The sequence below is a fragment of the Tachysurus fulvidraco genome, chromosome 20 (genome assembly GCF_022655615.1).
Source record: "Tachysurus fulvidraco isolate hzauxx_2018 chromosome 20, HZAU_PFXX_2.0, whole genome shotgun sequence".
Taxonomy (NCBI): domain Eukaryota; kingdom Metazoa; phylum Chordata; class Actinopteri; order Siluriformes; family Bagridae; genus Tachysurus; species Tachysurus fulvidraco.
Genome location: NC_062537.1, coordinates 1,546,136 through 1,611,776, shown reverse-complemented (window position 1 = coordinate 1,611,776; position 65,641 = coordinate 1,546,136). Strand labels below are relative to the sequence as shown.

The following is a 65,641-nucleotide window of genomic DNA, read 5'->3' as shown; positions in this document are numbered from 1 at the left end:
TTCTTCATGTCACAGAAGAAATGACTAGTTGGCTATAAGCATTGTAATGGTGCAAAAAGTCAAACTTCAGAGGCATGTCATCAATGACCTTTATGGAACCAAACACAACCAAACAACAACATAGTAAATAACAACAGGCAAGCACAGAATATGTGACAAAAAGTTACCAATATCCTTTGTTCAGCCGCATAAGAAGCTGGTTTTCAAGGTTCTTTGAGCCAATGCGTGCTCTTCTTGGCCTGAAGATCAGCCCTGCAACACCAAAGAGTCTTTCACAGGCTGCGGAGGCCGGGAGTGGCGTATTAAGCTTAAGTCATAGCTGGCACACAGCTGGGAAGAACTTCAGTACAGTTCTACTGTGTCTCCTGGGCACCCCAAGGTACACATCCAACTGCTGGGTCGAATCAAGAGGGCTGGTCTTCTTCAAGCAGGAAAAGAAGTCCTCTTCCTCAGATGTTTGGGAGCCCTCACTGATGTGATTCTCAGCCTGACAGTCTAAGTGGTTTCTGGTGTAGTCAAGGCCTGTGGAATAAAAACAAAAATCAGGGCAATCAGAAGCCCTTATCCAGAGAGATGTACATTTTTATCTCATTTTTCTTTTTTATACAACTGAGCAATTGAGGGTTAAGGGCCTTGCACAGGGGCCCAGCAGTGGCAGCTTGGTGGACGTAGGAATTGAACTCACAACTTAGCCCAACACCTTAACCATTAGGCTACCTCATGCTCATCCTCATGTTGTTCTAAATCTGTATGAATTACTTTTTCTGATGTCCACAAAAGAAGATATTTTGATAAATGATGATGAGCACACAGCTGATTGTAACCATTGACCATTGTGACCGTTTTCCTACTGTTGAAGTCAATGGTTACAATCAGCTGTGTGCTTACCATTATTTATCAAAATATCCCCTTTTGTGTTCATCAAAAGAAAAAGAAAAATCATACAGGTTTACAACATTGGGTGAACTATCCCTTTAAGGGGAAGTTGAGAAGTGAGACACTTACCAAGTTTGAGGACATTTTCGTCACTTGTCCAACAGGTCTTAAATTTGGGAACTAGAATGGCTGCAGCTATCAGCTCTGGATCTGTGAGCATCTTGCCAAAGCGTTTTTCAAGGCCTGAAAGAAGTGCAGCAATCACAGGTTCACAGAACTTGGAGGTGACGTGAAGGTGCTGGAGCTTGGTCCTTAGTAGATGGGGACCAACCAACCCATCATAATACTATGACTTAATCCATTGTTCATCACTCCATTAACTGAAAGGCAGAAAAACAAGCACTTACTTAGGTGTACAGTATCTAGTTCACTGCAGACGACTGCAAGGGCTCCTTCGCCTTGTTCCCTTGTTATCCTCACTATTCTTTCTATGGCTGAGAAGAGTGAATTCTACCTTGTAGCAACAGGCCTTATGAGTTGGAGTTTGCAGTGGTCTTCAATTACTTCAGATGCGGTGGTTGATCTTGAACTTTTGTCCCACAGGCTAGAGCATTTGGCAAATGTGGACCTTGACACGTGCTTGTACAATGGATTGACTTCTGGTTTTGAAGCATCAACTGTGGGCACTAAATTGAGGAGGTGGCAGGCGCAGCGATGGTGCTTGGGTAGCTGGTATTCCAAGTAGTCATCTTCGTCCAACGGTGCTCCGACATCGACAAATTCCACACCCTCAAAGCTTTCCTCTTCTTCATTATAAACATAATTTTGCCCACCATCATCCTCTTCTCCATCACCCTCTCCTACAGGTTCAGGATTGTTGTTCTCATCAGTCTGCCCATAAACTCTGAAGGCTTTCAGGAAGTTTGATCCGTTGTCAGTAGTAGTAGTGCAAACAATCTCTCTGTTATTGAATTCTGTGTGAATATCATTTAGGACACCAGCCAGGGCAGAAAAGGTGTGGGACCAGCCAGGGCAGCACAGGATCTGTGCAATTTCTGGGGGTTAAACCAGTGTGCAGTGACACCAATGAAACTGCGACAGTGTGCTGTCCAGCAGTCCGTTGTTGTTGCTATGAATTCAATTTCACTTAGGGAAGCTTTCAGTTTTATTTTCATTTCAACAGAGGCCTTTGTGACTTTGTTTGTTTTGATTGAAAATTAGCAGTAAAATCATTTTAAACAGCATTTGGCCAATAGTTGGGCTTATTACCCCTTTACAAGGACCCATAGGGCCCCATACAGGCACGTGCACTCTCATACACAGACAGGATCATGACTTTTGATATTTCCCCGTTCCGATTGGTGTGTTCCCGTACCCCAACATGTACCGATACAGCGGCATACAAGTTCAAGTGTTACCCCCCTCCACTGAGGAAGATTGGTGGGACAGGTTGGACGACTTGGGACCAACAAGGACGAGCGGTGAGTGGTTTTGCACAATTGTTCTAGACATGTGTGACTGGTTTGAACCTCAGTAATGTGGAATTAAAGTTGTACTTAAATGACTGTTTGGATGAACCTTTGTCGCAAGTAGAAATGCAAAGCTTACAAATTTTTTGACTTTTGGGGTTTTGTCAGCAATTTAGAAAGCCGAACCCGATGGAACTTGTGGGAAACCTCGGATGGAAAATCCGGTGACAAAATGGCCGCCACCATGCCGGTATCTGCCCCTAAACCAGCCGCTGCCACGCCTGCCTCTACTCCCAAAATGTCCACCAACATGCCTGGCTCAGATCATACAATGGCTGCTACTATGCCTGAACCCTTGTCTAGGAGGGCAATCAGAAGAGAACGCTTCACAAGCCAGGCTGCTGTGTCTGCACCTACCCCTAAAATGGCTACCATTTTACCTGCACCTGTTTTCAAAAGGGCTACTACCGCTGGTGCAGATACGGTTAAAAGAGCCACTGTCCTGAAAACACCTGTCCCTCAGCGGGCCGTTACCATCCTGGCACCTGTTGTCAAGGTGGCTGCCATTCCTGCACCCCAACCACTTCACAAAATGGCTGCCTGGAAAGCCACAACTACTAGTGTCTAGTCTACTGGACTCCCAAATGAAGTCTGTACGGGTGTCTAAGAGTAGAAATCCAGTTATGTCAAGTTTAATGATCCCCAGGGCTACAGAGGTACATTCTCTCAGTTCCATGCCTCCTGTATTGGCTATGGCACCACGGTATGCTTGCTGCTCTTCTGCTTCACCCGGCAGTTCCCAAGTCCATGACTCGGAACCATCTGACTCTCCCGAGCCATCTGGATCTACTGAATCTGCTGCTGAGTCCTCTGAATCAATGGAATCAATGGAATCAGCTGAGTTCTGATTCCATTGCCTCACCTGCCCTCAATCTGCCGAAACTGCCGAATTGGCTGAACTGACTGAAGCATCTGAACCCTCCGAAACAATTGAGTTGCTTGACGAAATGAAAGATTTTTTATTGCAGGAGCAGGAACTTGCAGCAGCGGGTGTGGCTTTTGTTGTAGAAGCTAAGCCCTCGCCTCAATTTTGCAAACCAGATGTACTCTAGCTTGGAGAGGAAGCAGGCCTGGATCTATCTGTTGAGGAAGAGGAAGATACAAAAATGGCAGAGGAAGATTCTGGCAATGTCAGTGTTGATGATTCCGGTGCAGAGGCGCTACCAAGGCCTTATCACGGTTCGAGAATCAGCAGTGATCGTTTGTCTTCTCCGATTGGTGGGCATGAGCTGAGCTTCTTCACCGAGGATGATGTGGAGCATGTTGACACACCGACAATTAAATCTTTGGAACAGTTCAAACGTTCACACACAGGACTGTTTCGGATCAACAGCAAGGACAGCGGTGACTCCTCCCGAGCGCTGTTCTCCACGTCAGACCTGGGCTCATAGGTAACGGAGCCAGATGGGTTGTCGGAACCCACCGGGTCGCCGGAACCAGCCGGACCGACCATGTCACCGGAACCAGCCTGGTCGACGGAACCAGCCGAACCGACCAGGTCGACGGAACCAACCGGACCGACCGAACCAGCTGGGTCGACTGAAATGACTGAGTCAGAGAATGCAGTCGACATGGTTACACCCAAGCTCCCTGAACTCTCTGCCTGGCCGGAACCAACCAATTTTCCTGTTTTATCTGTCTTCTGTTTTGTTTCACTGGATTTGCCAGCCCCTCTACCTCCTGTCCCTGTTTACAGGCCCAGAATACCTCCCGCACCGCCTTGGATTGCGATGCTGACCAGTTTACCGAGTTGCTCTGTGGCACCACCCTGGTCTCCAGTCCTGCTCTGGTCTCTGGCTCTGCCTGCGGCACCACCCTGGCCACCAGTTCCGCTATGGTCCCTGTCTCGACCTGCAGCACCACCCTGGCTTCCAGCTCTGCTCGGGTCTCTGTCTCCGCCTGCGGCACCGCCCTGGCCGCCAACTCCGCCATGGTCTCTGGCTCCACCTGCAGCACCACCCTGGCCACCAGTTCAGCTGTGGTCCCTGGCCTCGCCTACAGCATCGCCCAGTCTACCCTGGCCTTCGGCTCCGCCCTGCCCTCTACCGCCACATGGACCTGTCCCACCATCCCACCCCCTGTTCCGCCTCCGTTCCACCACCCTACGTTGGAGTGTCTGGAATCCACTCTTGGGGGGGGTAGCTGGTATGAGAGCCATGAAGGCTCCCTCTGCTGGTCTGCAGAGGATTTGCTGCACTTTAGCAGCAGGACTCTATTTCCCACTATTCATTGCACCACCAACCATTACCCGGTCTATTTAAGCTCACTCAGAACTCTTTCGTGTTGCAAGGTATTGTTAGCACAGTCTGCATACTGAACGTTTTATCCTGTTCTGTCTATTGCCTTGTTTTTGACCGTGTTTGTGAATATTTGCTGCCTGTCCTGACCTACGCCTGAATTATTGACTTCTGCTTTTGGATTTCCTTTGTTGTTGTTTGCCTGATGTGTGACCCTTGCCTGTCTTGGATATTGCCTAATAAACCAGCATTTGGATCTAACCTGTTTCACGTTCATGACAACAACGCATGCAAAATGAGTTTTTTTTTTTTTTTTCATTCAACCATTTAAAAAAAATTCTTCCAGGTACGGCCAGGGATGTATAAGGGCTGGTTGGTCTTCCTGGCTACCAACTTCCTCACTGGTGCTAGTGCTTGGTTGAGACATTTCGTTTTGAGCCTCTGCCACAGACATCTTTGTACTTGGGTAACTGAAATGTGATGTGATTTGTGTAATGTGCAGGTGCGATAGATCACGTACAAACCAATAGAGTGTCGGAATGGTATATGTGCATACTTCTCATCCAACCACAATCACATTCTCTCTATCCGGATGGCACGATTTTTTTTTTTTTTTAATGAAATATTAATAACGAGACTATTTTTAAAATGTAAGGAGTAGAAAGTACAAGTAATTGTGTGAAAATGTAAGGAAGTAAAAAGTATGCTAAAAATAATTACTCCATTAAAGTATAGATACTCAAAATTTCTACTTAAGTAAAGTAACGAAGTATTTGTACTTCGTTACTTGACACCTCTGGCCATGACTGAGTTCTGCCAAAATGCACCTTGAAGATTCTGAGGCCAAGTGGTCTGAGGTTCCCCTTGAGTCTGGTTCTTCTCAAGATTTCTTCTCAAGAGTTTTTCCTCACCAGTGTCCCCTGAGTCACCTCAGATTTGCTCATTGGGTATAAATACATACACATTTAAATATATTTAATATTAATCTTGATTTTTTTGTATAATATAAATCTTTATACTGTATTAATCTTTATATTAAACCCTTTGTTTTATGTTTGTTCTGTAAAGCTGCTTTGAGACAATGTCAATCGTTAAAAGCACTATACAAATACATCTTAATTGAATTGAATAGAACTATTTGGCCTCAACACCACTATGGTGTTACCAAGAATGGTATGTCTGAAAACAGCCAATACAGTTCACCATCCAAATAACACCATTCCTCCAGAAAAGCATGGAGGTGGTAAGATCCTGTAGTGGTGGTGTTTCTCTGCAGCAGGATCTAAAGCACTTATAGTAAAAAATAGTGTCCGTTTCTTGAGGAAAACCTGCTACCCTCAGTGAAAAAGTAGTCCATGGGAAGAAGGTTCACCTTCCAACATGGCAGAGACACAAAGCCCACAGCAGATACAGTGAACAGAGCCAGATTAGTCAACCACTACTCAAATAATCTGGCTCAAATGTTTAAGATTTTGGGTTGTTGATACTGTACGATATGGTGGGAAATTGAGCAAGGCCCTTAACTCTCTCTGCTTCAGGGGTACTGTATCATAGCTGCCCCTGCGCTTTGACCCCAAACACCTCAGTTGTGATATGTGAAGAAAAGAATTCCACTATGTTGTAATGTATACTGTATGTGGCTATAATAAAGGCTTCTATGCCCCCAATTTCATTCACTAATTACCCTCACAATTCAACCAATATCTAAAATTCATGGATTGCGGGAATTTTGTATACACACCGGCATTCACGTTGATACCTCACAAATTATTACACCAAAATAAAATGTGCAACTGGTCTAAATTTAGACATTTTTCAAGGAAGTCACCTCTGTATTTGTTGGTCCATTTGTTTCCATTGATATACATCAGTGAAACTTTGCATGTTCTTGTGTTTAAAGGTGCAGCGGTAACATCTGTGTTCTCATATCCACTCAGAGACGTAGTGCAGTGCTTTAAAGAGTCTACATTACATCAGCAATGCCTGAGAACATTTATGATGATGTGAACCACATTATGGAGCTTCACGGTTCCGAGCAGGCGTATGTGAATATTTTTGCAAATGCCGAAGCCCTTAAATATCACAATACCAACTCCGAAAGGGAGAACAGCACCCCGACGAGGAATCCGCAAATTAAACAAACAGGTACGCAAGTTTTAAAGTTTGCATGTCTTAATGACAAAATGTAAACTGCAGATTTATTTGTGATCCATATGAAATCTTAAATTCTCTTTCAAATATGGAAATGCCATTTAGGTCGAACTTTCAAATGATAGTCTACAGAACAACAAAGAAAGAAAAAAAATTATATATATATATGTATAAAACAAAGCTTGAAAAATGCATACATGTTATACTGATGAAATTGTTTCCAAAAGCAAATGTTTCTAGAGATTTAAATAAATAAATAAGTAAATAAATAAATAAATCCACTTTGGATTTATCTGTCTTGTAGAAATTTCAAAAACAAAATAAGGGTGAAAACATCTCAAACTGGTTAAAACTCAAACGCAAAAATCGAGTCACAAAGGGTTAAATTGAAATTTATTTGGGACAAAAGAAAATTTTTTTTGTAAGTTTAATACTTAACTTTAACCTGGAGCAGAAAAAATAATTCTTGAACCAGTTCCATTATTATTATTATTCCAAGCATCGACAACCACAAGTCAGTCACATAACCACGTTACAATTTCTTCTGAGTTTGACTCTACTGGTGGTGAATGCAGTCATTCTTTTGCAGGAAACAACTCTACCTGGAAAAGATGTTACACAGTGACTGCAGTGTGTGTGGGGATGCTGTGTGTTCTCCTGCTGATCGGCATAATAGTGCTGTCAGTCATACTGAGGAACCAGACAATAGAGAAATACCAGTTACAGATCAGATACGACAACCAGACAATAGAGAAATACCAGTTACAGAAACAGAAAGATTCATTGCAGATGAAATTGACCAGTTTGGGTGAGTAAAATGAAACATTATATGACTAGAACTGATCCGTGAAGTCTGATGGCATACAATATTCAAATGCACTTTCCATGCAGCTTTGTTGACATTTACAAATTATTACCTTATATAGTTTGTCGCTTTACCTTTCAATAGTCTGTCCAGGACTTCAGTTACAGATAGAATCATTCTTCTTAATTTTCCAATGTATCGCCGTTATCCACCGTCAAACCGTTCCCTTACAGGTCAATGTACAAAATAAACATGTGCAATGTAGAAAACAGAATAAATCTATACGACTGAAAGTGAACCCGCGCAAACAGACCTTGCAGTTTATAAGTCCACTTGAGGACTTAATGGGCAGTACATCTGTATCACATTTCAACAGATAGATAAAGATAAATTATTGCCAGTTTTACACCTGGCTGCCATTTTTGAGCTAGTTTCAAAACAATCCGTAGCAGCATCGGTAAAAGTGACTGCATTGCATTAATAACATTTAGGCATTAAACTGAATACAAGCAAAATTCACAGTCAACTATTTATATAGTCAAAAAAGAGTTTAATATTTAAATTAAGACTTTACATTTAACACTTAATTGGTTTAAAATACATCTAGGGAGCCCAGCAGTGGCAGCTTGGTGGATCTGAGGATTGTAACTCATGACCTTCTGATCAGAAGTCCAACACCTTAACCATCAGCTCGTGAGGGCTTAGCAAATAATTCCAAACAGCTTCCTACTGTATTTCCATCTCACAGGCAACACAACAAGAAGTTAATTGGGTTCCAAACTTTAAACGTTAAATTTCTTCTTCTGAATGTATTCATGTATTCATTTATTCATTGAATCCCTCTCAGGATGGACTTTGTTTCAGTCCAAATTTTACTATATCTCAACCCAGATGAAGAACTGGACTGAGAGCAAAGAGGACTGCAGAAAAAGAGGAGTAGACCTGGTGATCATAAACAGCAAAGAGGAACAGGTACATATGCACAGTTCGGCATTGTTTTAGTTATAATACGAGACTGCATGAGTGTGAATATTTAAGAAATAAATCGAGTACATTGAGTTTCCAGATTGCATTGTGATGATCAGGTTTCTGTCAACTCAACAGACTTTTGTGGAAGCGCTCAAAAAGAACCGTGGAAATTATATTGGGCTGAGTGACCAAGAAAAAGAAGGCACTTATAAATGGGTGGATGGAACTCCACTGACCACTTCGTAAGAATTTATAGGTTTATATTTATTTTACACTACACTGGATGGTACATTATTCTTTGGAAAAAAATTTTTTTTGCTTAGTGTATCTGATGCATTTGACCTTTTCTGATGAGGACGTGATGGTTCAGTGGTTAAGGCTTCGGGTTACTGATCAGAAGGTTGGGGTTCAAGCCCACAAGCTGCTGCGACATCAACGTTGGGTCCTTGAGCAAGGCCCTTAACCTCACCTGCTCCAGGGGGGCTGTACTATGGCTGACCCTGCGCTCTGACTAGAGGTCTTCTCGGGTCTAAAGAAATGTACTTGACCCGAAGCACTTTTTATCCGAACCTGACATGCGTAATTTTTTTTTTTAATAAAGACCCGACCCGAGACAAACCCGAAAAAATTAGTCCCGAGTTCGACCCGACATGACGGCAATTTTTTTTTAACCCGACTGGACCTGAATGTTGCATAACTCTACACTAAAGTAACCACTACAGAGTGGATTCAAAATTGATTGACAGGTCTGTTTACCACCAGCCACACTTGGCAAGCTTGGCAAACAGAGGAGAGGTTGGAAAAGGACTCGAGTCGATGCACACACACGAGATACAGTAGTTCGGGTCTTCTCGGGTCCGTTCGGTAAAAACACATTTATTTTAAATTACCCGAGACCCGATGCCGCTATTATTATCCCCGACCCGTGTCCGAGGCACACGTGAAACTTTTAGACCCGAACCCGCTCGGGTCTCGGGTCGGGCCTCGGGTTTTCGGATCTAAGTGGACCCGTGAAGACCTCTAGCTCTGACCCCAGGCTCATAATAACCTGGGATATGTGAAAACTTAAAGCATTTTACTGTATGTCTGTGTATGTAACAAATAAAATTTGAATTTTGTGTTGTTCCAGGTACTGGTCAAGTGGAAATGGCTTTACAGGTTTGGATGACTGTGTTGTTAGTGGGTATGGTGGAAGTATCGGATGGTATGACAGACCTTGCAACGAATTGTACTACTGGGTCTGTGAATAAATTTCTCAGATAGTAACATTACACTGTCATTACTTACAATTACACATATAGCAACTGTAACCAAATTATATAATCAATAACAACTACATAATCTCCTTCGATTAACGAAAAATCCAGTCAGATCCAGTTCAGAATGAATTTATATGTGAAAAACAGACATTATGATTAAATGTATGGGTCAAATGTAACATTTAAATGGAATAAAATTTATTTGAATGAAATAAAATATAATATATACTGAATATTTTAACTAAATAATGACCAGCACCCAATGAAGATTTTATAATATAGAGTTGAGTCCATATTCTCTCAACATACAGAAAATTACAGAAATAAATCAAATATTTTGGCCTTCATAATTCAGACACTAACTTAAAAAAAATCACTCTGAAAACTTTACCACTGGTTATATTTCTAATGTAATTCTAATGTATGTTTTTTTTGTTTGTTTGTTTTTTGTGTGTTTGCATTCAGTGTGCTGAATAAATCTAAACTCATATGTAGGTTTAAATGTATGTTGGGGAATTTCACAGCAAAATACAGTGTATACACAGTACAAAACATCCTTTTTCAATTCGCACATGTGCCGATGGTGAATGGTTTTATTTACATACTCGTGAATAACATAATAAAAATAAGTGGTGATTATTTGCTATTTTTTTTTCCTGTCATTCTATTTTTCTGTAATAACAAACAATAAAATAATTCAAATAACGAGTTCATTAATTCATGTTGTTGTTTTTTTCTTAGAATTTTTATGTACAGAAATTTAAAAAATAAACAAATAAATAAATAATAATAAAATAAAATAAAATCTCAGCAATCTGAATAGATCCATCACAGAAAGAAGGAAAAAATTCAATCTTATTAAAACTGTATATTTGCTAGTCTCTAGTGTCCAGTCTTTATCTGATACCTGCTTGTAGTTATTTAGGGCAAGATAAGACATTCAACATTAATAATACATCATGTTTTGTTCATTTCCGTTCATTTCAGTTCATTACAGCAGTTGAGGTTTTGTTCTCAACAAACAAACCTTCACACGCCTAAGTCCAGGAAATTTTTAAAAACCACCAAATAATTGTGAGAAAATTAGGGTTTTAAAAGGAAGCGTTCGATTATTTTGAGTTTTTGTCATCATGCTGGATTTCCCAGTGGCTCTTGTAAGAGGGCTTTTTTTTTCACGTCTCATGTCATCTAATCAAACATTTACATGAGCAAACAAACTACATGGTACAGCATTTAATTAGAATTAAAATGCAAAATAAACAGAAGAAATTGAATTTTAAAAAACAATCCCTTCTCACTCCCTTCCTCTCACCTCATGTGTGTTTATTAGAACCAGTTTAAATCGTCTCTACCTGTGTGCTGAAATTGTCAGTGACCCTTTGTGCTGAAGTACACGGTCTCAGTGTCGCTGCCTTCAAAATCGTCTGTGGTTGTATATATAGATGACCCCCCCGTCACGTCTGCGTCTCCTCCATCCATAAATAAAACAGTTAAACTCTTCTCTAAATCTCTGAGAGCACTACTGTACCACTGTACTTCCTTACTGAGTGTGTCTTTGAGATTAAATGAACATGCTGCAATTATAAAGGGAACTGAAGCGCTGTGGCTTCTACGAGTGATGACGTGAAGAAAACAGAAGTGTAGATAAGATGTCAACTGTTACCCTTGAAAAACATTGATGCAACATAAAAAAAAAATAAGTGTTGTACCATGTTTCCTAATCGAGTCCTGATAATGTACTTATACAGCCTACATATTATTTCTAATGATTTTATTAGCATTAGTAATATTATTTTGGTTTCTGCTAACCCCAGAACAGTTTCCTACAGCCATAATCGTGGGTGTAATACGATCAAACTGATCTCAGAGCAGTGTAACGGACATATCTTTTTATCAAGATCTGCTTCATGAACATTTTCACAATCAGTTTATCTCTAGAGCAACCTGCCTCTTATATGAAAAATAGTTATTAGCTAAAAGTCGAATCATCGATATTGACAAACCTTTAGTTGAACTAGTTTGTATCTGGCAAACAGTGTTGATGACAAACTGCTGAAATATAAGAGGAATAAAATACTGAATATAGACTGAATCACACCATACTGTCAGTAATTATTCAAGCTCATTACTGTACATGGACTTTTGACTCATTTATCAACCACAAGCATAAAGCGGTCCGTAAGTACTGTATATAATACATGATAATAAAAGTGTGTACACTGTGTATAAAAGTGTGTATACACAGTGTATTTGCTGTAAGAGTGTGCACTTGGACCTTTGAGAACCTTTGTTAAAGCGAGACATTTGGTAGTTTAGAGAACTGATTGTTCAGTGAAGACACATATGATTACTTTATTCAGTAAAAATGAATTAATTGTGCACGATTATGAATGTACGACTATTTCAGTATAGCCAGTAAATGAATGCAAACATCACAGCAAAATCTGTAGTGTTAATTTGAGTTAAATTCCCAGTGTAAATTATTCCGAGTGAATGGGTGTCGATTTGTGTGTTATTTTAACACTTGCAGTGCTGAAAAAGCTCTGTGGGGGACGTCATTTCAAGAAGTCAGGAGCATACACTAATTTTGAGTTACTTTTTTTTTTCGCGCTCAACGAGGAGCGGGAAATTGTCTTCATGACACCTACCGAGGCAGTGAACCTAACACCCAGAAGAAAACTCTGTGGGATTGGGATATTCGGTTTAAAAGGTATGAAACGCATCATTATTTAAACCAAGTTTTAACGTTAATTGGGGTCTTATGCAGTCGATCGTCGTTTTTTTTTTTCATTTGCGGACGGTGAAGGGGTGTGAGAGAGAACATTTCTGTCAGGAATATTCGGTTTAAAGGTTGAGAACCACATTTACCGATTTATAAAATGTTAGTCTTTAACAGTCTTAGTTAGTGTAGCAACTGTAAAACTGTCACGATGTGACACGGTGAGACAAAAGGCGAGTGGGGATCCAAATGCAGTTATCCGTTTGATGAACAAAACACAGATGAACAGGCAGACAACACAAGGTAGAACACGGAACAAAACATAAACAGGCGGGAAAACAGGTCAGAACACTTAACAGGAACAGAGAACAGGAACAGAGAACAGGAGCAGAGAACAGCATAAACCAAACACCAACAGTGACCAACACCAGGGAAGTGAACAGACAGAGTAAATGTAGTAAACAGGAACAAATCACAAAGCAGAGATAATCAGAGACAAAGACAAAACACCTGGAGAAGAGATGGAATGCAATTAGTGCCCATGATAAGCAATGAGGGGGCGGAGCAAACAATTAACAGGGCAAGGCAGCAGACAGACAAAAAGGAAAACACAGACGCACTCATTACCCCCCCCCCCTCCAGATGCTCCCAAGTCCACAAAACCCAGTCCAGGAGGGTGGAGCGAAGGCGCAACCAGGGTGGGAGGGCGGGTCGGGTTCGTGTAGTGGTGGCGCCAGCCGAGCAGGAGGCCAGGGCGGCGTCGGCAGAGCAGGAGGCCAGGGTGGCCCCGCCAGAGCAGGAGGCCAAGGCGGCGCCGGGAGAACAGGAGGCCAGGGGAGAGCCGGCAGAGCAGGAGGCCAAGGCGGCGCCGGGAGAACAGGAGGCCAGGGCGGAGCCGGCAGAGCAGGTGGCCAGGGCGGAGCCGGCATAGCAGGTGGCCAGGGTGGCTCCGGCAGAGCAGGAGGCCAGGGCGGTGCCGGAGGCGGAGCCGGAGACCAGAGCAGGACCGGAAACCAGGGTGGTGCTGGAGGCGGAGCCAGAGACCAGAGCGGGACCGGAGACCAGGGTGGTGCTGGGGGCAGAGCCAGAGACCAGAGCAGGACCGGAGACCAGGGTGGTGCTGGAGGCGGAGCCAGAGACCAGAGTAGGACTGGAGACCAGGGTGGTGCTGCAGCCCGAGCCAGGGACCATAACGGAGTTGGCAGCCAGGGTGGTGCTCTGTTCCGTCGACTCGGTCGGTTCGGCAGGTTCCGTCGACCCGGTCGGTTCCGTCGACCCGGTCGGTTCGGCAGGTTCCGTCGACCCGGTCGGTTCCGTCGACCCGGTCGATTCCGTCAACCCAGTCGGTTCGGCAGGTTCCGTCGACCCGGTCGGTTCAGCAGGTTCCGTCGACCCAGTTCTCCGCAGTAGAGGCGGAGGCGGAAGCAGCGCTCTCGTTCCTCCGGCGTGAGGTGTGTGTAGTCGACCTGCATGGGCTCGGGGTATTCGGCGTGTGCAGGGCGTGTGACGGTGCGCGGAGGGGTTCGGGCTCGCCGGGAGCGCATGAGATTATCCATTTGGATGGGGAGATCCATGAACTCGGACAGTCTCCGTCCCTCACCCCGACAGGCCAGTTCAGCTTGGAGGTTTGGATTTAAACCCTTGCGGTAGATCAGACGCAGTGGGCGTTCCTCCCAGCCTGCTTCGGCGGCGAGAGTGCGAAACGCTAGAGCATAGTCTGCCGCGGTGCGATCGCCCTGCGACACGGCCAGCAGGCGCTCCTCCGCGCTCTCCCCAGAGGCGGAGTGGTCAAAGACCGTACGAAACTGGGGGAGGAATGCCGCGAACGAGGGGAAGGCGTCCTCTCCCCACACCGCGGTGGCCCAATCCAATGCCTTACCCGTGAGCAGGGAGCAGACAAAGGCTATACGGCTGTCTTCTGTAGCGTACAGGGTTGGTTGCTGCGCAACGAACAGCGAGCACTGCATCAGAAAGCCCCGGCACCCTCCGGGTTCACCACTAAACTTTTCCGGGAAGGCGAGACGGGGTCCGGTGGCAGCAGGAGCGGGATACAGCACGGCATGGGGAGCCAATGCTGGTGTTGGGGGAATCGGTGCGGCGGCGGCTCCTTGTAGCCCTTGTAGAGCCGCGGCAAGCTCCTGTGTGAGCTGAGTGAGGCGTGTCAGTTGCTGGTGATGACCGGCGAGCTGCTGGGCCTGGCCGCTGATCTGAGTGGCGAGCTGAGCGACGGCTGCTGGATCCTCGATTGGCGAGGTCTCCTGTAATGATGAGGAGGCATACGGCTGGGGATCCATTTGCAGCAGAGTTTATTAAATATAAACACAGGTCGGAGTCAAACAGGCAGGGGTCAGAACCGGCAAAACACGATATCAGACAGAGAGCAGAATCAGAATCGGGGACAGGCAAAAGGTCGGGGAAGGCGGCAAACAATCAGAAAGTCAGGAAGCGAGAGCAGAAGTAATAACCGGAAAACAGAACACAGGAAACGCTCAGAATGACTGCAGAAAATACAAGTTGAGACCTCGCACCAGTATGGAGTAGAAGCGTGGTATTTATGTGAATGGGAAATGAGAAACAGGTGGTGGTGTAATCAGGAGGCGAGGTGGCTGATGGGAAGTGTAGTGCGGAAGCGTGCTAGTACTCCGGAGACGCGTCTCTAGGGCGACTCTCCTGCGGTGGTTCGTTGCTCATGACAAAAACGGTAAAATGACGTTAGCGGGTTTTAATATAACAACATGTGCTTAACGGTGTTAGTACATTTAAGAAAATCGCTGTCTAGTCAGTGTTTTACACTAACGTTTAATGAAAGCCATTTCATGTGGTGTCATCGTCAGTTTCAAAATGCTTGGTGCACGTGAGCAATGATGCAGGGAAAATAAAAAATTTTTGTCAGTGATGATGGCCTAAGCAAGGCTTTTGGCGTCTTCACATTGGCCATTTTCGTTTTGCGCCGTTCGCTGCCTTCATGTTTAATCCCACTAACTTTACTTGCGTTTAACGTTACGTTCCTCCATCCGAGGGCTTCCACACACCCCCCCCTTTTTTTAAATATTACACTCTCTATTGTGAATAATATATGTATGTATACCTAATTACTTGCATAAGTGAAAAAAAAAGCAAAACTGCATTTAGAAACAGTCCCCCCTCCCCTTCCTCACAGTGGTTTGACCCACTGCCTGCTTTCCCAGTTCATCTCACCTACTCTGCACACACGAGTCAGGAGTGTGGCTGCAGCTCAATTAAAGCTGCCAGTCGTACATTTACGGCATTTAGCAGACACCCTTATCCACAGTGACTTGCAACTGAGGGTTAAGGGCCTTGCTCAAGGGCCCAGCAGTGACACCTTGGTGAACGTGGGGTTCGAACTCATGACCTTCCGATCAGTAGCCCAACACCTTAACCACTAAGCTACCACATTCCCCTTTACTGAGTGGTCTGTCTTTACCTTTCTGTGTGCTGTGTGTATATATACCCATGTATGAGCTGGAACAGTGTGTGTTTCTGTGTGTGTGTGTGTGTGTGTGTGTGTGTGTGTGTGTGTGTGTGTGTGTGTGTGTGTGTGTGTGTGTGTGTGTGTGTACTCATGTATGTATGAGTTGGATCTGTGTGTGTGTGTGTGTGGTTATGTATGAGGTGGATCTGTGTGTGTCTGTGTGTGTGTGGTCATTTATGTATGAGTTGGCTCTGTTTGTGTGTGTGTGTGTGTGTGTGTGTGTGTGTGTGTGTGTGTGTGTGTGTGTGTGTGTGTGTGTGTGTGTGTGTGTGTGTGGTGATGTTTGTTGTGGTTCTCTGTGTGTGTGTGTGAGTGTGTGTGTGTGTGTGTGTGTGTGTGTGTGTGTGTGTGTGTGTGTGTGTGTGTGTGTGTGTGTGTTCATGTATGTATGAGTTGGATCTGTGTGTGTGTGTGTGTGTGTGTGTGTGTGTGTGTGTGTGTGTGTGTGTGTGTGTACTCATGCATGTATGAGTTGGATCTGTGTGTGTGTGGTCATGTATGAGGTGGAACTGTGTGTGTGTGTGTGTGTGTGTGTGTGTGTGTGTGTGTGTGTGTGTAGTGATATGGATTCAAGTAGTCATGTATGCGTTGTTTCTCATTAGTATTATTAGTTATTATTTGTTAAATATGGTTCTTGTGTTAAATGTATATGCAAATATATTTGTATATAATACTGTGCAATGATGCGAACTTGAACATCACTTAGACCTGTAGACGTTGGCGGGTGACGCTAGAGGGTGATAGTGAGTTTGAGGACATAGAGCTTCATTTATATATGAAGAAGCCACTCTGGCAGTCATCGATAAACAGTTGAAAGATAACTAATGTCTATCTTTGTTTATGTGTTTTTACAGCAATAAAATAATATATGAGCCACCAGAAGTCTCTGTCTCTTCTGTGTGTGCAACATGTGTGTGTGTGTGTGTGTGTGTGTGTGTGTGTGTGTGTGTGTGTGTGTGTGTGTGTGTGTGTGTGTGTGTGTGTGTGTGTGTGTGTGTGTGTGTGTACTTATGCATGTATGAGTTGGATCTCTGTGTGTGTGTGTGTGTGGTCATGTATGAGGTGGATCTATGTGTGTCTGTGTGTGTATGGTCATGTATGTATGAGTTGGATCTGTGTGTGTGTGTGTGTGTGTGTGTGTGTGTGTGTGTGTGTGTGTGTGTGTGTGTGTGTGTGTGTGTGTGTGTGTGTGTGTGTGTGTGGTCATGCATGAATGAGTTGGATATGTGTGTGTGTGGTCATGTATGAGGTGGATCAGTATGTATCTGTGTGTCTGTGTGTGGTCATGTATGTATGAGTTGGATCTGTGTGTGTGTGTGTGTGTGTGTGTGTGTGTGTGTGTGTGTGTGTGTGTGTGTGTGTGTGTGTGTGTGTGTGTGTGGTCATGCATGTATGAGGTGGATCAGTGTGTGTCTGTGTGTGGTCATGTATGTATGAGTTGGATCTCTGTGTGTGTGTGTGTGTGTGTGTGTGTGTGTGTGTGTGTGTGTGTGTGTGTGTGTGTGTGTGTGTGTGTGTGTGTGTGTGTGTGTGTGTGTGTGTGGTCATGTATGTATGAGTTGGATCTGTGTGTTTGTGGTCATGTATGAGGTGGATCAGTGTGTCTGTGTGTGTGTGTTCCCGGTGCATGTTGGACTCCGACAGAGCTGCCCTTTGTCACCGGTCCTGTTCATTATTTATATGGACAGGATTTCTAGGAGCAGTTGGGGGCAGGAGGGAGTCCGGTTTGGGGACCACAGGATTTCGTCTCTGCTTTTTGCAGATGATGTTGTCCTGTTGGCTTCCTCAAATCAGGACCTTCAGCGTGCTCTGGGACGGTTTGCAGCCGAGTGTGCAGCGGTGGGGATGAGAATCAGCACCTCCAAGTCCGAGGCCATGGTTCTCAGTCGGAAAAGGGTGGCTTGCCCCCTTCAGGTTGGTGGAGAGCTCCTGCCTCAAGTGGAAGAGTTTAAGTATCTTGGGGTCTTGTTCACGAGTGAGGGAAGGATGGAGCGGGAGATCGACAGGCGGATCAGTGTATCTTCTGCAGTGATGCGGTCGATATACCGGTCTGTTGTGGTGAAGAAAGAGCTGAGCCTCAAGGCGAAGCTCTCTATTTACCCGTCGATCTACGTTCCTACCCTCACCTATGGTCATGAGCTTTGGGTCATGACCGAAATGACAAGATCCCGGATACAGGCGGCCGAAATGAGTTTCCTCCTCGGGGTGGCTGGGCGCTCCCTTAGAGATAGGGTGAGGAGCTCGGTCACTCGGGAGGAGCTCAGAGTAGAGCCGCTGCTCCTCCACATCGAGAGGAGTCAGCTGAGGTGGCTCGGGCATCTGTTCCGAATGCCCCCTGGATGCCTTCCTGGGGAGGTGTTCCGGGCATGTCCAACAAGGAGGAGGCCCCGAGGAAGACCTAGGACACGCTGGAGGGACTATGTCTCTCAGCTGGCCTGGGAACGCCTCAGTATTCCCCCGGAAGAGCTCGAGGAAGTGTCTGGGGAGAGGGAAGTCTGGGCATCCCTGCTTAGACTGCTGCCCCCACGACCCGGCCCCGGATAAGCGGTAGAAGATGGATGGATGGATGGATGGATGGATGGATGGATGGATGGATGGATGGATGGATGGATGGATGGATGGATGGATGGATGGATGGATGGAAGAAAAGAACAAACAAATGGTTTTCAAATCCCCTTTAAAATAAATTACATTTCTCTTGGATCCTTTCTCTGTTTCAATAACCTTCAACAGACCTGATACTACACTAACACTTTACCTCCCATCATTTAGCATCACAAATTGAATCTGTAATGCAAAGTAGATTAAGGAAAATACAGAAACATGTCTGTAAAGTACTCACAAAACCTTCTGGTCCACAAACACTGGACAACCGGGATAGAGTCAAAGAGCACCGCTCGGTCGGATACTGTCGCAGTTACCTGGCCTTGCGTTTGAGAGTTTTCTTATTGGTGACCAGTAGTCAGATCATCACTCATTATAATTCATCATTTAAGGAAAATATTTAAATGTCTAAAATGGACATTGTGTTTCAATCTCTTTTATTACACGTCTTATCCATATTATTTAAACAAACAGAAAGCATATGTAATTACAAAAAAAAAAGATAGACCTTTAATAGACTTCATTGGAAAGCAAATAAATATATAATTCTAGTAAGTACAGCTGTACAGTCAGATCAGAAAGTTTCTTTAGACGTGTATATATTTTATAGTGTCTAAATTAATGCTAGATCGTAGTAATACCCCTGCAATACAGGTATATTTTAAACTGTATTTTAAAATAGTATATTAAACTTCAGGAACAGATAACAAAAAAATCAAGGATGTCAAGGAAGTCATGGATGTTTGGTCCCATTATTGACAGACAGATACACATCAAGTGAAAATTTCCATATGCGGAACAAGGTAGATATTTCCATGAGAAGTCACGGTTGCTTGGTCCCTTCAGTACATAAAACAACAAGAACAAGTACAATTGCACGGTTCAAAATAATCACTCACTCATTTTCTACCACTTATCCAAACTACTTGGGTCACGGGGAGCCTGTGCCTATGTCAGGTGTCATCGGGCTTCGAGGCAGGGTACACCCTGGACGGAGTGCCAACCCATCACAGGGCACACACACACACTCTCATTCACACACATGCCAATCAACCTATCATGCATGTCTTTGGACCACGGGAGGAAACCGGAGAACCCGGAGGAAACCCCTGAGGCACGGGGAGAACATGCAAACTCCACACACACAAGGCGGAGGCGGGAATCGAACCCCCAACCCTGGAGGTGTGAGGCGAACGTACTAACCACTAAGCCACCACGCATCCCCCCAATACAATACACTATTGAATTAAATATACAGAGACGTTCAGTTGAATATGAGTGTTGGTGTGTGTGTTGTGTGTGTGTTCATCAGGCAGATACAGTATACACCAAAGAAACTTTCCATATGAAAATAAACAAAGGCAATTTCCACAAGATAATAAATGTTGTTATGTTGCTTTGCTCACAGGAAGATATCCATCAATTGATTTTTCATATGCAAAGCCAGGGAAATATTTTCATGAGAATACACTAGTCTCTGCAAGACCCTTTCATCTCATATAAATATCAATGAAAGTTTGTATGCATTATGAAACCAAATTCTAGCGGTAAGTTCAGAATTACTCACTCACTCTCACTCATTTTCTACCGCTTTATCCGAACTTCTCGGGTCACGGGGAGCCTGTGCCTATCTCAGGCGTCATCGGGCATCGAGGACGGAGTGCCAACCCATCACAGGGCACACACACACTCTCATTCACTCACACACAATTTTTCAGAGATGCCAATCAACCTACCATGCATGTCTTTGGACCTGGGGGAGGAAACCGGAGTACCCGGAGGAAACCCCCGAGGCACGGGGAGAGCATGCAAACTCCGCGCGCACACACAAGGCGAAGGCAGGAATCGAACCCCGACCCTGGAGGTGTGAGGCGAATGTGCTAACCACTAAGCCACCTTGCCCCCTGCCTAAGACTCACCCCCTTCAAAATAATCAATGAAATGAAGAAAGCCACAACTTTATTTTTCCAGCTGTATTTACTCAGTGCTGCTTATAACATCCATGTGAACGATATAACGGCAACAGGTCAGGAACAAACAACAAATAAAAAAAAACAGAATCACTGAGTTGGATAATGGACTGCTTCCCTGTAATGACTCAAACTCAATCAGGTGTAGCTAATCATCGTCTCATAGGCACACCAAGCCATTCCAAGAGCTATTCATGGAGCATATAAGGTCATGGTTGTGAAACTGAAGCTGAAACTATGGGTAGCAAGGCACTGTCTCTGGGATAAAATTGTGGACAGGCACAGGTCAGGAGATGGATACAAAAAAATGTAAAGGCTTTAGCAATCCCTAGAAGCACAGAAAAGTCTATTGTTATGAAATGAAAGGTTTTTGATACAACTGGATCAGGATGGCCCACCAAACTGGATGGAAGAGCGTCCCCTCCTCAAGAAAGGCCACATGTAGTCACGACCAGTGGTGTCAAAAGTATTCACATTCATTACTCAGGTAGAAGTATAGATACTAGGGTTTAAAAATACTTCTGTAGAAGTCGAAGTATCAACTCAAGCTTTTTACTCGAGTAATTGCATTTTAGTACAATGCAAATACATTACACACAGTATACAGTATGTGTGCTACTGAGCTGTGCTTCATGGAGCAGAAGATATGACTAGTTGGCTATAAGTATTGTAACGGTGCAAAAAGTCAAACTTCAGAGGCATCTCATCAATGACCTTTATGGAAGCAAACACAACCAAACAACAACAGAGTAAATAACAACAGGGAAGCACAGAACATCCTTTGTTCAGCCGCATAAGAAGCTGGTTTTCAAGGTTCTTTGAGCCAATGCGTGCTCTTCTTGGCCTGAAGATCAGCCTTGCAACACCGAAGAGTCTTTCACAGGATGCGGAGGCCGGGAGTGGCGTATTAAGCTTAAGCCATAGCTGGGACACAGCTGGGAAGAACTTCAGTACAGTTTTACTGTGTCTCCTGGGCACCCCAAGGTACGCATCCAACTGCTGGTTCGAATCAAGAGGGCTGGTCTTCTTCAAGCAGGAAAAGAAGTCCTTTTCCTCAGATGTTTGGGAGCCCTCACTGATGTGATTCTCGGCCTGACAGTCTAAGTGGTTTCTGATGTAGATGGTGCGATTTATCTTGATAGGTTTTTTTTTAATGAAAATGAAATATTAGTAACGAGGCTATTTTTAAAATGTAAGGGGTAGAAAGTACAAGTAATTGTGTGAAAATGTAAGGAAGTAAAAAGTATGCTAAAAAATAATTACTCCATCAAAGTATAGATACTCAAAATTTCTACTTAAGTAAAGTAACGACGTATTTGTACTTCCTTACTTGACACCTCTGGCCATGACTGAGTTCTCAGTCATGAGTCCCAGAGTTCTGCCAAAATGCACCCTGAAGATTCTGAGGCCAAGTGGAAAAACGGTGTAATGGTCTGAGGTTCCCCTTGAGTCTGGTTCCTCTCAAGGTTTCTTCTCAAGAGTTTTTCCACTGTCTCCTGAGTCGCCTCAGATTTGCTCACTGGGGATAAAAACATACACATTTAAATATATTTAATATTAATCTTGAATTTTTGTATTATATTAATCTTTATACTGTATTAATCTTTATATTAAACCCTTTGTTTTATGTTTGTTCTGTAAAGCTGCTTTGAGACAATGTCAATCGTTAAAAGCACTATACAAATACATCTTAATTGAATTGAATAGAACTATTTGGCCTCAACACCACTATGGTGTTACCAAGAATGGTATGTCTGAAAAAAGCCAATACAGTTCACCATCCAAATAACACCATTCCTCCAGAAAAGCATGGAGGTGGTAAGATCCTGTAGTGGTGGTGTTTCTCTGCAGCAGGATCTAAAGCACTTATAGTAAAAAATAGTGTCCGATTCTTGAGGAAAACCTGCTACCCTCAGTCAGAAAGTAGTCCATGGGAAGAAGGTTCACCTTCCAACATGGCAGAGACACAAAGCACACAGCAGATACAGTGAACAGAGCCAGATTAGTCAACCACTACTCAAATAATCTGGCTCAAATCTTTAAGATTTTGGGTTGTTGATACTGTACGATATGGTGGGAAATCGAGCAAAGCCCTTAACTCTCTCTGCTTCAGGGGTACTGTATCATAGCTGCCCCTGCACTTTGACCCCAAACACCTCAGTTGTGATATGTGATTCTATGCCCCCAATTTCATTCACTAATCACCCTCACAATTCAACCAATATCTAAAATTCATGGATTGGGGGAATTTTGTATACACACCGGCATTCACATTGATACCTCACAAATTATTACACCAAAATAAAATGTGCAACTGGTCTAAATTTAGACATTTTTCCAAGAAGTCACCTCTGTATTTGTTGGTTCATTTGTTTCCATTGATATACATCAGTGAAACTTTGCATGTTCTTGTGTTTAAAGGTGCAGCGGTAACATCTGTGTTCTCATATCCACTCAGAGACGTAGTGCAGTGCTTTGAAGAGTCTACAATACATCAGCAATGCCTGAGAACATTTATGATGATGTGAACCACATTATGGAGCTTCAGTGTTCCGAGCATGCGTCTGTGAATACTTTTGCAAATGCCGATGCTCTTAAATATCACAATACCAACCCCGAAAGGGAGAACAGCACCCCGACAAGGAATCCGCAAATTCAACACACAGGTACGCAAGTTTTAAAGTTTGCATGTCTTAATGACAAAATGTAAACTGCAGATTTATTTGTGATCCATATGAAATCTTAAATTCTCTTTCAAATATGGAAATGCCATTTAGGTCAAACTTTCAAATGATAGTCTACAGAAAAAAAGAGTCATGCTGGTAACTGGACGTCATGTTATACGTCGTGTATATATATATATACATATACATATATATATATACACATATATATATGTATATGTATATAATGTGTGTATATAAATGTGTGTGTGTGTGTGTGTGTGTGTGTGTGTGTGTGTGTGTGTGTGTATGTATAATTTTGGAGTGTACTCATGGATATTTGTGTTCATCAGCCACAAGATTGTTATGAAAGGCAGGCACTGATGTAGGTGAGGTAGGGTCGAGTCAGCGTTCAAATTCATCCCAAAGGTGTTCAGTAGGGATGAGAACAGAAAACAACCACATATAGCAGGAAAGGTCAGGTGACCCAATACTTTTGGAAATATAATGTATACCAAGTGTATCACCAAGGCCATATCCCAAACTGTAGGGAGATTCCAGCTCTGTCCTTCAAAACAACTCAAAATTATCGTGATGTTTTACAAATGACAAAATTAATGTTAATTAAATTAAGCACTTCGTGTTTTTTGGGTTGACACCAGGGGCAGTTCTAGGGTTTCATCTTTAGGGGGTTTAGCCCTCAGTGAGAATTTAAAACAAGAAGAGTTCTATATTATATATTATATGACAACTCTGGTAATAAAAATAGTGACATTTCACTGATTTTGGTTGCCGTCTTTGCGTCTTTCCGCCGATTAACGTTATAGATAAACGCCTCCAGCTCTGACTGCGCGTGCACGCTGCGCGTACCTGTGCTTCTCCGTTCAAATAAAGCAGACGCACTTTTGAAACACTACAACACACGCGTGTAAAAGCAAAGTAAAAAAAAAATCGCTCTTGGATCAAACTGATAAATAATTGTCTTTCCCATCGACGACATGTCCTGCATTTTAACGTCATTTTTATTGTTTATTTATGAAAGTAAAAATGTTCCTTATAGTTTTAGGGTGGCTGAGATTACAGACAGGGGGCTGAAGCCCCCCTAATAAAGGGTTAGAACCCCCCCCCTGGGTGACACAATTCGCAACGCATTCGCCAGGAATCCTTTTTGACGCCGATTATTGCAAACATCTCCCTCATATATGGCCATGTGTGTTCAGGAATGACCTCGTTGTTAGTTACTTTAACATCGGTGACTCCCTCTGAATTAACATTAGCCATTCCTTTTGTAGGCGCTGCTCATTGTTAGCTCCGCTATCCTTAGTCTATGTCTGATAGCCAGTAAATAATACAGTACACCAGTCACATGGGGAAAAAGCCGCACAATGATGGGATGATAGGCTGAGAACATTTATATATAACATATATATATATACTGTATATATTTAACAAAGCTTGCAAAATGCATACACGTTGTACTGATGAAATTGTTTCCAAAAGCAAATGTTTCTACAGATTTAAATAAATAAGTAAATAAATAAATCCACTTTGTATTTATCTGTCTTGTAGAAATTTCAAAAAACAAAATAAGGGTGAAAACATCTCAAACTGGTTAAAACTCAAACGCAAAAATCGAGTCACAAAGGGATTTAAATTTATTTGGGACAAAAGAAACATTTTTTTTTGTAAGTTTAATACTTAAGAGTAAAACAAACAAAAAAGCTTGTAATTCAATCCACTTTAACCTGGAGTAGAAAAAATAAATCTTGAACCAGTTCCATTATTAATATTTGCAATTTCAATTGATATAAGTTCGATTCTAATTCGGATCATTTTTGAACGCTTGTATGTTGTTTAATTCTAGCAACAACAAATTTCCTCACTTTAAAGTAAAAACCAGTTTGAGATGATGTCTGTTCTTGTTCAATGGTCTTTCACAAGTTTAATTGACCAGGGTGTAAGCTTTTTACGCTTGTTATGTCAAAACAATAAAATGACAATAATTAAATGGGCCACAGTGATAATGCACATTTGTTTTGGACCAAATGCAACATAGATGTGTTTGAGCATTAGCATTGAAAAAACTCCAAGCATCGACAACCACAAGTCAGTCGCATACAGTAACCACGTTACAATTTCTTCTGAGTTTGAGTTCTGAGTTCTTTTGCAGGAAACAACTCTACCTGGAAAAGATGTTACACAGTGACTGCAGTGTGTTTGGGGATGCTGTGTGTTCTCCTGATGACCGGCATAATAGTGCTGTCAATCAAACTGAGCAACCAGTATACAGAATACAACCAGTTACAGACCAGATACGACAACCAGACAATAGAGAAATACCAGTTACAGATCAGATACAACAACCAGAAAATAGAGAAATATCAGTTACAGATCAGATACAACCAGACAATAAAGAAATACAAGTTACAGACCAGATGCGACAACCAGACAATAGAGAAATACCAGTTACAGACCAGATGCGGCAACCAGACAATAGAGAAATACCAGTTACAGACCAGATACGACAACCAGACAATAGAGAAATACCAGTTACAGATCAGATACAACAACCAGACAATAGAGAAATACCAGTTACAGACCAGATACGACAACCAGACAATAGAGAAATACCAGTTACAGACCAGATACGACAACCAGACAATAGAGAAATACCAGTTACAGACCAAATACGACAACCAGACAATAGAGAAATACCAGTTACAGATCAGATACAACAACCAGACAATAGAGAAATACCAGTTACAGACCAGATACGACAACCAGACAATAGAGAAATACCAGTTACAGATCAGATACGACAACCAGACAATAGAGAAATACCAGTTACAGAAACAGAAAGATTCATTTCAGATGAAATTGACCAGTTTGGGTGAGTAAAATGAAACATTATATGACTAGAACTGATCCGTGGAGTCTGATGGCATACAATATTCAAATGCACTTTCCATGCAGAAAATAAACATGTGCAATGTAGAAAACAGAATAAATCTATACGACTGAAAGTGAACCCGAGCAAACAGACCTTGCAGTTTATAAGTCCACTTGAGGACTTAATGGGCAGTACATCTGTATCACATTTCAACAGATAGATAAAGATAAATTATTGCCAGTTTTACACCTGGCTGCCATTTTTGAGCTAGTTTTAAAACAATCCGTAGCAGCATCAGTAAAAGTGACTGCATTGCATTAATAACATTTCAGGCATTAAACTGAATACAAGCAAAATTCACAGTCAACTGTGAACTTATTTATATAGTCTAAAAAGAGTTTAATATTTAAATTAAGACTTTACACATTTAAACCCTTCATTGGTTTAAAATACATCTAGGGAGCCCAGCAGTGGCAGCTTGGTGGATCTGAGGATTGTAACTCATGACCTTCTGATCAGAAGTCCAACACCTTAACCATCAGCTCGTGAGGGCTTAGCAAATAATTCCAAACAGCTTCCTAATGTATTTCCATCTAACAGGCAACACAACAAGAAGTTAATTGGGTTCCAAACTTTAAATGTTAAATTTCTTCTTCTGAAAGTATTCATTTATTCATTTATTCATTGAATCCCTCTCAGGATGGACTTTGTTTCAGTCCAAATTTTACTATATCTCAACCAAGATGAAGAACTGGACTGAGAGCAAAGAGGACTGCAGAAAAAGAGGAGTAGACCTGGTGATCATAAACAGCAAAGAGGAACAGGTACATATGCACAGTTCGGCATTGTTTTAGTTATACGAGACTGCATGAGTGTGAATATTTAAGAAATAAATCGAGTACATTGAGTTTCCAGATTGCATTGTGATGATCAGGTTTCTGTCAACTCAACAGACTTTTGTGGAAGCGCTCAAAAAGAACCGTGGAAATTATATTGGGCTGAGTGACCAAGAAAAAGAAGGCACTTATAAATGGGTGGATGGAACTCCACTGACCACTTCGTAAGAATTTATAGGTTTATATTTATTTTACACTACACTGGATGGTACATTATTCATTGGAAAAAAATTTTTTTGCTTAGTGTATCTGATGCATTTGACCTTTTCTGATGAGGACGTGATGGTTCAGTGGTTAAGGCTTCGGGTTACTGATCAGAAGGTTGGGGTTCAAGCCCACAAGCTGCTGCGACATCAACGTTGGGTCCTTGAGCAAGGCCCTTAACCTCACCTGCTCCAGGGGGGCTGTACTATGGCTGACCCTGCGCTCTGACTAGAGGTCTTCTCGGGTCTAAAGAAATGTACCTGACCCGAAGCACTTTTTATCCGAACCTGACATGCGTAATTTTTTTTTTTTTTAATAAAGACCCAACCAGAGACAAACCCGAAAAAATTAGTCCCGAGTTCGACCCGACATGACGGCAATTTTTTTTTAACCCGACTGGACCTGAATGTTGCATAACTCTACACTAAAGTAACCACTACAGAGTGGATTCAAAATTGATTGACAGGTCTGTTTACCACCAGCCATACTTGGCAAGCTTGGCAAACAGAGGAGAGGTTGGAAAAGGACTCGAGTCGATGCACACACACGAGATACAGTAGTTCGGGTCTTCTCGGGTCCGTTCGGTAAAAACACATTTATTTTAAATTACCCGAGACCCGATGCCGCTATTATTATCCCCGACCCGTGTCCGAGGCACACGTGAAACTTTTAAACCCGAACCCGCTCGGGTCTCGGGTCAGGCCTCGGGTTTTCGGATCTAAGTGGACCCGTGAAGACCTCTAGCTCTGACCCCAGGCTCATAATAACCTGGGATATGTGAAAACTTAAAGCATTTTACTGTATGTCTGTGTATGTAACAAATAAAATTTGAATTTTGTGTTGTTCCAGGTACTGGGCAAGTGCAAATGCCTTTACAGCTTTGGATGACTGTGTTGTTAGTGGGTATGATGGATGTATCGGATGGTATGACAGACCTTGCAACGAATCGTACTACTGGGTCTGTGAATAAATTTCTCAGATAGTAACATTACACTGTCATTACTTACAATTACACATATAGCAACTGTAACCATATTATATAATCAATAACAACTACATAATCTCCTTCGATTAACGAAAAATCCAGTCAGATCCAGTTCAGAATGAATTTATATGTGAAAAACAGACATTATGATTAAATGTATGGGACAAATGTAACATTTAAATGGAATAAAATTTATTTGAATGAAATAAAATATAATATATACTGAATATTTTAACTAAATAATGACCAACACCCAATGAAGATTATATAATATAGAGTTGAGTCCATATTCTCTCAACATACAGAAAATTTGAGAAATAAATCAAATATTTTGGCCTTCATAATTCAGACACTAACTAAAAAAAAAAACAATCTCTCTGAAAACGCTTTGGCATCTGGCTGTGAAAAGTACAACTTTACCACTGGTTATATTTCTAATGTAATTCTAATGTATGTTTTTTGTTTGTTTGTTTTTTTGTGTTTGCATTCAGTGTGCTGAATAAATCTAAACTCATATGTAGGTTTAAATGTATGTTGGGGAATTTCACAGCAAAATACAGTGTATACACAGTACAAAACATCCTTTTTCAATTCGCACATGTGCCGATGGTGAATGGTTTTATTTACATACTCGTGAATAACATAATAAAAATAAGTGGTGATTATTTGCTATTTTTTTTCCTGTCATTCTATTTTTCTGTAATAACAAACAATAAAATAATTCAAATAATGAATTAATTAATTTGTGTTTTATTTTTTTGTTATAGTAGGATCTGTGTGTGGTCATGTATGTATGAGGTGGATCAGTGTGTGTGTGTGTGTCTGTGTGTGTGGTCATGTATGTATGAGTTGGATCTGTGTTTGTGTGTGTGTGTGTGTGTGTGTGTGTGTGTACTCATGCATGTATGAGTTGGATCGGTGTGTGTGTGGTCATGTATGAGGTGGATCTCTCTCTGTGTGTGTGTGTGTGTGTGTGTGTGTGTGTGTCTGTGTGTGGTCATGTATGTATGAGTTGGATCTGTGTGTGTGTGGTTATGTATGTATGAGTTGGATATATGTGTGTGTGTGTGTGTGTGTGTGTGGTCATGTATGAGGCAGATCAGTGTGTGTCTGTGTCTGTGTGTGGTCATGTATGTATGAGTTGGATATGTGTGTGTGGTCATGTATGAGCTGGATCATTGTGTGTGTGTGTGCTGTGTAAGTGTCTGTGTGTATCGGGGGAGGGTAGTGCAGGCAACAATAAAATCAGTTATTGATGGGATTATTGTGGATTATTTTCCTGAGTGACAGTCGAGATTGTAAACCATGTAAACACACCTCTATGTCCAGGTCAGAGGAGTTTATTCTGCAGGAGACCTACAGACCTACAGATAAAGTACAAGTCAACATCTACAGTAACACGTGGCCTCTTAATCTTCATGTCACGTATAATCTGTGTGACATTTCTATCTAAAAAGGTCGATGTCACAGTCTAACATTAGTCTACAAGATAGAAGTATATTTTAAACAACCAAAACCTGGGGGGGGGGGTTAGGGGGTGCCTCACACCTCCAAGGTTGGGGGTTCGATTCCCACCTCCACCTTGTGTGTGTGGAGTTTGCATGTTCTCCCCGTGCCTCGGGGGTTTCCTCCGGGTACTCCGGTTTCCTCCCCCGGTCCAAAGACATGCATGGTAGGTTGATTGGCATCTCTGGAAAATTGTCCGTAGTGTGTGTGTGTGTGTGTGTGTGTGTGTGTGTGTGAGGGAATGAGAGTGTGTGTGTGTGCCCTGTGATGGGTTGGCACTCCGTCCAGGGTGTATCCTGCCTCGATGCAGGAATTTTTTTTTTCTTTTTGAACTATAATCAGTGTTTTAATGGATTGTTCGTATTAATCACCCAATAAATCTCATTTCTCTTCCAGGATACGATGCTGTACAATGTGGAAAGTTCAAAGGATAATATAAAGTTTATTCGAGTGTGTGGTCTCCACCAGCAGTAGCTTTTTTTCTTTCCGCGGTTTTAATCACTTATTTAAATTGAATTCTACACGGAGGATGCGGTGGGTCTGTAAGAAACAGGCATGAATTTGTGTTTGATGTGTGTGAAAGTACAGAAACAGGTGAGTTCCTGCTGCTGATTTGACCGTTGTGTTGCTTTCATCACGCAGCACCTGAAACGTCTTTAACGGCCGAGGAGCTGATGGAGGCTGACAGAGTAATGCGATTAGCGCCGCTCGTCTGATCTCTGTAACTTGTAAGAACATGCAACGTGATTAACAAGATTTTCATCAAAGAACACGAGGGGGGAAAAAAATCTCTTTGGACTTGTGGATCCTTCTGCCTATTGGACATGGCAGCTTATTTATTTATTTATTTATTTTGGATAACAAATAAACAAACTAATGTAAAATCAGGTAATAACCGGTACAGCCTTTGATGTGATGGATGTTCGGCTGAATATTTCGGCTGAAGAGGTGGTAAATCAGTGTTTTTGTGAACAGCTGCATGGAGATTTAAAGGATCTGAAACAAATTGTGATGGGATTAACAGACTCGGATGGATGAGAGAAGCAGGTGAAGGTGAAGTGTGTGTGTAACTCATGTGTGACTGAGCTGCAGATGTGGAAGACCACGTCGGGTTCTTCTTTTGTCAGTCACAGAATCTGACGCTTAAGTGAGGACAGAATCACTGAAACTGCATAGCTAAAGATTGAGGAAAGGGCAGACGATGCCCAAGACACTCGACGACATGGTACAAGTCACTCAGTTCAGAGTTTCTTGTCATGTATGAAGGTCATATGCTGCCATATGACTGACTAAAAAACCTCAGAGCAGATGTTCCTATTAAAGTGGCCAGTGACTGTAACTAACTAACTAACTAACGTTTTTTTTTAAATTCGCATAACAAATAAAATCGTTTAAACAAAAGTTTGTATTAATAGGAAAAATAAATACTTAACGATTGGGTGGTTCCACCCGGAGTATGAGAAGAGAGCCGGCGTTTTGGTGACGGATGTAATTGAGATATAATTAAGTTTTAAATGTGGTCTGGTTTGCAGCTTATATAACAGAAATGTCCCTGAAAGGCAGTCACTTCATCGTGACAGCCAGCCGATCGACTCGTGTGCTTCCCTGATCGGCGTCCCGTACTAAATCCACCTGCAACCTCCACCCCCTCCTCCTCCTTGTACTCCCTCCACCTGCACAGGCTCTTTAGAAGCAGAGATAATGTCCCGTGGATGCTCAGAGCTCCAAACGGCACGCGGCAGACCGGAGTTGCTTCTCCTCCATGCGCTTCCGTTAAGTGGACAGGTGGAGTTCCAGTGCAGCGACTGCGGTGATCACCTGCCGGTTCACCCGATTCATCATCACGAGCACTTTCCGGATACACATCACACGTGAGTTATTACTATTATGGACTGGATGTGCACTTCATTAAACTTCATTAAATCATATTGAGCACTATATCATGTTTTACCCCAGAGGGCAATGTCATGGCTGTATATAATTATTTAATTAATACACCGGTTTGTATAAATGTCTATAGAGACATATGATGATAAAATCGATGGGGGTGGGGTAGGTTAGTGGTAATGGGGTGGGGGAGTTTAGTGGTTTAATGGGGTGGGGGAGTTTAGTGATTTAATGCGAGTGGAGGAGTATAGTGGTTTAATGTGGGTGGGGTAGTTTAGTGGTTTAATGGGAGTGGGGGAGTTTAGTGGTTTAATGGGGGTGTGGTAGTTTAGTGGTTTAATGGGAGTGGGGTAGTTTAGTAGTTTAATGGGAGTGGGGGAGTTTATTAGTTTAATGGGGGTGGGGTAGTTTAGTGGTTTAATGGGAGTGGGGGAGTTTACTGGTTTAATGGGGTGGGGTAGTTTAATGCTTTAATGAGGGTGGGGTAGTTTAGTGGTTTAAGGGTTGGACTACTGATTCAGAAGCTGTGAGTTCAAATCCAAGATCCACCAAGCTGCCACTGCTGGGCCCCTGAGCAAGGCCCTTAACTCTCAATTCTTCAGTCATATAAAATGAGGGTCTGGATGAGAACATCTCCCAAATGTAAATATAATACACTATAATATAATAGAGCACATTACAAAGGGTTTTACAAAGTAGGCTACATGCTTATGCTTGTGTTTAGTGGAAATCTCTCATTTTAAATGAAATGCTATTATATGATTTTTGCAGAACTGTGATTTCATTCATCACTTTGAACATGATCCTTACACAGTAAGATCTAAAGTAGAGCAGGTGGCAGTGTGTTCATCTCAGGTACACTCACTAGGTTTTACCCACAGTGGCTCTGATATGTTGGCTCCGGTGTGAAAACCCTTAATGTTACATGTCCAGAGTCAGAAGGTCTTCTCTCGCTGTGGGTTTGTAGGTTCGAAGCCATGCAGCGCAGACACACGACGCTGAGGGAGAAAGGTCGCAGGGGGCCGGCGTATATGTTCAGCGAGCGCGATAAGAGTGTCACGGCTGAAGAGGAGCGCTTCCTGGATGCTGCTGAGTATGGTAACATCCCGGTTGTCCGGAAGATGCTTGAAGACTCTGAGACGCTCAATGTGAACTGTGTGGACTACATGGGCCAGAATGCTCTGCAGCTTGCCGTGGCCAACGAGCACCTGGAAGTGACCGAGCTGCTCCTGAAAAAGGAATGTCTAGCCCGGGTGGGTGATGCCCTGCTCCTGGCTATCAGTAAAGGCTATGTGCGCATTGTGGAGGCTATTTTGGCACATCCGGCTTTCGAAGGTGGCCTCCGCTTTGCCCCGAGTATCTTGGAACGTGAACAAAAAAATGATGACGACTTCTATGCGTACGATGAGGACGGAACACGGTTCTCACGCGATGTGACACCCGTGATCCTGGCTGCTCAGTGTCAGGAGTATGAGATTATACACACCCTGCTGGTCAAGGGTGCACGCATTGAAAAGCCTCACGATCACTTCTGCAAGTGTGCTGAGTGTGCCGAGAAGCAGAGGCAAGACTCATTCAGCCACTCACGCTCACGCATGAACGCCTACAAAGGCCTGGCCAGTGCTGCCTACCTCTGCCTTTCCAGTGAAGATCCTGTGCTGACCGCCTTGGAGCTCAGCAACGAGCTTGCCCAACTTGCCAACGTCGAAACCGAGTTCAAGGTGAGAGACGGCTGTTCTCCAAGGTACTCTGTCAAATTTCCTGTGTGTAATTGATAACGTGGTTAAGTTTAAAGGTAGGCGTGTTTTATCACTTATCCTTGTCAACCAGGTTAAAGATAAAGGTACAAAAATTACTTAAGGTACAAAAAAATGCTACTGAAGTGATAAATGTTGGCACTTTTTTCTGACATTCTGAAACAAATCTGTACAGCTCACAGTGCTCAGTGACTTTTTGTCAGAGGGATGTTTTTATCACGTTATTAAATAATGCAGTGGTAATTCCGGCCTCCTAGAGAGCCTTAATGGAATTTCAAAGGAACCCCTGCATTTTAATCTGTATTCCAGACAGCTATCTTATTGGATTATTTCAGGGGAAAGGTTAAAGGTTTTGTTGTCAGTTCCGCTTCACTTCGGTTTCTCTTTTACACAGATGAAGATAAAGATCTTTCCGTGAAGCCGTCGAAGCCGGGAGTCGATGCGGTGATAATCACTCGTGTATTAAAACAAAGGATCTGATTGCAGGCTCTTGCTCTTGGAATTAGATTTCGGTTGTCCAACATGTCGTTTGCCGGGTGAACAAGTCCGTGTTAGGAATCAGCGTTTCTAAGAAACACCCCACTGATCCTCGTGGCCTGATTGTCGGCTTCTCTTATTGATTGCGTGAGCGGTTTGTTGAAGTGTGTGTATCGACACGAGCATGTAATCACATTGTTGTGATTCCCTAATCGCTGGGCTCCAAGTTGATTCTTTCACATGAATCAATAGCGTGGTGTAACATTATATTTTTGTCATAGCATATAATAAGGTTAGAGAAAATGGGAGAATGGGAAAGGAGGATTAGACAAAAATAACGCGAGATGCAGAGATCGAGAAGGAGATTTAAAGGACAAGATCAGGTAGTAAGAACGATAGGAGAGGATGGCGAACACCTCTGAAGAATTTCCTGTTTGTGTTTCTCTGTAGAACGACTACAGGAAGTTGTCCATGCAGTGTAAAGACTTTGTGGTCGGGGTGTTGGATTTGTGTCGGAACACGGAGGAAGTCGAAGCCATTCTGAACGGAAACGTGGACCGGAATCTGCCCCAGGGTGACAACAGCAGACCGTGCCTGAGCCGGGTAAAACTGGCCATCAAGTTTGAGGTCAAAAAGGTATAATACGGACAAAACTGATTTTCTTTGATGTGATTCTTTTGAGTTACATATGTAGTAAATCATATTTCTGCACAGTTTGTGGCTCATCCGAACTGTCAGCAGCAACTCTTGACACTGTGGTATGAAAATCTGTCGGGTTTGAGGCAGCAGTCTATTGGGGTGAAATGTTTAACGGTTCTTGGGGTGATGGCGACTCTGCCCTTCTTGGCCATTGCATACTGGGTCATGCCGTACAGCAAGGTACAATCCTTGGTTGTTCCCCAATCCCATGCTTGGTAAATTTTATGGAAAGGCTGATGTAATGCTAATGCACAAGACAAGTCATTGATCTCTAATCATTTTAAACATTCATATTATTTTTCTGTCTAATTGTGTTACTTTTCTGGAAAGCTGGGTCGTGTTCTACGCAGTCCGTTCATGAAATTCGTGGCCCATGCGGTGTCCTTCACAATTTTCCTGTGCTTGCTGGTGCTCAATGCTTCCGATCGCTTTGATGGAGTCAAAAATCTGCCCAATGAAACGATCACCGATCACCCGCGGCAGGTGTTCCGGGTCAAAACTACCCGCTTCTCCTGGACTGAGTTGCTAATTATGAAATGGGTGCTTGGTTAGTATTTTATGAAGAAGTATTTTATGGTTACTGAATGTATTTAAATCTATTGAAAGCTAATCGATGATGTTTGTCTCTGGCTTTTCAGGAATGATCTGGTCAGAGTGTAAAGAAATTTGGGAGGACGGGTTGCGCGAGTATGTCACGCAACTCTGGAACATTTTGGACTTCGGCATGCTGTCCATCTTTGTTGCGTCATTCACAGCTAGGTTCATGGCATTTCTGCAGGCCTCTCGTGCACAACTGTACGTCGACCAATACGTGACGAGTTTGGACCTGAGCAACGCCTCGCTTCCTGATGATGTGGCCTATTATACTTATGGTAAAATTATCCTACACTGTGCATTTAAAGCTTCTCCAACAGACTTGGCTTGAAAACATTGTCCTTCTTTTTTCAGCAAGGAACCGATGGCTTCCATCTGACCCCCAGATCATCTCTGAAGGTCTCTACTCTATTGCTGTGGTACTGAGTTTCTCACGCATCGCTTACATCCTGCCAGCCAATGAAAGTTTCGGACCTTTACAGATCTCCCTGGGCCGCACAGTAAAAGACATCTTTAAATTCATGGTCATCTTCATCATGGTCTTCCTTGCATTCATGATCGGCATGTTCAATCTGTACTCTTACTACCTGGGAGCCAAGTATAACCCTGCATTCACCACGTAAGTCTTCGGGGCTCTAAGCAAAACCATACCTGTTACGCAAAATGTTTGATAGCTATGGGACTGTGTGTGTGTGTGTGTGTGTGTGTGTGTGTGTATCACACAGGGTAGAAGAAAGCTTCAAGACACTGTTCTGGTCCATCTTTGGTTTGAGCGAGGTGATGTCTGTGGTGTTAAAGTACGATCATAAGTTTATTGAGAACATCGGCTACGTCCTATACGGTGTCTATAACGTTATGATGGTGATCGTGCTGCTCAACATGCTGATTGCCATGATGAACCACTCCTACCAGGAGATCGAGGTGACCTCTAAGTCTACTGTTATCTCTGAAAGCTCTGCAGTATTGCTGTGTAATTCTGCAATTTTGCTGTAACAGGAGGATGCAGATGTCGAGTGGAAGTTTGCCCGTGCTAAGCTTTGGCTCTCGTACTTTGATGAAGGCAGGACTCTTCCTCCTCCTTTCAATCTGGTGCCCAGTCCAAAGTCCTTCTATTACATGGGCCTTCGCACAAGATCTTGTCTCGTCAGGCTGTGCAAAGCTAAAGGTCTTCGTGGAAGCCAGCAAGACATGGACACTCCAAATTCTCGACCTAAGGTTGGAATCTGAATTGCCCTGTCCCCAAGCTCTGAGATTGTTTTACATAATGAAATGTGATTGCATTTTAACCACATTTTTGAGATGATTATTTTCTTTGTCAGCTCCACAGGTATCGACTGTGCCTCACTCAAGATGAATATGCAATGAGAAATTCTATCAAACACCCAAGCAGATACCAGGTATGAACTGATTTCTGACAGCAGACATGCAATACTTTTAGGTTCTCTCATCACTGGCATTAAATCAGCTCTTATTCACAATGAATCGAATCCACAGAAGATCATGAAGCGTCTCATCAAGCGATACGTCTTGAAGGCCCAAACTGACAGTGAAAATGACGAGGTCAATGAAGGTAAGCCCAATATCCCAAACACAGTCGACAAATTCATCAGCATGTTATTTATGCAGTTTTATTATGGGTGCTTGGTTTTACTTGCTGTATTTGTTACTCACCAGGTGAACTGAAGGAGATAAAGCAGGACATCTCCAGTCTACGCTATGAACTTTTGGAGGAAAAATCTCAGGTCACGGCAGAACTCGCCGATCTCATCCAGCAGCTGGGTGATAGACTTTGTAAATCAACCAAAAAACCCTGAAGAAAAGTATTTTCTACCAATGAGCACTTAAGAACCTTCACCTAAGGAGCCCTGAGGAACCTTCAACTCAGGAGCCCTGAGGAACCTTCAACTAAGGAGCCCTGAAGAACATTCAACCAATAAAATAGAGCTAATTGAAAGAAATTTCAATAAATTTCAACTATAATTACATTTTTAATTTTTAAGTAAATGAATGAGTGAAAATTTGGAAGATTAGGAATGATAGCGCTATGTGTGTGTTCTTGAGTCTGATATGCAGTTTCCATCCATATGCTGCTTTGTTAATGATTTTATTTATTTATTTTAAAAAAAATCCTAATTTTCATACCCTGCTATTATCCAGTATCGATAATTCCATTTTTTTTCATCTCCTTTTGATTTATTGAAGTTACATCTCACATGGGGGCCTGTATAATTTGTGTTACTTGGGGACCTGTATAATTTGTGTTACATGGGGACCTGTATAATTTGTGTTACTTGGGGACCTGTATAATTTGTGTTACATGGGGACCTGTATAATTTGTGTTACTTGGGGACCTGTATAATTTGTGTTACTTGGGGACCTGTATAATTTGTGTTACATGGGGACCTGTATAATTTGTGTTACATGGGGACCTGTATAATTTGTGTTCTTGTGTTCTCTTTATCAAACAAACTAACAGGTCTTTAGTATTTAAATATTAAGCAGCATCTTGAACGATGAAAATATATTTGTGTACTTTTAGATTATTCATTTGACATTTGCATATTATATATAACTACATATAACACTAAAATAAATCAATAAATAATAATAAATAATTATAAAAATAACCAAAGTACTTGTATAAGTGGTGTACTTAATATAAGTAGAATCATTTTAATAAAGATATACATTTTGCAAAATATTATGGACTTTTATTTTGTCTTTTTGATCGTTTATCCAGGTAAGTGTTATATATTATATTATATTATATTATATTATATTATATTATATTATATTATATTATATTATATTATATTACATTATATTATAAATATTTATTGTCGTAGTTGTAGCTTTTTCCCCACAAAACTCAGGCTACATTCTGATTCTACTTTACCTCAGCAAGCAACTGCACCGCTTCATTCTATTGGCTCACTGCGGTGACAGACAACCAGATAAGCCAATGAGCGCTCAGAACACACTGCCTGACAGTGACGTTCAGAGGAAGTCATATATATAGAGATAATAAAAAAGTCCTAAGCACCTCCTCCCTTAAACCTCACGCTCCCTGCCGCACGTGAGCCACCACGCGCACCGAGAACAAACCGGCTCTAACGGCTCAAACGTCACAGGAACTCGCCATGTAAGTGTTATTACACAGGTTTATCTCTGACTAGACGTATTACACGTTGATATAAATATATCAGACACACACGTTTATGTTATTATTACTTTCAGGAGGAACAGTTATCGCTTAGCCGCTATGCTAAGCTATTCTGTATTTAACTACCTCGCTTAGATATGTTGTTATAACGCTTTTCCGCGTGTTATTAAATCGTTATTACGTGTTTAGTGTCTTTAACTAAATCTCTAAGCTGCTTGTTGTCTGCGTGCTAACTTCTAAAGTGCATTTATAAGTGTGTTTTTCCACACCGCTTTTCGGGTAATAGACACGCCCACAACGTCATGATTGGTGGATCAGGAACCGTCACATGACCGTCACTGACCAATCGGGTCGCAGCATCGTGGCTTGTAGGGTTGGTTCTGTCTGAGATGCGGTGGGATTAAAACACAACAGTGTCTAATTTTTTTTTCCACGCCGTGTCCTGATAGCACACGGGGGGAAAATGGCGGATGACCCGAGCGCTGCGGACAGGAACGTGGAAATCTGGAAGATAAAGAAGTTGATCAAAAGCCTTGAAGCGGCTAGAGGGTAAGTAGAGTGACGGCTTTCACATTGAATCTACAGATCATGGGGTTGTTCATGATGGACAGCTGACACGAAGACGGACACGTGCTTATAACTAACCTGCTTATCTATTAAATAAAGTGCAGAATGTACAGAATACAGGGTCAGGAGTTAGACATGATTTTACAACAGGATCACAGCGACTCTGTGACAGTAATGACGTGCTGTAATCGGAAAATAACAGTGAGTCACAGGTAGTGTTAAACCTCTAAAGTCAAATTATTGTTTTCAATAACATGTAATGTAGCGTTTTTTTCCCCCTACGTATACCGCAATCTTTCATTTATTAAACAATGGAAATCCTGTATAATAAACACTATGGCGTATTTTATCGACATGTCGTCTTTGAACGCTGTCATGGTTTGTGTGTGGTTTGGCAGGAACGGCACCAGTATGATTTCCCTCATCATCCCACCGAAGGACCAGATCTCACGGGTGGCTAAGATGCTGGCGGACGAGTTTGGGACGGCGTCCAACATTAAGAGCAGAGTGAACCGACTGTCCGTGCTGGGAGCTATCACTTCAGTGCAGCAGAGACTCAAACTCTACAACAAAGGTGTGTGTGTGTGTGTGTGTGTGTGTGTGTGTGTGTGTGTGTGTGTGTGTGTGTGTGTCATAATCAGAAAGATCTTTATTGCCAGGTATGTTTTTACATAAGTTCCACGGTGCTTGCTTGCTGAGGTTTTACAGAAGCTCTACGGTGTGTGTTTGTGTTTGTGTGTGTGTGTGTGTGTGTGTGTGTGTGTGTGTGTGTGTGTGTGTGTGTGTGTGTGAAATTATTACATTTACCCACACCAGCACCAACACAGCATTCATTTTCTATGAAAATTGCTGAGTTCCAATGTGCAAAGAAAAGTGTGCGGGGCCAACATCATGACAGTTTTTTTTTTTTTCTTTTTTCTCTTCCCTCCTTAACCCTCATACAGATGTTCCGATAAAGTGTGAGCGTGTGTTATGTTGGGTTTTTTTTTAAGACCTGCACAGTGTTTGTCTGCTGTCCTTTCATTTTATGCCTGTGTACCGTTACAGTGCCCCCCAATGGCCTGGTGGTGTACTGCGGTACCATCATGACCGAGGAGGGCAAAGAAAAGAAAGTCAACATCGACTTTGAGCCGTTCAAGCCGATCAACACGTCGCTGTATTTATGCGACAACAAGTTTCACACAGAGGTGAGAGAGAGCCCGAGAGAGAAAGATAGAGAGAGGAATACTGATAGTCACAGAGAAATGGAGAGAGACAAAGAGAGATAGTGGGGAGAGAAAATGTGTGTGTGTGTATATGAGAGAGAGACAAAAAAGGCAGAAAGTGAGAGAAAAGGCAACACACATCACACAGAGAGAGAGAGAGAGGCAGAAATATAGATATTAAGAGAGAAATATAGGATGTAAATTTAGACAGACAGATGGAGGGAATAGGGATGTATTGACAGAGAGCAATGGAGAGATGCAGAAATATGCAGAGAGAGAGAGTTGGATGGCTTTTCATATTTCTCTCTCTTTATATACATTGCCGTCTCAGGAATGAGAATGCAGTCATTATTAGACGAGAGCTTTGATAAGTTGTTGCTCAGTAACACACCTCTGATTGCTGGTACGATGCTGTGGCCTCACCCTGTGTACCTGTGTGACTCTCACCTCAGGCTCTTACCGCGTTGCTCTCGGACGACAGTAAGTTCGGCTTCATCGTGATCGACGGCAGCGGCGCCCTCTTCGGAACTCTGCAAGGCAACACCAGGGAGGTTCTGCATAAATTCACCGTGGACCTGCCGAAAAAGCACGGTAAGAAGGTGTGGAATTCTGTTTGTGTCTGTTCCAAGGTCTGAGCCACAAGTAATTAATTAAGGCTGTTCGGGTTCCTCCTCACTCCATCAGGACGAGGAGGTCAGTCTGCCCTGCGATTCGCCCGCCTGAGGATGGAGAAAAGGCACAACTACGTGAGAAAGGTGGCGGAGACGGCCGTGCAGCTGTTCGTCTCCAACGACAAGGTCAACGTCGCCGGGATGGTCCTCGCCGGATCGGCCGATTTCAAAACCGAGCTCAGCCAGTCGGACATGTTCGACCCGGTGCGTTCCCTCAAACTCTTCTCCTTCTCGCCGCCGTCTAGAAATCTGTGGTGTGGAGTTTTAAAACCGTCTCTCTCTTCAGAGGTTACAAGCCAAGGTGCTGAAACTGGTGGACATTTCTTACGGAGGGGAGAACGGCTTCAATCAGGCGATCGAGCTGTCGGCCGAGGTTCTCTCCAACGTCAAATTCATTCAGGAGAAGAAGCTGATAGGTAAGAAATCTGACACTGCGTCTGATTGGGTTCCGTGTTGGGGACCGCCGTCTGATTGGGTTCCGTGCTGGGGCCCGCCGTCTGATTGGGTTCCGTGCTGGGGCCCGCCGTCTGATTGGGTTCCGTGTTGGGGACCGCCGTCTGATTGGGTTCCGTGCTGGGGACCGCCGTCTGAGTCACAGAAAGCTCTCCAGCTCGACGTTCTTCCCGACCAAATTAAACTTTTACATACAGAACTTTTAAATACACATCTTTAACTGTCGTGTGTCGGTTTTTAGGACGTTACTTTGACGAGATCAGTCAGGACACGGGGAAGTACTGCTTTGGAGTCGATGACACGCTGAAAGCTATGGAGATGGGAGCCGTGGAGATCCTAATCGTCTACGAGAACTTGGACACCATGCGCTATGTACTACGCTGCCATGGAGCTGAGGGCATTGGGCCTGAAAATGGTACACACACACACACACACAATACCTTTTAAAACACCTAAACAAATACATGGCATTATTATTTATCTTCTATATAAAATAATTGTTAATTCTCTGTATTATTTTTCCACATCAGTTGAAAAGACACTCTATTTGACGCCCGAGCAGGAGAAGGATAAATCTCACTTCACAGACAAAGAGGTGGTGTTTTTAATTTATTTATTTTTTCCCTTTAATACACATCACACAAACATTACCAGATTTATTATTTTTATTTATATATATATTTTTTTTTACTTTTTCATAAATTTGTCTCCAAATGGAAATTTCTTTCAGTATAAATCTAAGGGTTTAAGCTTTGTGTTTGACCTCCATATTTCTACCTTATTGTGTTTTCAATGCAGTTATTGTTATTATACTCGTGTGTGTGTGTGCATGTGTGTGTGTGTTTGGGTCTCAGACAGGGCAGGAGCACGAGCTCTTAGAGAGCATGCCACTGCTCGAGTGGTTCGCCAACAACTACAAGAAATTTGGGGCGACGCTGGAGATCGTGACGGACAAAAGCCAGGAGGGCTCGCAGTTTGTGAAGGGCTTCGGAGGGATCGGAGGTGAGAGCTTACTTACTTTTTCGTAACACTCACCCTAGACTCTTTATTTTTTTTCCCCTCAATTAACTTAAGTTTTACAAAGAACTCCTTTATTCAGATCTGTTTACGGTCACGTGGAGCGTTGGCTGTACAGTTACCATAGAAACGGCAACCTCAACATAAACCTGTTCTAGGAGAACAATCAGATTTGAGACTTTAATGGAAAAAAGTGTGTACGGATTTAATACGAAGTAAAACATGGGTGCAGTTTTATTTGTTTTCTCTCACAAGTGAAAGTGAAGGTCAGCCCCGAACCGACTCTATAAATTATCTGAAAGCTGATTTTTAACTCTGAACTTCTTGTGCAGGAATTTTGCGATACAGGGTGGATTTCCAGGGCATGGACTACGAGGGAGAAGACGAGGAGCTGTACGACTTGGATGACTACTAGGTAGTCGTGACGGGCGAACGGAGAGAACTTCCCCTTTACAACACTGCAGACAAACAGGAAAGGAAAAGATGGTGAATCAGCGACGAGTGCGTCTTGCACGTCATTTACACGTCACACAGTGAGGAAGTCCGCCGACCGTGCACCGATTCTCAAGCCTGCTTTTTTTTTTTTCTTCTTTTTTTTTTTTAAACTGACTCCTGCTGCTACTTTGAGCTTGTGGCATTTTTAATAACGTACACGAAAAGCCAAGGGGATTAAGCGTGCACCTCGAACGCCTGAGCCTCAAGCTCGTCGTCCAGCCCTGCGTCTGTTTTCATATCAACCTCTGAGCCGGTTAAATCTCTGTGAAGGACCATCGCGTCGCCGGATCGCCTCAACGTGCTGCTGAAGATGGACGTGTGTCTCGCTTTAGCCTTTAGCAAACGTCCCAAAACTGTTCGAATGCCTGGAAAGTTTAAATAGATGAAATACGACCGCACCGACTTCTTCCGAACTGGCTCTGCGTTTTAAGAGCCGTGAGCTCGTATGATCTTAAACACAAGTTGGATTTTAGTGACTTTACTCCCACGTGAGAACACCAGATCACATCGGAAGCACTAAACGTTGTGGAATTTTCATCTTCCACTTCCTGCCCTTCCAACATCCAGTCTATCAATGAGCAGGTTTTGTTTTTAAAAAAAAAAAAAAAAAATTGGAAATGCAACATAGGTTAGAGATGTAAAGCCTTTATTCTCGTACACACTGGGCAGCAGGTAAAGCTCATGTATAGAGTCTAATGAGCAAGAGCAAACACACACAAGAAAGAAGCTTGTAGTTTTAACACATATTCCCTGTAATTTCTCATCTCCGTGCCTAATCCATCAATATTTTGTATAAAATCATTTGTTACACGAGGTCACAGATATAAAACATTCTGATCATTTGCATGTTTTTAGTTTGTCGTCTGTTCATTTCGTCCTTCACAGTCCGCTAACGTTTCGGTTTAAAAACCGAAGGATCGTACGTGTGAAATCAGAATCTGTTATTAAACTGCTAAAGTAAGTCACAGCACACGAGGACGTGGCAGATTTTTCTACACCGATTTTTCTAGACCGAGCGGGTATTTTAAAAGGAGGAATATAAATAAAAATCTAAATAAAATGTGTTGTTTAAGTTTAATTCATTCACTCGTTAAAGCCGTAATAATAATGCAAATATTATTTTTTTTTTATTTAATATAAAGATTTTTTTTCTATATAATTATAGCTATGTTGAATTTTTATTTATTCTATTTTTATTTTATTAATATAAATCTTTTATTTTCAGGGCTTTGTTTGTGCCCCAGCAGTGGCAGCTTTGGTGGAGCTGAGATTTGAACTTATAACCTTCTCATTAGCAGTCTAACACCTCACACCACTAAAAGCCACCACATCCTCAAAGCATTAGTAGCTTCAGCATTGTGGTGTGTTTTTAAGATCACTTTGAGAGGATTTTAAACTCGGAGCTGAAAGCTGAAAGAATTTACCATGAAACTCGGCGCGCCCACACACACAATACACTCTTCCGCGTTGCTTCACATCCTCAGACGCTGCAGAGAACAACCAATCGGGGAGCGGATCGACAACTCGACACCGCCTCCTTTGGGAGTCGTCGACCAATCTAGAGCTGGGGATTTAATATATTTAAATTTTATTCACCCCTTCCCTTCTTTCTCTCTGTCTATGACGTATTTGGACGTGCGCGCTCCCGACACAGGGCTGGGTTTGCATATTTTTTTTTCCTTTTTTTTTTTTTGATGTTTTATTTTTTTTGCGGCGCGCGCGGGGGCACAACAATATGGAGCCGGACATGGAGGACAAAACGTTAGAGCTCATGGTAAGTTTCTAACCAAACCCCGACAGACAGACACGTTTCTAGTTGTGTTCCTAACGACAGACTGAATAATGGACCTGTTTTTAAGGGAAGCGCGATTAAGGATGTGTGGGAAGGGAGAAATAGGACAAATGGCCGGCTAACAGCGTTAGCATTAAACTCTGAGGCACTGAATATATTGATAAATATGACGCCTGGAAACGAGTGAACGATCAAAATAATAATAGTTAGGTTTTGTTTGAGTGTCGGTGAAGCTTAATGTGAGGTCGGTGTTAATACAGAGTGTAAAGGGGAGAGGTTTAATAAGTGTCCATTAGTGTGTGTGTGTGTGAGAGAGACAGTGAATGTATATTTCCAATAGACTTCTCAAATAAATAATATATTAATAACCATCTATTAAACTGTAAAATGTTTTTATATGTTTTCTGAATTCGTACAGGTTTGTTTTATTTATTATTTGTTTTATTGATCATTTTTTTACCTCAGTTTTAGCCTAAAACAGGGCCCTGCTCTTTCACCGCTTGTCTTTAGGACTCTATATAAATATAAAATAATTATTATTTATCTTTTACAGAATATCGAAATTGAGAGTTTAAGATATCACGAATATCTTTGTACATTAATCAATAAATAAATGAAGTAAGAACCGTATGTAAAAGGTGTATTTAAAGCCAATGCAATGGTACGGGGGAAGAGAGGAAGAAAAAAAAACTGCAGCGACGTTTGTCGTTTATATGAACGATGAAGACTGTGTTACAAATACAGGAATGTTTTTAATCGAGTGCACTACGTAGTGTGCACTATACCGGCTTAGTTACACTTGTACAGAGCGCGCGAGGAAAGGGGACACGCAGCCGTTTAGGATTCAGCCCTAGCTTCCGACTCGGCTAACTAAGCTAGCTATGTTTCACTGCGCCATTTATTAGTTACATCCTATCCTTCGGATTTTCTTTTTAGACCTAGTGAAGAGATGTGCGTCTTATAAACATGTTCCTGTTCATAGTATTGTTTTGAATCTCTGGTTGCAATGAATCCTTCATTGTTCACCGTTTTTCACGGCTGCTGTTGGTAGCTAGGTCTTAGCTTAGCCTAGCTTGCTAACTGCGTAGAAGGAAGTTAGCATAGCGTAGCAAAGCTAGCACGTCGATGTAACCATCATGACGCCCGCCATCGATGTACCATTATTAAAAATATTATAATTAATTTCTTTTTAAAACAACATAAATATGTGTAGGTTGAAACGTAGCCTGTTTGGCTAAGCTAGTTTACAACGAGCCGGTTGTATTGCTAGTTATGCTAACAGGCTAATTTTTTTTTTTACCTCAACATCAAAAATCTTATTTAATGAACAAAACAAGCTTTTATCGTGTGTTTTATTGAAGTCTTTCTAAATGTATCTTTATAACATTAATCTACGGTGAAAGTCTTTGTTTTATTCATTTCAGAATTTTATGATGTCTCATTTAAAAATATTTCATTTTATCATCTTAAATGTGATGAATGTATAATTTTTTTGTGTGTTCAGTTATGGGTTTTTCTTCATTAAATATTAATAAGGATCTTGAACGTGAACACTGATGGAGGTTGTTCCCTGGAATCCATTCGCATGATGATAAAATATTGACAGTTCTGTCATTTTTAACATTAGAAATCGTTTTTAAAATTAAAAGTCAAGTCTAAAATTGTGAATTGATTTCATTTCAGTTTCACTGAGAGACACACCAGGACCAGAGCTACTGTTTGCTTCATTTCATTGAAATAGAAAAGAAAAAAAAAACATTACTGAGAAAAAATTGTAAGAAGGACGTCTTGATTAAATCGTCAGACTCTTTAAGACTAAGTCGGGTCACAGATTCAAAGTCAAACAACTACAACCTGCCTTTGAACGTTTTCGGCTGTTTCAGGGAAATGCCTTGCTTTCAGACTTGTATTTGTAATAAATCAGCTTGACACGTCAATCGATACCCATAAAATATCTTCCTCTCGGCTCGTATCAGGTCTCCGTGATGCCGTGCGTCTGTCCCTCATCCTGTCTCTGGCGTGTTTTCTTTTTCCGTCTGATGCTTTTCCTGCCACGTTGTCTGTGCTGCAATGCCGGGCGCGTTCCAATGCGAAGCATCTCTGCCGTCGGTGGGCTTTGCTTCCTGTTGCCATGGCTACAGCAGCATGCTCCGGAGTAGCCGTCGTCAGGTTCGTCTCGGTGGGCAGAACCGAGGATGCGTCCGTGTGTGTGTAGGAGTTCACTATGTGAATTTGCAGCGTGAAGCGTGCGAGGATGTGGCTGTGTTACAGACAGATCAGATTAGAGGGACGTTTAATGTGCGTCTCTGTTGTGTGATTTGTCAATCAGTCTGAGACGTACTGTAGGCAGCACGTGGTTTAAGTGCAGAATGTTCTCTGTTTTAGGGCTTTAACTAACTCGTCTGTTGATATATCGGTCATGTGCGAGTGTTTCTGTTGGTTTGTGCTGCATTTCTGATGTCAGGTGCTGACACGATAGTTCCAAAAAAAATAAATAAACACACAACTCCCCTCACACGCCGTGTTCCCAGAATGCATTGTGGCGACACGATGCCTGAACGAGTGAGAGCAGAGACTCGGTTCAAGAGTTCAGGATAGTCAGCGAGCTAATAGAAGATGAGCGGCGTGATTAGTGAAGCGTACAGATTATTAAAAGCATCACTGTCTTTAACAGAGGGTGGAATGTCTCATTAACTGAAATGAACATTTGATGGAGAAATGTCTGTGTACAGATGTGTACACACACACACAAACACTCGTGCACACACTTGCACGCAGACAGAACAAGTAACAAAAGGAAGGATCTGCTATCACAATCATCACTTATGCTCATTGTTTGTGGCTTGAGGTGACAATACAGAGGAAGTTTGTCTCTATATGTATGACTGTATGAAAAGGTTAAATGGCTCGAGCGTCGTCGGATGCATTCAGAAGTAGGAAATTGTGCTCATGTGTTTGTCAGCATCGTGCTTTTTCAGCTGCTGTCACCCCAAAAAAAAACAGGAATTAAGTCCTAACTCTGAAGAAAGACGGATGCTTTCTCTGTCGTGTGTGTGTGTACTTCCACTTCCCACACACACCAGTGTCTGTTGTCTTTACTGACCACAAAGGCACTAGGGCAAATCTGGCTGTTCCCCTTCATATTATTGCGAGTAGCAATAACAAATGTAACCCTCTGGTTCGTGTGTTATCCGTCACAGAGCTACAAGTCATACTTTTTATCCGATTATAGTTACATTTAAGGTGTCGTCCCGTCCCGTCCCCCTCTCAATAAGATTATTTTTTCCTGTTGCACATCATCTCTAAAGATCTTCTTACATATGTTTGTTGAGGACAGTATCTCCCCATCAACGAGCTGTTGCTATAGAAACCGTAAGGGATTAGCATGAAAATGAAAGTGTAGGGAAGCTCCATCAGCACCTTCTGACCAATCAGAATACAGAATCTAACAGCAGTGTGTTTATACATCAGAGCAGAGCATGACTGTATTCTTATTATTATTGTTAAAAAAAGAAAGACTTCTTATTTTAAATATTCTCCTCCAGAACATGTCAGTTATGGAATCCCTTACAGGAGAGATTTCCCCAAAGACCACCACAGTATTTAAGGTAAGGACGAACTCCCTAATTTATTCACTTAACCGTAATTACGAGTAAAATGGAACACAACGGAACACTTTTTTTTTTAAAGCAGTTAAAATCAATTAAGGTATTAAACATTAAATATAACATTTATACAAGTAATGTATAAAAAGTTCCTGTTCTCATTTATGTTATAGCAGCTAAGACCTTATTAGTCTTAATTTGTTACCTGGCAACCAATATGTGACCAGGTATGACCTCAGTGTGGTTACTGTACGTACCTGCTGCGCTATGAAGGTCAGAGAACGGGGGATAAGGCAGAACTAAAGGAACGAACGTTACCTGATTTCAGCTCACTAACGGTCCCCTGTCGGGCTCGAGGAAGCGGCCGTCGGAGGGCAATTACGAGAAGGAGAAGGACGTGTGCATCCAGCTGTTTGACCAGTGGTCCGAGGCCGACCAGGTGGAGTTTGTGGAGCATCTGATATCACGCATGTGTCACTATCAGCACGGCCACATCAACTCGTACCTCAAACCCATGCTCCAGAGGGACTTCATCACAGCGCTGCCAGGTATATAGCACACACACAAACACACACACACGGTGTGGAGGAACCAACAACCCTCGTGTTCATACCTGTGCTACTTCTGTGATGCAGCTCAGGGTCTGGACCACATAGCGGAGAACATCCTGTCGTTCCTGGACGCACGCTCGCTGTGTTCGGCCGAGCTGGTGTGTAAGGAGTGGCAGCGCGTCATTTCAGAGGGGATGCTGTGGAAGAAGCTGATCGAGCGCATGGTGCGAACCGACCCGCTGTGGAAAGGATTGTCTGAGAGACACCAGTGGTGAGACGTCACGACCGAGCGCTCAGCTTTACTCAACACAGCTACAGATACCACACACAGTCAGACTGGGTTATAGAAAACTTCTCTAGGCTTCCATTCTATTACACCACGAAGTCTCAGCATTATAGGGACGTTTCTGAGTAAACAGACCAGAGCAGGTGAAGGCTTTGCTCCCTTCTGCAGCTTACTCACAGTGGGTTTTATTTCCACGTCATGTGGTTCTCGGTTTCAGCCACAGTTCACCTGAAAAACGGGCGCGCTGACGTAGGTGTTTCTGACTCCGAGAAGCTGACTGTGTTTCTGTCTTGCAGGGAGAAGTACTTATTCAAGAACCGCACTACAGAAGTCCCGCCCAACTCCTACTACCGCTCTCTTTACCCCAAAATCATTCAGGACATCGAGGTGAGCGCAGGACCAGGACCTTAAACACCGAATCACTTTTAGGTCAAGCGTGACGCGTTCTGTTCGGCCGAAGCGTAACTCTAACCACGTGAAGCACATAGCGAGGTGGAATATTTAGGGTCGCTGTAATTCAGGAAGTTGTGCGGCAACGTGAACCCGATAACACTACAGTCGACTCGAAAGAAAACAGTCCAACCTTTTTCCGCTCGCTGGCCCGAGCACAAAGTCGACACGACCGCTGCTTAATTATTAATAATAATTATCGTTCCTCTGTGAGCGAGAGGATGAGAGCTGGAGCATTTTTCACATTGGTGCATTCATAGCTTTAAATATCATTTGTTTAAATGTATTATTATTATTATTATTATTATTGTCGTATAGATTCATTCAGCTGTTTTTAGCTTATGTTTATTAATTTATTCGTTTATTTATTTTATTCAAATGTGATTGTTTTTGAAATTTAGAATTTAAATTCTAGTTTTTGCCATTTTTAATTTATTTATTTATTCCATTTAAATGATGTATTCTTTACTTATTTCCGTTGACCACATTAGCAGTTTTTCTCGTTAACCTTCACTTCCAGTTTCACCAGACAAATAATAAGATTTTAACAACAGTCCCTCAGTAATTGAGCCCAATCGAGTTCGTTAAAAAAGTCGTCCATTATTTCAGTTTTTTTTTTTTTGAGCGTCTGAGTGTTCAAGTCGCAAACCATCGAAGGAAACTCTTAAATATCTTGTGAACAGTTTATAACACTGTCATAAAGCGAGCGCAGTAGTGCATTTGTCATGGATGAACGATTTCCTGTTCCCAGACGATTGAGGCAAACTGGCGCTGTGGACGGCACAACCTTCAGCGGATCCAGTGCAGATCTGAGAACAGTAAAGGAGTCTACTGCCTCCAGTACGACGACGACAAGATCATCAGCGGCCTCCGAGACAACTCCATCAAGGTGCTTTAAAGAAGCAGTTACACACAAGGTGTTAGTCTACAAAATGGGAAGGTTGTGAGTTTAAGTCCCACGTCCACCAAGCTGCCACCTCTGTGCCCCTGAGCAAGGCACTTATCCCTCAGTTGCACAGTTGTAGTTTGTGATGCGTACAGCTACAGATAGTAACGGAGACACCGCTGTATGAGGATTATGCTGATTGGGATGGATTGTGGACTTAAGTGTGTGTGTGTGTGTGTGTGTGTATACAGATTTGGGATAAACAGTCTTTGGAATGTTTGAAGATTTTGACGGGACACACAGGGTCAGTTCTGTGTCTGCAGTACGACGAGCGGGTCATCGTTACCGGCTCCTCGGACTCCACCGTCAGGTTTGTTCTTTTTTTTTTTTTTACTTTTCAATTTTCTTCTTCTCCCCCATTCCTTCCTTTCCCACCCTCTTTCTCTCTTTCACTGCACCTACGTGCTTAGCTCTGCTGTAGTATGAGACACGTGAGCAGCGTTCTTTTTGCTCTCTTCCTCTCGCAGGGTGTGGGACGTGAACTCGGGCGAGGTGCTGAACACTCTGATCCACCACAACGAGGCCGTGCTGCACCTGCGCTTCTGTAACGGCCTGATGGTGACCTGCTCCAAAGACCGCTCCATCGCCGTGTGGGACATGGCCTCGCCGACTGACATCAGCCTGCGCCGTGTGCTCGTAGGTCACAGGGCCGCCGTCAACGTGGTGGACTTTGATGACAAGTACATAGTTTCTGCCTCCGGGGACCGCACTATCAAGGTGAGCCCTCTGTCAGACATATTTAAAAGAAATATTCAAAACATTATATCGTTTTTGCACATTTACTGAAAGTAGTCAAGTCCCAGAAATGCACAGAAGAAGCCACGCCTTCTTTATGTCACCACTCTGGCAACGTACACCATCATTTGACGAGGACTTCACATATAAACCCCAGCTCTTATGGGGACAAGAACAAACAGTCGTCTTTTTATTTTTATTTTTTTGCGGACTTTGCGGTCATGTACTTGGCATCCAGCAGAGGGCGCTGTGCAGCAGCTGAATTTGTGATCCCAAGTGCACGAGACTCCAGCGTTCAGTCCTGCCAGACTGTGGCGTATCGGTTCACCTCGGCTGGAACAGCTTTCCGTCTCCTGCCCTCGTGTCTCCCAGACTCTGGATTTTTCAGCCAGTCGGGATTCCAGGAACGCACGGCCCTGGGAAAACCGCCAAATCGTCCTGCATGAGGAAAAAAAAACATAGCGCTTTCATCCTCTGAAAACATTCCTCGAATAATGAGCCGTGTGTGTGTGTGTTCACTTGTATTTTTCATGTGATCCAGCTTTGTATAAGAAATTGATCCGCATTATTGAATCTTAAGCTGTTGACAGGACGCTGAACTCGGTGACACGAGGCCATCGGTGTGTTAAAGTCTGACTTGATGTCTCTGTAGGTTTGGAGCACGAGTACATGTGAGTTCGTACGCACTCTGAACGGCCACAAGCGTGGAATCGCCTGCCTTCAGTACAGAGACCGGCTAGTGGTTAGCGGCTCCTCAGACAACACCATCAGGTGTGTGTCTGTGTGTGTGTCTGTCTGTCTGTGTGTGTGTCTGTCTGTCTGTGTGTGTGTCTGTCTGTCTGTGTGTGTGTCTGTCTGTCTGTGTGTGTGTCTGTCTGTCTGTGTGTGTGTCTGTCTGTCTGTGTGTGTGTCTGTCTGTCTGTGTGTGTGTCTGTCTGTCTGTGTGTGTGTCTGTCTGTCTGTGTGTGTGTCTGTCTGTCTGTGTGTGTCTGTCTGTCTGTGTCTGTGTGTGTCTGTCTGTCTGTGTCTGTCTGTCTGTGTGTGTCTCTGTGGGTGGAAGGGTGTGTGCAGGTGTGTCTGTGTGTCTCTGGAAGTGTGTGTGTGTGTGTGGTGGAAAATGTAGCTATCAGTAAATAAAAGGTTTATGATGTTAAGTGTTCAGTCTGGTCGTCCGTCTCTCTGTGTGTAATGAAATCAGGGCTGTAAGAGCACTGGCTGTTCTCACTCAGGAGTCAGTGTAATATTTATTCCTCTGGTTTGTCTCCCTCAGGCTATGGGATATTGAGTGTGGAGCCTGTTTGCGGGTTTTGGAAGGGCACGAGGAGCTGGTGCGCTGCATTCGCTTCGACAACAAGAGGATCGTCAGTGGAGCTTACGACGGGTGAGCATCGTCCACAGAGCGACGCACCGTGTTCAGTACCACCACTAAACACACACACGCACACACACACACTCCTGTTTTAAATATCTCACGCATCCCAGCTCAGAGTTTCCATGTGTCGACATTTAATAATCCTAATTCTTACTTCTCCTTTTCTCCCATTTTAACATCATGTTAGTAAACAACACGGTGAGTTTGGACTTGGTCCCATAAAATGTATATAAATAAATAAACAAATAAATAAATAGCAGGCTCTTTAACATCCGTCTAAATAAGCAGTTATACACATACATCACATCCACTTTTCAGCTAGTGTTTTAATGACGCTAAAGTATCCGTCGCCTCAGTGATGGCCCAGCGTTTGTCTACGGCGTATTTCAGTTTGTTTACTTTCGATCGTTTCCGTAAAAAAAACAGACCAAAAAAACCCACATCACATCTGTGTGACGTTACCGGAGAACTGGATGTGATTTTTCTTTTAAGGCTCACGTTTGAGTCAAGGACAGTTTATTTATTTATCGTTCGTTCAGCGTCAAATCGCTCCAGACGCATCGGCGTGCTCGTGGCGAAGCTCAGGTGAATTTCTAACTTATTGCAAGCGACGGGTTACACAAAACAAGGCACGAGCAGCAGCCGGCGTCTTAATGGAGACAAATACGATGGAAATGGAGTAAATGAAGTGCAGTGAGACTGCAGTGGAAGTGTCTGTTCCTCGTTAGCTGCAGCGAAGAGAAGGAGCGAATGTCAGACCTGAAACTTGGCTCACAGAAGCAGGTTCGCTGGGAATCGTCTGCACTTTAACGAACACGCTAGCAGATTAAAAGAAAAACGAAATAACGTGTACAAGATTAGTCATAGGCCAGGATCAGATGCACCTGGGACTCGGCGCTACCAATCTGCATCTGCTACACACACACGCACACACACCGCAATACGTCTAACAGAAACGAACTGAGATTTTTATTTTTTATTTTTCAATAAATCTTTTAATAAATAAACTAAGAAAATCCATCATAACCTCCGGCTAAGATTCCGACTCTTTTTTTGTCTCGTGTTTCCATGGAAACGGAATGTATTTGGCCAGTTTTACGCCGTAGAACCTGTAGGACGTATTTAGGAGAAAAGAAACCTGTTAACTGACGGATCGTCATCCGGATTTAATCTCACGCCGATTCTGTCACACTTTATTTTTTGAATAAGATTCTACACGAACGCACGACTGATATTTTGGCCTGACGTGCTGCTTAATTTGTGTGATGTAAATAAAACGGAGCTTTTGTTTTGTTTCTCAATTTGTTTTGCTTGCTTTTGTGGGTTTGATGCAGAAAAATTAAAGTTTGGGACCTGCAGGCTGCCCTGGATCCACGAGCTCCAGCCAGCACACTGTGTCTGAGAACACTGGTGGTGAGTCACCTTAGGACACCCCACACACACGCGCGCACACACACACACACACACACACACACGGTTTATCTTATCCGTGACCTATATGTCCTCAACTGCCAAGTGACGAACTGAGGCAGAACAGAGGCAGCTACTTGAACTAAGATGGATGTGTGTGTGTGTGTGTGTGTGTAGGAGCACTCAGGCCGCGTGTTCCGGCTGCAATTTGATGAGTTCCAGATCATCAGCAGTTCCCATGACGACACCATCCTCATCTGGGATTTCTTGAACGTGTCGACTAACGGACAAATGGAAGGACGGTCGCCATCACGCACGTACACGTACATATCCAGATAGCAGGTAATGGAGCACGTGTACACACACACACACACACACACACACACACACACACACACAGTGCCCTCAGCTTTCTGATATTAATAGACATGAATAGACTCTTGCCCTGCTGCATCAATCTCACTGTGTGTGTGTGTGTGTGTGTGTGTGTGTGTGTGTGTGTGTGTGTGTGTGTGTGTGTGTGTGTGTGTGTGTTGACTAGGGCTGCCCTGGAAGCGTGCGGAGTGTGTGAGTGTGTCTGCGCGCGGGGACTGTCCTGATGACCGAGTCTCTGTGGTTAAGTGTGCCAGGATCAGAGGTCGAGGAACGCCATCCCTGTCCTCCCCTCGCCCTCCTCTCTCTCTCTCTTGCTCTTCATTTTTTTTTCTTTCTTTTTTTAAAAAAGTCTGAACCCGTCTTGAAAACAAACACATGCGCACACACTCAGTTATGTGCAAACGCACATCGAGCTCCCTCTCTGTTGTGTATCCGGAAGAGAAGACGAAGAGAGGGATAGAGGGACGCCACTGAGGACAAGCTCGTAGTTCCGCCCCCACATCCGCCCTGACAACTGCCCTAGCCACGCCTCTGGGCCCAAGGACTATTTAACTATTGATATTTTTATTTCTCATGTGGGTTTTTGTTTGTTTCTTTGTTTCTTTGTGGAGAAAAAAAGATGAACAGTGGAAGTGACTCTTCCATGAGGACTGTTTGCATGAACGAATGATGGGACTGTAAAAGACGGTCAAGCCCCGTTTGTGTCTTTTATTTTTATTAGTATATTATTATTATTATTATTATTTTTTTTTTTTGTATTTTCTTTTATTCTTTTCTTTTTTTTTTTCTTTCTAAATTTGGGAGATCAGCTTTGTTTTGCTTCCTTTGTGGTGATGTTCTAATCCCTGTAGATTTCTTCTTTTCAGATTCCTCTCCAGTCCGTCGCTCCGTTCCTTTTCCACGTCCTTTCGCTAGCTCTAGTTTTCTCTCTCTCTCTTCTCTCTCTCTCTTCTCTCTCTCCTCTCTTCTTCTCGTCTCGGTCCCTTTCGCTGTCTGCTCGTCTAGGTTCCGAATGATCTGATCGCAGTTTAGTTGTAAACAGAAATGTCTTGGTTATAATGGTGTTGTATATTGAAAAGATTTTTTAAAGAAAAAAAAAACATTATTATTAATAAGAATAAAGTACTTGACTGTGAAGGAGTGTTAACAAACCGGCGACGTTCGTTTTTATTTCCTGTGTGTATTTGCATGCGTGAGAATGATTCTTTACCTAAATTCTATACGGAAGAATGAAATTAAATTATGTGCAGTAAAGAGTTCATCTCTAGTTGCCTTTTATGGCTTTTGCCGAGAGGGCGGAGCTTATTTCAGGGCTGGAATTTTTCACAGTGGTGCCGGATTCCATGTGTGGCAGTGATACAGATCACGTTATCTGGGAATAGGTAAAAAGTTATTAGTAAATGAAATGGGTATGATTTAGTACAGGTCCATGTGGGGTATGATTCAGTACAGGTCCATGTGGGGTATGATTTAGTACAGGACCATGTGGGGTATGATTCAGTACAGGTCCATGTGGGGTATGATTCAGTACAGGTCCATGTGGGGTATGATTTAGTACAGGACCATGTGGGGTATGATTTAGTACAGGTCCATGTGGGGTATGATTCAGTACAGGTCCGTATGATTCAGTACAGGTCCATATGATTTAGTACAGGTCCATGTGGGGTATGATTTAGTACAGGTCCATATGATTTAGTACAGGTCCATGTGGGGTATGATTCAGTACAGGTCCATGTGGGGTATGATTCAGTACAGGTCCATGTGGGGTATGATTTAGTACAGGTCCATATGATTTAGTACAGGTCCATGTGGGGTATGATTCAGTACAGGTCCATGTGGGGTATGATTTTAGTACAGGTCCATGTGGGGTATGATTCAGTACAGGTCCATGTGGGGTATGATTCAGTACAGGTCCATGTGGGGTATGATTCAGTACAGGTCCATGTGGGGTATGATTTTAGTACAGGTCCATGTGGGGTATGATTCTGTACAGGTCCATATGGGGTATGATTTAGTACAGGTCCATGTGGGGTATGATTCAGTACAGGTCCATATGGGGTATGATTTAGTACAGGTCCATATGATTCAGTACAGGTCCATGTGGGGTATGATTCTGTACAGGTCCATATGGGGTATGATTTAGTACAGGTCCATGTGGGGTATGATTCAGTACAGGTCCATATGGGGTATGATTTAGTACAGGTCCATATGATTCAGTACAGGTCCATGTGGGGTATGATTCAGTACAGGTCCATATGGGGTATGATTTAGTACAGGTCCATATGATTCAGTACAGGTCCATGTGGGGTATGATTCAGTACAGGTCCATATGATTTAGTACAGGTCCATGTGGGGTATGATTTAGTATAGGTCCATGTCCATGTTTAAGCATTACAAATCCTGGTTTGAAACTTTGGTGGAATGTTTAATGTGTCCAATAATATTTCTTTAATCTGTCAAATTTAGTTCTGTTTATGTATCAGGACTCTGTCTAATTATGTTATTGTTATTATTGGGTCTGGATCTCATACAGATGCTATGGGTGGGAGAGACAGACAGGGAGGGGCAGACAAAGCAAGAGACAGACAGACACAGAGAGAGATAAAGCGACAGACAGACGCGAGAGACAGACAGACAGACACAGGGAGAGACAAAGCCAGAGACAGACAGACAGACACAGGGAGAGACAAAGCGATTGACGGACCGACACAGGGAGAGACAGACAGGGACAGGGAGAGACAAAGCGAGAGACAGACAGACAGGGACAGAAGACAGGGGGAGACAAAGCGAGAGAGAACCACAGAGATGGGGAGAGACAAAGCGAGAGACAGACCGACAGGGACCGAAGACAGGGAGAGACAAAGCGAGAGAGACTCACAGACAGACAGGAAGAGAGACAGAGATGGGGAGAGACAAAGCGAGAGACAGATGGACAGAGGGGGAGAGCGAATATGAATGAATGAATGTTTCAAAAGCTGGATCAAAATTGAGACAGGGACCGAAGACAGGGAGAGACAAAGTGAGAGAGACTCACAGACAGACAGGAAGAGAGACAGAGATGGGGAGAGACAAAGCGAGAGACAGATGGACAGAGGGGGAGAGCGAATATGAATGAATGAATGTTTCAAAAGCTGGATCAAAATTGAGACCACAGACAGGTCGATTCTGTCCAATGAGACAGGAATGCAGTGTGAAACTGAACTTTAGACACAGACCCAGTTTTAAGCCCAGATGAAATCCAGAATTGTAAAAAAAAAAAAAAGCCTTTCAAATTGTGTGCAACTGAGTTTAAACCCAATCCATTCTGTCTCGCCGATTTGTTTTCATCCACCTGACGTGTTTCACCTGATGGTTTTCACACATTAAGTAACTGGACCGTACTGTAAGGTAAGGTGAGAAAAATCTGATACACAGCCGGTGCACGAGGTGTTGCACGAGATCCCACCAGACGCCGGGGTCCGAATATCCGCTGAACAGGAATGAAGTGAAGTCCGATCTAAACATCCTCTTGTTTCTTTGGTATTTATGAGTGTTTAGTCTTTGCACTAAACCCTTTCTGTCTGTCCTGTGGTCATGTTTGTGCACATGTGCTTCTAATAAACATTAATGATGTCAGATTAATTGTTAGATCCGAGGAACGAACTTACCTCTCAGACCAAGCCATGAGCTCATGTGCGTTGTAGCATGAGATGGAGTAATGTGGGGAAAGTCCAGTGTGGCATCAGCGCTAACACATGATCGACAATTTAGTAGAAACTTTAGGGGAAAATGTTCATGATGTCATAAATAAACAATGTTCTCACAAGCAGGAGTTCCAAATCTGTTCGTCTTTCACTGTAACAGGATGACACTCACTTTCAGTCCACCGAGCCGGTGGTTTCTATAAAGAAACTGGAAGACTTTAAATTCCTCACAGCCGAGTCAAGGCTCGAACCATGAACCTTAGGCTAAAGCATACACCACTATAACTTACCCACTGAACCATCTGAGAAGGTAAAGTGCAACTCTTTTGAGTCACACCTCAGGTTCAGTCGTAGCTCATGGTGTCAGGATTCTAGGTGAACTCTTTTAGGTACAAGATATTGAGTCTGAGGATCTTGGCTTAGATGGAACTGTCTTAGTCAGTTGTTCCTGAGGTTTCTGGTGTGAGATACAGATGATAGAAGTCTGAACGGTATGTAAGTAAAGGTAGAAGAAATTGTAGCAAGTTAAATTGGAAAAAATATATAAATGAAAAAGTGTGTATATATAAGAAATAAATTAAATACATATATTAAAGTAATTATATATAAATATAATTAAATATGTGTGTGTATATATATATATAAAAATACTAGACAAGGCCCCGCCCAGAGTAACATAACCCCACCCTTCACCTCTCCAGGAGCCCCAGGTGGGACCTGCTGGCTTTCACTCTCTTTCTCTCACTTTGCCAGACTTAGAGCCCCACCGGGTTTAGAGCCCCTCAGCTCGCCTGCAGGTGGCCTCGATCCTGTGCAGCATGACACTGCAGAGGGACACACCCTTAGACATCTGAGCTATCAGAGCTTTCTGACAACTCAGCTTTTTTTTTAAACATTTATCTTTCAGCTCATGTCACTGCTACACCTTAAAGTGATTCTAAAACTCACCCGAACCAAGACTTGAACCCTGATCATCATGGTGAGAAACCTGTGCACCATCCCACTGAGCCACCGGGTCCTTCCACACATCTATAGGAGTTTTACCTTTTAGTTCTTTTTACTACTACAGAGAAAGGAAAACTTACCTGAACCAAGACATGAACGCTGATCATGAGAATCAGGAGCTGATCACTTACCCACCGAGCCACGAGAACACGTACGAGATGAACGACGCATAAGGATGAATAGAGCGTTTGTACATGGTCTAGCTCGGTCTGTCCTTATTTCAGACGACCATCCATAAGATTCTGAAGTCATGTGTGGTTCATTGCTAAAATCTTTGACTCTCAGCTCTGAGATTGTTGGTTCATTTCTTGCCCTTTACTCTTTTTTACCCCCTTTGTCTGAAAGTCAGAGCACATTCGCTTTACAAGACCTAAGCATAAGACCCAAGACTTGAGCTGGAAGGTGAACTGCGGTGTTTGATGCTTTCGGTTTTGACTCAGATTGCTGACACACACCCATGTGCCATGGAGTAAGAGAGTGATTGTATAAAACAAACAGTATAACAACATGGTGGGACACCAGGACATCTCATGGGGTCATGACCAGTCATAGTATCACCAGTCGAGGCTCTCATTTATTACTGAAGTAGTAAATTTTAAACTTATTAAATTTAAACTTATAAAGCTTCAGTTCAGTGAAAAAAAGAAGTCTAAACTGCGGTATTGATTGCAATCTTGCGTTTAATAAAACACTCGACGGAAAGAACCTTCCGTTTAACCCGAATACGTCCTTGGCATCCAGTCCTTAAAGCCTACTTTTAGACTTCATCACCGCCTATTTTATATTTAGAAAGATGATGAAAATAAAACGGAGCAGATTTTATAAACCGATGATAAAACACCTCGCCACGAGCTGATAAATACAACCAGAGGGTTTGATATGACGGAGAGAATCCGAGGAATGTCTGGATTAGGAGTGTAAACAGGACGCAGTGATAAGGAAATCTGAAATAGATTGATTTCTTATGATCTCTCCAGAATTTCAAACTGCGTAAAAGGCTTAGGTGAGGATGAGAGAGAGGAAAAAAAGCAGTTTCTGTGTTATTTTGAGGAAAGCTGCATGTGTTTTATGATCATCCGCGTGTTTTTTTTGGTGATGAAGGAAGCAGATACACACTGTAACATTTCCTAATTGACAAAACACAACATTTCTGACTAATAAAACAATGACCACGTCAAGAAAATAAATATTTTTTTAATAGCATCCTGTATCAAAATATTTCATCTTTCAGTTTTAGCCCCAGTAACAGTGAGACAAAAAATTAAACAAAACAAAACAAAAAAAAACTGTACATGATTTTTTTTTTTTACTGTACATTGAACAGGGTGGTACCTGTGTCGGCTTTATCGACTCGTACGTGTTAAGAGAAACCAGACGGAAGGTTATATCAGTAGGGTGGGCGATGTGTCACTCTTGTTAGAGAACAAGAAAAAAATTTTTTTTAAACGGTTCGGATTTTGCCAACCCATCGCAGGGCACACACACACTCTCATTCACTCACACACTACAGAAATTTTTCCAGAGATGCCAATCAACCTACCATGCATGTCTTTGGACCGGAGTAGGAAACCGGAGTACTCGGAGGAAACCCCTGATGCACGGGGAGAACATGCAAACTCCACACACACAAGGCGAAGGCGGGAATCGAACCCCCAACCCTGGAGGTGTGAGGTCTGTCTGCCCCCTGTCTGATTTTTTTTTAATTTTTTTTATTTATACATTTAGTTTTGGTGTTCTAGCCGCTATAATGTAAGTTTTGTGGCTTCCACACATTACTAATTTTGATTCGACTTTTTTTTTAGGTTATTAGATGAACAGAACACTTTGGGACCTGCTGTCACCCAGTCATCGATTATTTGTCTATGATGCACAGTGTTTTATTCCGTAGTCAACGTTAATCATTTCAGTGAGGCTCAGTTCAGGCCTCCGGTGTTACACAATTTGGATCAAATCTAACACTTCCTACGTCCGTGTGGAAAACCGTCTGCCGTTTAGTAGTGGTTAGAAATTTTCCCTAGACCATATCATCCACCCTTCGTTCAAGGTAGAAATAAGACCTCGTGAAATGAACAGTCACTTTAAAAAAAAAACAAAAAACAAAACATCCATAACATACTGGTGTGTGTCGATACGGTGTATATTGAGTAAGTCTTAGGTACCACACTGCAGTTCTGCGTCTGAGCTTTTACATCCAACTGTGGACGATAAAAGTGGTGAAGATTTCCATACTGTCAGGGTCACGTGCCTTTAAAAATAGTCAACGTTTCTAAGTATAATCTCTCGGTATATATATATATCTATAGTGCATTACGCTTACTTGCTTAGTTCAGGTTGTTATAGGAGCGAAAGAAGAGGAAAAAATGTGGATAATTGGAGGTTAGTGACTTTTGGAGAACGCCAGCAAGTCCCGGTCGAGTCCCAGCCGAGTCTAAGCCATCTTCTCCATCAATGCTACATGATTTCAAGTTCCTTCGTAATTTTCTTTGAACTGGATGTCGCATTAGTTCTCATTTCTAGATCTTACTCTACGTTTTTTTTTTGTCGTGACCACCTCCAGAGAGACCGTGCTAACACTTTATAGCCCAGCATTTGTCTCTAATCCTCGACTATGGCTGTGCTTTCATCTGTTTCGTAACTTGTTTCTGAGAAGAGAAGATTAGAGAAGAGAAGAGCATCTGGTAAAGGACTAAATGTAAATGTCAAGTCCCAAATGTTATCGCAGCGGGAGCACGCTGCCACCAGTGGTGAATTCATTTTTCAGTGGAAGTCTGTTTTGTTTTTAATGAATTGCAGTCAGCTGTGGTAGCGCGCTTTGACTAGCGTTATTTCATGTTGAAGAAAACAATTACTAACAAAGATGTCTAACATCAGGGCTCAAAGTAATAATAATAATAGTAATATTAATATATATAATAATAATACCATCTCTGGTACCTCTGGTGTAGACCACAAAGTTGCCCCCTGCTGGAACCTGAACTGTTGTCTTTTATCACCAAAAGATATTAGAAAAACATATAACTTTTTTTTTTTTTTTTTTTTTTACAGGGTCCCCTGGTGGCTCAGGGCCTGTAAGCAGCTGATTATACTGTATATGGAGCAAAAAGCTCTGATTAATAACAGGCAAGTTGGAGAGTCGAACACTCTTGAATGCTCCGTCATCTCAAGTCACGTTTGAGGCTCAAGTCCTAGTTCAAAGCGAGTCCAAGTCATGCACCAAAATTCAGGAAATTCTGACTTTACCCCAATGTCCAGGAGTCAAGCAATATATAATAAGACTAAAAATTTCATCATATCATATATCATTCCCGCCATGATTTATAGACCAACAAACTCCATAAATGATTAGCCAGAATACAAGCAAGAGATATTTCAAAGGTCCAGACGTGAGTTTAGAGAGATCTATAAGCTCTATAACTGAAATTCTATAACGTAAATGAACGTTGAAGCGTATCGGTTTCACACCGTAATGTGACTCGCAGTACAAAGCGTCCTCCAAAGGATCTCCAAGGGTTCTCGTGGATTGTTTAGGGTTTTAATAAAGAGCTCCTTCAGAAGAACTGTCAGAAAGTAGGATTCTCAAGGACTCAGAGGGGTACTGAAGCATTATCCAGGGTTCCTTTTTTTTTTTTTTTCCTATTCTGTACATTTATAAACTCATTATAGTTACTGAGTTTTCGTCACTAACCTGCACGTCGGACCTAATGTGTTCTGTTGGCAAATAAAAAGCTGCATGGCTGCAATAAAGAGGCCAAATTTTGTCATACGCATTTCGACTCTTTTGAGACGTTACTGTAAGTTGATAGACGTACGTTTTTTCCTATGAGTCTATACTCCAGGATGTCTGTATGAGCTCATACCAACACGTCGCTGTTAGATCTTTATCCCGTCATGCAGTCTTTTGCTAGGATTCTTGTTCCATTATTCATAATATTAGCTACATTTGGCTTTTTCTTGTCGTTTACATGCCTATGCATTTTATCCTATTGATTAACATTTCAAGCAGGATTATTTAACTTCGAGAAGGTATGTGATCGGAATAATGTAGACACGAGCCTTTCGCCTTTCACGGGGTTTTATATCTGTGAAACTGACTGTCTGACGAGACTCGCTAATAGTACTGGATGCTGGAGAGGATTTTCTGTCGGCTTTACGTGCCCTTGTCAGGAGTCAGGAGTCTCCGAGTTTGTTCCCTGGACTCGCGCCCAGCCGTCTTTGATTACGCAGCATTTGCATTCGGTCTAAATTTGACCTCCATCTGGAAGTGAAGTGACCTACACCTGGCAGGTTTGGTACAGTAAGTGTGACTCCGGGATCCTTTATACAAGCGTGTGACGGTGTTCTGACTGCGAGTCAGGACTAGCGCTGGTCTCCTGCATCCTCCTGTTCCTCTTGCTAACGGTGGTGAAGCTGCTGTGCTGCAGGTTCGGCTGCTCGCCGGGAGGAAAACGCTTCATGAAGTGCACGTCTTGCTGGTTCGGTAGAGTGTGAGGCCCTCTGCGAGGTCGACCCTTTTTGGTGAAGCCGATGTACCAGCCGCTATGACGCGCCGACATCCAGGCCGTGTAGTTGTTCTCCAGAACCATCTCGATGAAGACACACTCAGCATTCGCACTGTTGGCTTTCTGTGAAGAAAACAGGATGTAACACTTTAGATTCAGTGTTTATCTGGAGTGTCTGCCGTACCTGTCCTGGTCAACAAGCTGTTACTGTAGAAATCACCATGTATTACTTTCCTGACCTCAGGAGCATTGTGAGTATTATAACACTGAACAAACTCACCCTGCCCACCAGTTTCCCCTTGCGGTTCATGCACAGGTAGAAGTTGGTCTCTTTGCCCCGAATTCGCACCTGACTCCCGAAGGTGTCGGCCTCCACCACGAGCTGGGCTTGTGAAGAGAGACACATACAGACAGACAGGAATATAGACAGGCCAAGGATAAAAAAAAACATCTCTGCCAGAGAAAATATTGCCAGAGCATTTTTCTTGTCGTAAGCCAAGCCACGGGCAACTCCCTATCTGCAACTATTCATCGCAACAAGCATTAGTCATCTCAGCTAATCGACATGACATAAAAATAAAAAATAAAAAATAAACACTAAAGGGGTTCTTCACTGGATGCTGCCATCTTGACAAGTTCAGTCCTCACTGGCCAATTCTGCCTTCTTGCTCTGTGGTTCGATTCGGCCGACTGATAAGACTTTAATCATATTCTGCTCTGTTTTAAACTCTTCTCTCAATGCATGCGATCGTTCTTATTGTCCTTGGATGACATCAAGGTCAGTTAAGATCAACCCTCCCACCCATGTTTCTTTCTTTCTCTCTCTTTCTCTCTCTCCTTTCATCTAACAGCCTTTGCCCTTGTCATTAGAGCAGGTAAAGAAAATCCATAAAGAAGTCGATGAAGCAGGCGCCCATCCTCGACTGCTCTCTTTATCAACCTCTTTTTTCTCTTAAAACTTTTCTCCAGCTTTCCCTGTACGCTCTTACCATATTTATCCCCATCTTCTCCCGTGGCGACGATTTTCCTTCCCAGCACCTGCACGTGTTTTCCGCTGGTCTTGCTGTACAGCTGGTAGACCCGGTGATGCTTTCTGCTCAGACTGTCTCTCGTGCCTGTCTGGGTCTCCACGTGCTCGCCGAAATCCACATCATCCACCGCTAGTGCCTAGAAAAATATCATAACCAGTGATACATCAGTACAGATCGTGTGTGTGTGTGTGTGTGTGTGTGTGTGTGTGTGTGTGTGTGTGTGTGTGTGTGTGTGTGTGTGTGAGAGAGAGAGACCAGAAACAATTTTACCTCCAGGAAGCTACACAGCAGCAGTGCAATCTGAACCCATCTAGAGGAAGAAATGAAAAACAAAAAATATATATATATATATATAATCCTAAATAAAAACTGGTCAAGATATTAAACTGATCAACAGCTTTTTGTCTCATCCAGTAACTCAGAGGGATTTGAGACAAGGATGGATTCCTTCATGGGGTTTTTCCCACATTTTCTGTCATCTACACTATCACGCTTGTCTCAGTTCCACATTCAAACAAAAACAAATGGCATCATTTATTATTCCATCAGCTAAATAACAACGCCTTTTCTTGTTCTTCTTCTTCTTGTTTTTTCTAAATAAAATAACTGACCCATTTTTGAGTACATTTTTTGCAGGATACGTTCACGTTTCAATGAGAAGTTTTTTTTAAAGTATATTTTGCTGCTTGATGACTTTGCGCTACAATGAGAGATCCAGACATGTACAGTACTGTATGTGAATCAGTTTGGTCTATGATCTCAGCTGTTATCCGAGTACATTAAACACACACACACACACACACACACACACACACACACACACACACACACACACACACACACACACACACACACTAATTGTGTGTATTAGGATATTAGGAACGCGGCATCTGCTGGCTCTTAATGTTCGACGTGAATGTGAAACACATGTAGTTTTACCCAAAGCCGCCAACCTTGAGAGCTCAGAAACAGGGAGACTTTCCAAACCCAAAGCTGGCACACTCGCTTGTTTCTCATCCAGCGCACGTTTTTAAGCCGTGTTCCCAAAACTCTAATGACTTTTCATTCATAAAAGTCACAAAATATCAAGCCAAGGGCTTTCTTCTGGCAAGCTCGTGCCACCTGTCACATTCCCACGAACCAGGTCAAAGCAGACTTAG

General features: G+C 42.7%; 6 protein-coding genes across 7 annotated transcripts in view; 5 read left to right on the top strand and 1 right to left on the bottom strand.

Annotated features, from left to right (window-relative positions):
- Window positions 1-6,621: 6,621 nt before the first annotated feature.
- On the top strand, window positions 6,622-10,470 carry LOC125139762 (CD209 antigen-like protein C). Its single transcript, XM_047805097.1, has 5 exons — window positions 6,622-6,787; window positions 7,383-7,601; window positions 8,446-8,570; window positions 8,703-8,809; window positions 9,697-10,470. Exons 1-5 carry the CDS (start codon window positions 6,622-6,624, stop codon window positions 9,815-9,817), a joined length of 738 nt encoding a protein of 245 aa, XP_047661053.1. The 3' UTR covers window positions 9,818-10,470.
- Window positions 10,471-23,061: 12,591 nt separating this feature from the next.
- LOC113650218 (C-type lectin domain family 4 member M-like) lies at window positions 23,062-28,920 on the top strand. Its single transcript, XM_047805018.1, has 5 exons — window positions 23,062-23,278; window positions 25,446-26,165; window positions 26,865-26,989; window positions 27,119-27,225; window positions 28,115-28,920. The coding sequence occupies exons 1-5, from the start codon at window positions 23,113-23,115 to the stop codon at window positions 28,233-28,235; spliced, it is 1,239 nt and encodes a 412-aa protein (XP_047660974.1). The 5' UTR covers window positions 23,062-23,112; the 3' UTR covers window positions 28,236-28,920.
- A 2,488-nt stretch (window positions 28,921-31,408) lies between these two features.
- LOC113650332 (short transient receptor potential channel 7-like) lies at window positions 31,409-37,811 on the top strand. Its single transcript, XM_027158624.2, has 12 exons — window positions 31,409-31,627; window positions 32,611-33,364; window positions 34,328-34,513; window positions 34,592-34,756; window positions 34,907-35,123; window positions 35,215-35,448; window positions 35,525-35,789; window positions 35,896-36,091; window positions 36,167-36,385; window positions 36,490-36,567; window positions 36,665-36,740; window positions 36,845-37,811. The coding sequence occupies exons 1-12, from the start codon at window positions 31,458-31,460 to the stop codon at window positions 36,982-36,984; spliced, it is 2,700 nt and encodes an 899-aa protein (XP_027014425.1). The 5' UTR covers window positions 31,409-31,457; the 3' UTR covers window positions 36,985-37,811.
- Window positions 37,812-38,164: 353 nt separating this feature from the next.
- LOC113650331 (eukaryotic peptide chain release factor subunit 1-like) lies at window positions 38,165-43,587 on the top strand. Its single transcript, XM_027158623.2, has 11 exons — window positions 38,165-38,312; window positions 38,783-38,882; window positions 39,299-39,474; window positions 39,948-40,087; window positions 40,558-40,696; window positions 40,790-40,980; window positions 41,063-41,192; window positions 41,471-41,644; window positions 41,760-41,824; window positions 42,084-42,231; window positions 42,579-43,587. The coding sequence occupies exons 2-11, from the start codon at window positions 38,797-38,799 to the stop codon at window positions 42,659-42,661; spliced, it is 1,332 nt and encodes a 443-aa protein (XP_027014424.1). The 5' UTR covers window positions 38,165-38,312; window positions 38,783-38,796; the 3' UTR covers window positions 42,662-43,587.
- Window positions 43,588-44,373: 786 nt separating this feature from the next.
- fbxw11b (F-box and WD repeat domain containing 11b) lies at window positions 44,374-55,414 on the top strand. 2 transcript variants are annotated; one of them, XM_027158569.2, is made up of 13 exons: window positions 44,374-44,515; window positions 48,079-48,141; window positions 48,467-48,686; window positions 48,774-48,960; window positions 49,272-49,362; window positions 50,177-50,314; window positions 50,563-50,681; window positions 50,839-51,088; window positions 51,759-51,877; window positions 52,377-52,487; window positions 53,813-53,891; window positions 54,066-54,230; window positions 54,430-55,414. In XM_027158569.2, the coding sequence occupies exons 1-12, from the start codon at window positions 44,477-44,479 to the stop codon at window positions 54,225-54,227; spliced, it is 1,578 nt and encodes a 525-aa protein (XP_027014370.1). In that variant the 5' UTR covers window positions 44,374-44,476; the 3' UTR covers window positions 54,228-54,230; window positions 54,430-55,414. The 2 variants fall into 2 exon arrangements, with proteins under 2 accessions (XP_027014370.1, XP_047660584.1); XM_047804628.1 differs by lacking the exon at window positions 44,374-44,515 and adding an exon at window positions 46,069-46,702.
- Window positions 55,415-61,957: 6,543 nt separating this feature from the next.
- Window positions 61,958-65,641, bottom strand: part of fgf18b (fibroblast growth factor 18b) — a 4,124-nt gene continuing 440 nt past the window's right edge. Inside the window, exons 2-5 of the mRNA XM_027158414.2 lie at window positions 64,752-64,791; window positions 64,440-64,617; window positions 63,731-63,837; window positions 61,958-63,573 (exon numbers count right to left, since the gene is read on the bottom strand). Coding sequence (XP_027014215.2) covers window positions 63,268-63,573; window positions 63,731-63,837; window positions 64,440-64,617; window positions 64,752-64,791 — 631 coding nt within the window. The 3' untranslated portion in view covers window positions 61,958-63,267. The remainder of the gene's footprint in view (window positions 63,574-63,730; window positions 63,838-64,439; window positions 64,618-64,751; window positions 64,792-65,641) is intronic.

Excerpts from the sequence above, each read along its gene's own strand:
- LOC113650332 (XM_027158624.2), top strand. The coding sequence starts at position 31,458 with ATGTCCCGTGGATGCTCAGAGCTCCAAACGGCACGCGGCAGACCGGAG. Across the intron at positions 31,628-32,610 it reads TTTCCGGATACACATCACAC|GTTCGAAGCCATGCAGCGCA; the intron begins GTGAGTTATTAC and ends GTGGGTTTGTAG. Across the intron at positions 36,741-36,844 it reads AAATGACGAGGTCAATGAAG|GTGAACTGAAGGAGATAAAG; the intron begins GTAAGCCCAATA and ends GTTACTCACCAG.
- LOC113650218 (XM_047805018.1), top strand. The coding sequence starts at position 23,113 with ATGCCTGAGAACATTTATGATGATGTGAACCACATTATGGAGCTTCAG. Across the intron at positions 23,279-25,445 it reads TCCGCAAATTCAACACACAG|GAAACAACTCTACCTGGAAA; the intron begins GTACGCAAGTTT and ends GTTCTTTTGCAG. Across the intron at positions 26,166-26,864 it reads GATGAAATTGACCAGTTTGG|GATGGACTTTGTTTCAGTCC; the intron begins GTGAGTAAAATG and ends AATCCCTCTCAG.
- LOC113650331 (XM_027158623.2), top strand. The coding sequence starts at position 38,797 with ATGGCGGATGACCCGAGCGCTGCGGACAGGAACGTGGAAATCTGGAAG. Across the intron at positions 38,883-39,298 it reads AGCCTTGAAGCGGCTAGAGG|GAACGGCACCAGTATGATTT; the intron begins GTAAGTAGAGTG and ends GTGGTTTGGCAG. Across the intron at positions 39,475-39,947 it reads ACTCAAACTCTACAACAAAG|TGCCCCCCAATGGCCTGGTG; the intron begins GTGTGTGTGTGT and ends GTACCGTTACAG.
- fbxw11b (XM_047804628.1), top strand. The coding sequence starts at position 46,604 with ATGCCGGGCGCGTTCCAATGCGAAGCATCTCTGCCGTCGGTGGGCTTT. Across the intron at positions 50,315-50,562 it reads TCCGAGACAACTCCATCAAG|ATTTGGGATAAACAGTCTTT; the intron begins GTGCTTTAAAGA and ends GTGTGTATACAG. Across the intron at positions 50,682-50,838 it reads TCCTCGGACTCCACCGTCAG|GGTGTGGGACGTGAACTCGG; the intron begins GTTTGTTCTTTT and ends TTCCTCTCGCAG.
- LOC125139762 (XM_047805097.1), top strand. The coding sequence starts at position 6,622 with ATGCCTGAGAACATTTATGATGATGTGAACCACATTATGGAGCTTCAC. Across the intron at positions 6,788-7,382 it reads TCCGCAAATTAAACAAACAG|GAAACAACTCTACCTGGAAA; the intron begins GTACGCAAGTTT and ends ATTCTTTTGCAG. Across the intron at positions 8,571-8,702 it reads TAAACAGCAAAGAGGAACAG|ACTTTTGTGGAAGCGCTCAA; the intron begins GTACATATGCAC and ends TCAACTCAACAG.